Below are 72,089 nucleotides of genomic sequence, written 5' to 3' on the forward strand. Positions count from 1 at the left end.
GTAATATATTTATAGATAGATGCAAAGATTATTACCTACATATTAACCTATGTTTCTAAAAACTATTCTAATGCAAAAGCTACGTGAGACTTCTAGATTATTAAGAGCATAGAGAAAGAAACAATACCAATATTCCTAAGTGTATAGCATAAACTTTTTATTTTTATTTTTATTATTTTTAAGACAAATAATACGTAATATATAACCTAATATGTGCTTAACATTTACATCGTGTTTCTATACCACCCCTAAACAATTTGGGAGAAGGGGGTTCATGAAACAATTCAATAGCACAATTAAATTATGTAACTAACTAATTTTTGTAATTTTTAACATTTTATAAATAAAAGTGCATAATTTACATCCTAAAAGTGTCTAATTTTTGCAAATGTTTCTATCCCACCCCCAAACAATCAAACGCTTTGTCCTCAAAGTGTAAAGAGATAAGGAAAGAATTTACCATAGAAAACGTGGCAAAATTGGCAAGACTGTAACATAAATATTGTAAAGATGATATGATAATATGAAGCACAATTAAACCTGTATGCGTACTAACTAACACAAACTCTTTGGAGTAAACATGACAGGGCTTAGGGTGGCAACATGATTTGAAATGAATACCAAAATATGCCACTACCAAACAAAATTGGAAAACTCTTTTTAAGTTTGAAAATTTTGTTTGGCCTATCTCGAGAAAAAGTTGGTATTAGACGAAAACTTGGGTCTTTTAAAGTCGATTCCCTAGACTTACTAATATATGTTTATGTTTTTATTTTATTTAGTTTTTATATGTTTGATTTTTAGAAAAACAAAACAAAATTACGATAAACAAATAAAAATGAAACTCACTCCATAGAGAAGCACTACTCAATCCACGAGAAAAAGTGCAAGAGATAAATGCGTGAGTCACATGAAACGTAGACTAATAATCCGACACTTACAACCACTCACTCCAAAAGGAGGGTCCGGTTACCTTAATGGTGCACTCCCATAACATAAGATTGGAATGGAGTACACCGAAAAATAAAATGAGTCTTTTATAGTCAGATACTCGAGACTTTATCTAATATATATGTATTAAAATGCAGTTTACCATATATCAATAATCGAAAAAGTTGTGGGTCTTTCCAAAAATAATTAACATGGAATGCACCATCAAACAGAATTAAGCACCAAGATTTCCTATGACGTAGCTTAGTGGAATGAGAGCAAAGTCTTATAGATATAAAACCTAATCGAGCATACAATTTCTTCTTTGTCCTCCTACGAAGGGGATGCCAAGTAAATGAACGTGAGAAAATTGATGGTTGTGGAAGATACGTAGGATGTGGATAATTTTGAGAAGGAAAAAATGGAAAAAATGAAAAAGTGTCAGGTGGCTTGTCCTTGCGTGTTACTTCTTCACCAGTTGGTTTTAGATAGTTATGAAGCATAGGAGAAACGCCAAGGTCAAGTACAAACTCAATGGTTCTTTGAAAAGGTAGAGGGCGAGGAACATTCGTGATGGAGGTGAATGAGTGACATGAGGATGTGAGGTGGGTGAATGGTGTTCAACTAGTGTTCTTAGGTCTATATCATCAGAGGCCTTGAGATATGCAAGACATTCCTCAATAGGTGGGTAAGAAGAATCACTGGGATAGAGGGCGAAAAATTCGTCTTCCGTCATGGCGTCAAGAGATGAATGGATGTCAATAGGAGAGAACTCGCGAGGCGGCAAAGAAGGGTTGCAAAAGAGTCGAAGGAAATCCTCCTTGATGTTATCTACGTCTAGGGAGTAGAAATTGTGATCCTTGTCTTCTTCCATAAGAGGGGTATCTACTAGTTGCGGGGGACTAAAGTGTCAGCCGCACTAATGTGAGGTACAAAACTCTCAATGGACTTCACTTTCCCTTCTACAAGCAAACCTAGTTGTCCCTGTTTTTGTCTAAACATGTTAACTTCTACAGAAAGATTTCCAAAAGAAAGAGTCATTGAGCTATCCCGACAATTGATTTGGGCATTGGCGGTTGCCAAGAAAGGGATTACTAAGATGATGGGAATGGAATCATGAGCAACCACGTGTCAAGAATAACAAAGTCGGCAAGATAGTAAAAATCCTGAACTTTAACGAGAATATTTTCAACTACACCCTTGGGATACTTAATAGAACGATAAATTTAACTGCAAAGTCATTTTGGTTGGTTGACGTTTTTTGTTAGACCTAGTTATTTATATAAATAAAAGGGAGTAAGTTAACACTGCCCCCAGGTCTAATAAAGCGGTTGTTATGAAGGTATCACCTAAGGTGCATTATCTGATAGGGCGACCGGGGGTCTTTGTACTTAATAATTCCGTTATGTTCGGATAAAGAGGATATTGTTGAGTTAAGAATGCTTCGTGGGGTATGTTGGTTTTCCTCTTCTTGGTGCACAACTCTTTTAGAAACTTAGCGTGTCCAGGTAGACTTTTTATAGCTTCTAGAAAAGGTAGGTTTATAGTCAAATTTTTAAACACTTCCCTAATCTCATAAAAAATTCTCGTCCTTTTTAAACACAACTAGTCTTTGGGGATATGGTGTTTTATCACTATTTTTAGCAGAAGGGATAAAAGTATTATTAGTCTTTGCTTTATCTCTAGCCATTTTCCATCTAGGTGTCCATATTGGAACCTCTACAGGTGTAGGGTCTTCAGTTTCTATTATAGTATTTGGTATGGTATCATTTTTAGTTTGCGGGTAATCTTTAGGCATAGTCACTTGGTTATCAACTACCATACGAAGCGAAGGGTAGTGATTGCTGTAGGTCCCCTTTGGTTTATATTACCATTACATTAAATACTGTTTATTTCAAATGCGGTGTTTGTTGACTTAGGATTAGGCACTGCTTGACTTGGAAACACGCCGGTTTGGTTATTATTTTGGTTAGAAGACATGTCAATAACCTTTTGGTTAGAGTTTTGATCATGCTGATCTTTCATCAAGTTGGAGTTTTGTTGCGTAATTTGATTTTGTTTCTCCAACAAGGTCACTACTACTTTGTCTGTAGATGGTTGTATTGGAATTAAAACTTGTTGAGCGTTCATGTCTTGATGTTGATAGTTCTGGGTTATGGGTACTAAACCTCTATTCTGGTCACCTAAGTTCCCTTGTCCTTGATTTTGAGTTAACTGGTTGAAGTGTGATGGTTGTGGTGGTGTTTGTGCATAGACAAGAGGACAATAGAAGTCGGAATGCTCAAGACTACAACAGACATTAGAACGAGTAGAGTTAATGTTCATGACTGGAGTGGGTTGTTATTGAATAGAGATGGCATCTATCTTTTTAGTGAGGGCATCGATAAGAGTTTTAAGCTCGGGATCATATTTAACCTCAAGAGAAGAAGGAGAGGAACGGGAGGAATCGTTACAACCCCAATTGTTGTTCTTCTTAGATTGATCTTCTAAGAATTTATAAGCCTCCAAGGCTCCTTTACTAAGAAAACTACCCCCAGTCATGATATCTAGAACCTCCTTATGATAATGTGAAAGCCCCTTGAAGAAAGCACGAACAAGCGTGTCTTTCGCAAGATTATGATGCGGGCATTCAATGAGAAGATCAGTGAAACAATTCCAAGCCTCTGAAAAGGATTCATGAGGATTCTGGCTGAAGAAATGAATCTTGTGAAGCATTTCATCTGTCTTCAGTGGTGGGTAAAACTGTTCCATGAACAATTGAACAAGTTGAGCCCATGAGTCCACATAGTTTGGCGTTTGGGCAGTTAACCAAGACGCCGCCTTATCGACTAAGGTGAAAGGGAATACCCTCAGTTTAATTTGTTCCGCACCAACCGTGGGATGGTGGAATGTTGTTAGGACTTGTTCAATCCTACGCATGTGCTGATAAGGTTTTTCAAAACGGGTAACAAATTAAAAATATTTGGGGGGATTCGGAAATCCCCCACTAAGTCTGCTAGAACGATGCAAGATTTAGGGCTATCACTCAAGGCTTTGTAGAAGTCAGAGAGAGGAGTCTCTCTTTCTTCAACCATTATATCAGGTGGTGTGTGTGAAATTCTTAGATAGACGTGTAGTATTTATGTCTCGAAAAACAAGCCCCGATTATACTAGAATTAAAACTCCTCGACAAAAGCAACGAGGAGTGGAAGAAGGGAATACCGATTGCGTCCTTGCTTGGCTTATAAATAGCGTCTTGTTCAGGCGTGTTAAGTGTATATAACAAGTTAGAACACTGAAAAACTTGAAAATTGAAAATTTGAATCAAACCTGCGGAAATCCGGCAAAATCAGCTGAGGGCGCAGGTGCGCTCTGCAAATTCGAGTTCCAGTGTTTTGAGTGCGGGTCGCGCTCGGTATGGGCGCAAGTCGCGCTCAACTTCCAGTGTTTTGAGCGCAGGTGCGCTTGCTTAGGGCGCGGGTCGCGCTTAGGGTTTTCGAATGTCCAGTGTTTTGAGCGCGGGTCGCGCTCGGTATGGGCGCAGGTCGCGCTTCAGAGTTTTCAAGTTTTAGGCTGATTATCGTTCTCCAAAAAATTTGAAATTTTTACAGTCATTTGCTAAGACGTCTATCAAGTAGCCTGTAAAATTTCAGATCAATCGGAGCTATGAAAGTCCCTCTACTGCCTTAGAAAGTTTCCAAAACAGTTTTCGGACACAATACAAACAACCGAATGGTTAACCCATCAAAACAAAGCCAAAGTTTTCCAAATTTTTACTGGAGACTCCTGACAAATCCTACTTATTCCTGTAACAACTTTAGAGCAATTGGAGTTCTAAAAACTCTCCTTATCGGCTGGTGTTCCAGATATTAAGTGTTTGAAACACTACAGAAACACACTGGAAACACTCTACTATTTAGAAGGTCAAAACAAATAAAAAACTCGTCAAAATTTTTCTACAAACTCCTGACAGATCCTACTTTATCCTGTAAAATCTTTAGAATTTTTAGAACTCCCTAAGTAACCTTACTCGTCTATTTTTCAAGAACATATGGTGTGAAAACTGAAATGCAGCACTGTAAATATCGTATTTTTTTCACAAGGTAAACCAACTTTGAAAAATCTTAAAATATTCCAGTAAATCAACAACACATTAAATATTAAGTCTGAAAACTTTTAGAATTTTCGAAAATTTAGAAATACCTTCACCGCAGTGTTTTTCTCTGTGAATCCGCAGCCCCTATGCCTAAAACAGTGAACAATTCCGAAAATTCAAGAAATAAGAATGAAAAATTAAAAGGGTGGGTGGGTAGAGAATGGGGGATTTCCCCTTGGATTCAAGCAACTGAACGAGATTAAGATGGCAGCGACGCCATTTGATAACCGTAAAAATAGTAGAATCCTAAATATTAATGTTAACAACACTAATACGTAATCCTACCGTTCTTACATTTAAATCAATTCTTCTTACTCTCAAAACATAATCATGCAATATAATGAGTAAGGATTCGTTCCACTCTTAACTGTCTAGACTTAAATTGAATTCAACTAATCAAACCCAAAAGGAACAATGGTGAGAGTAATGATTTGATGTGAAATTTCTATACTACCATTCCCAACACAAGAACAATAATAAGAACATGTCATTATGGAATAAGTAATTAACTTTATAAATCTAATAGAACAATAAGAACAAGATATGATTGAATGAATAACAACTACTTATTAATCTAATGAACAATAAAAATAATGATTTAATACTCAAGAAATAAACTAATTAATTAATGTAAAACTAAATAATGTAAAACTAGATCTGGATCTAAGGTTTAATGGCTACTTTTCTTATCCTAACCTAATTTATTTTCTAACCTAACTATCTACCATTAACAAAGAGTCAAGCTTTTGTTTTTATACTATCAGATCCAAAAATCGTGCATGGGCTTGGAGCCATGTTTTGGGCCCGAAAATTGGGCCCAAAACCCAATTTCTTTAGTCCAAAATGAGCTCTTCAGTTGCAGTTGGCTTTAATAGATATTTCGTCCACTTTTGCTCTTCTGATTGGGTCAAGGCTTGGACCATTGGAAAGCTTTTTCCGAGCCGGTCGTTTTGACATAAGATACTCCCAATTCCGAGGTCTGAGTCCAAAGATACGGACGCCCCGGAAGTTCTCTTGACTTGTCTTATTTGTTTACGCCCGTGTTAACTTTTCAGCTTTTGACCGGGCTTTACAAAGGCTTTGTCTCCTTGAATCTTGGCCTTTATTCACAGAACTCCTTAGCAACCAACCTTTGCTCCTTTATCTCGCTAAAGTGGCACATTTCTGCACATAATGGACTTTGAAGCCTGAAATGCATAAAAACACGTAATCAGTATTAACTCTTAATTATTACTCACATAATTGGTCTAAAAGTATGATGGTTAAGGGGTTAAAACTACAGTTTTGGGCTCTTATCACCCTACCAAGCCCAGAGCTGAGCGTGACCTGCGCCCACAACACTGTAATTCCTATTTTCATCTTGAGCGTGACCCGCACCCATCCCAGGCAAAAAGTGAGCGCGCCCTACGCCCAAGTGCCTGGAACTCGAAAATCACCAAGGTGCACCCCGCGCCCTACCCAGGCATAGGTTGAGCGCACCCCGCGCCAAGAACCCAGTGGGCAAGAAAAATTCCAATTTTTTGTTGGTTGTTTCAAGATCGTTGCATCTGTTCTAGAGAGTAGTTTTGTGATGACTACTCCTGTAGTAATACCGGAGCAGTCTTTCGAACACTTGTTAGGGAGCGAAACTTGTAGACTTTGGTTCCACAAAAGGATCATGCAGTCCGGATGGAGGCATCTTCTGGTAAGTGAAGACGACTCGTATTCACCTAAGCTTACTAAATTTTTTTACAATAATGTTAAGTTCTATTATAACCAGGATGGAGAACAAGAATTCTCAGTCACGGTTGATAACACACCACTATAATTCAAGAAGTATGTGGTAGCATTAGTTTCGGGAATACCAATACCTGATCCTATTCACACGTGGGATATATGACCGATAATGCATACCTCTATGACTATACATATTTCCATGAGTATTATGGGGGAGGGGTATTTTGTATAATGGACCAAGGGCGTTACAACATAGCCCTTGGTAGCCTGTCCCTAAATGTAGGCATCACTATGTTATTCATCCAGATGAATATTTTAGGGGATTGGCAGTTTACCTCTGCAAATAGTACCGCTGGTGACGTTTTCCTTACTTTAGCTGAGGGACGTCGCCGATATGACATTCCCTGAGTATTAGTGGCTAGTCTTAAGAAAGCCCAAAACATGCGACATAAGTATCTTCTTATGCCTGTTTTTGTCTATCGTATCATGCTCAGTTGTCTACCTGAATTCTGTACCCAGTTCACGGATTGGAAAAGGGTTGAAGTCATTAGACCCACCAATTGGGTGGCTCCCATATTTCGAGTAATGACTTTCCCGGGATGGCAGGTGCAACCTAATTTGGTTTCTCCTTATACCCCATCAGACATAATAACACTAGACAGGTTAGCACAAGTTGACGACACACGGCGGCGGGATTGGCAAGTTATCATGGCATGGCAAGATGCGAAGGAACCTCCTCTCTTTGGAGAGGGAGATGAGGAGGAAAATTCTTAAACATGAGTTAAGGTTAGTTTTTATTTCAATTAGTGTCTGCTGATGTCCCAAGCAATTTATTTCTCATTTACCCCATAACGGGAGGAACTCTTATAGAGTTGCGTCAGCTTTTCTTTTCTATATTAGTATGTTTAACCTTGTTTTGCAGATGTTCCAGAATTTCACGCGTTTCCATGGTATTTCTCTACCCTATTTATTTAAATACTTTGAGGACAAAGCATGCTTTTTGTTGGGGGGGGGGGGAGGCATAGAAACACGTGTAATTATGGCATCTGTTAGGATATTGATATGTACAATATGCACTTGTTTTCTAGTTACAAAAATCAAAAATTTTAAAAATATTAATAAAAAGTTTATGCTGTACACTTAGGAATATTGATATTGTTTTCCTTCTCTAGGCCCTTGATAATCTAGAAATCTCACGTAGCTTTTGCATTAGAATTGTTTTTAGAAACTTAGGCTAATATGTAGGTAATAATCTTTGCATCTATCTATAAATATGTTACATGAGTATCTATGATTGTTGGTAGTAAGTTTCTGAAATCTAGGCTAGAGTACTTATTCTACAAATCCTGTAAGAATATAGCCTAAAGCCTTATATGAGTGAACATTTGAGAAATGACACAAGGGAGAAGTAAAATTCGGATAGGGAAATCACACGTCCATTTGCTTGATTACTATACCATATCCTAAGTGAGAATTTAGGCCTTGTTTGGATCGATATGGCCAGAAATTCAAATCTATGAATTATTTTCCGCTAGTCGCCCCTCTAAGCCTTTCTTTAGCCTTTCATAAACCACAAATCCTTTACCCTATTACAAAAAAAAAAAAAAAAAAAAAAACCTACCCAATTCTTTGAATAAGTCTGAGAATAGAGATGAAGAATAGAAAAGAGAAGAACCTTTGAAATCAAGAATTTGTTAGTCGCTTCAGATGAGAAAAGTAAGTTTCCATCCAAATAAAAATAATAATAAAAGAAAATAAAGAGTTAGAACTCCAAAAATAGAATCAAGGAGTGAAAAGCCAAAGAAAAAGAAAAAAAATAATGGCTAAGGATGGAAACAAAGTGTAGAAGCAAAAGTAAAGAACTAGGGTTTCTCTAGTTATATAATATGAAGCCTCTATTATCTCAGACTTGTCCTTTTTGGATATCCATTTCCTTCCTTCTTAAACCATCTCCTAATCCCCGCAACACCTAATAAAGACCTTTAGCTTAATTAGGAATAAGTTAGTGTGATAGTAAGTGGCAGATGTGTTTGATCAACTCCGACTTCCTTGTGTGTCATTGAGTTTGTAAGGTAAAGTGTGCCCACTGCACACTGGAGTAGTGAAACTTGAGCGGAAAAATCAGAGTGGTTTTTGCCTTGACATTTATGTGAGGACATACTTAAGGACGCTATTCCAAGTTTTTAGAAACGGACCTGCTAGTTCATCTCATAGTATTACTCATTGTATATATGTTTATTCGTATATGATTGATTATTATGCATATATTAGCTTAGGTTTCGACTTGATTATTCTGTATTCATTGCTAGTGAGATGTATAGATAACTGAGACATAGATAATGAAACAATAGTTTTATTTTTGAGTCATTGTAGTATAGATGAAGTTTGTGAGTACTTTCACTGGAAAACTCTCACTAGGCTATAACTCGTCCACTAGGGAATTCCTAGTGGTTTAAGGCTTTATTGCATATGGTCAATGCAATCGCACTCGGGGAAACGAGATTAGTTAGAACTCGATTTTTGGTCACTTATGCTAATTTGTCATATTTGCTTGAGGACAATCAAAATGCTGTTTGGGGGTGGTTTGATAAGAGCCCAAAACTGTAGTTTTAACCCCTTAACAATAATACTTTTAGACCAATTATGCGAGTAATAAATAAGAGTTAATGCTAATTACGTGCTTTTATGTATTTCAGGCATTGAGGTTAATTATGTGTAGAAATGTGCTACTTTGGCGATATAAAGGAGCAATGGTTGGTTGCTAAGAAGTTCTGTGATTAAAGGCCAAGATTCAAGGAGAAAAAGCCTTTGTAAAGCCCGGTCAGAAGCTGAAAAGTCAGAATCAACGTGGGCGTAAACTTGACACAAAAGTCGTGAGAACTTAGAAGACCGTATCTTTGGACTCAGGCCTCGGAATTAGGCGTACCTTATGTCAAAACGACCGGCTTGGAAATAGCTTTCCAATGGTCCAAACCTTGACCAAATTAGAGAAGAAAAACTGGACGAAAAGCCTATTGAATTCAAAACTAACTGAAAAGGGCCCTGTGGACTGAAGAAATTGGGCTTTGGGCTCGATTTTAAGGCCCAAAACATGGACCCTCAGCCCATGCATGAAAATATGGATCTGGTCTCCTCCATTTCTAGACACAATCACTACACCAGATTGGTTAATAAAAGACAGGTTAAAAGACGCGAATATTAGCGCCTAATCTTTGGACCCGTAACCAGCGCCGTTTATATTACAAAAAGTCTAGTTTATTTTTTTGTTTGAAATACTTAAAAAAGAAAAGCCCAATATAAACAGCCTAAAACGAAATAAAAACCACCGACTCTTTTTTCTTTTTTTCATTTCATTTCTTTTTTTCATTTCTCAGAAAGGTGATTTACTCAAAGGTGATTTACGAAAAAAGATTAAGGCGATTCCACTCTCTTTCATTGTCAAAGGTGTTTTACTCAATAAGGTGAGTTTTCATTCTCCTCAAATCTAATTAGAAACCCTAGTTTTATCATTATATTTTCTGTTCTCCTCAAATCGAATTGTTAAATTCATTGATTTTGTTGATTTGAATAATTTTGATTTAGTTATCTTATTTACCTGAATTTTAAAATTGATTTGAGAAATATTTTTGAATGAGTGATGCTTTTGTAAATATTTTAGGTATTTTTGAATAATCGATGCTTTTGTAAAATTTTTAAAAAAATAATCGATGCTTTTGAATAATCAGAGGGACTATCTACTGGGGAAGTCAGGGATACACAATTTTCCATACATATTAGTAGTCTTTGTTTGTCTCCCTGTTTTGACATTTGTTAGTGTTTTTTTGAGTTTGAAGGCTGCTATTGATAAACTTGATTTGATTATAGCTTTCTGCTTATGGCCACCTTTTTGTATTTAATACCCAACAACTATGATTGTCGATATCGTTGTTGTCCTTTGATATTATTTGTTTATAATTGCATTTATTATGTCCACTTATCACATTAATTTGAGAGTGTCCGGTCTGTTTCATCTTTTGTATCCTCACTACAACACATCTTTTGTGTCCTCAATAGGCACGCAGGAATAAATCTCACAAACCAAAGCCATTTATGTGTGAAAGGAATGGCTTTATTACCACCACACAAAGATTGGATATCAACACCATTGAATAGCGATGAATACTTGGATGGACTTGAATCCTTTTTAAAGTTCATGACCGATAGATTAGGAAAAGGAACTTGGTGCTCTTGTCCATGTGTGAGGTGTCGTAATGTGAGTGGAAGGGTTGATCAAAAATAGTGGTGACCATTTAATTCGTATTGGAATAGACCCATTCTATACGACTTGGTATTTTCATGGGGAATCATTTGAAGAAGATGCAATCAATGTTGAGACTGTTGGTCCTTCCACCCATAGCCAATATGAAGATGGCTATTCTCGAGACATTGATTTAGTTAGTGAAGAGTTAGGATATGTTCATCTTGATGGTTTGGATGAGTCCATGGATGGGAGTACTTCAGATGAAGATCAAAATGTAGATGAGATGAGCTTGGACGATGATTCAAATTCTCATAATGAGTACCACTGTCATCAAAATCCAAATGATATAGGGAAGGAAACGAAGTTTAACAATTTATGGGAAGATGTGAAGAGGCCTATTTATTCATCTTGTAGGAACAATCAAACAAAGTTATCTGTAACAGTTGAGCTGGTTAACCTTAAGACGAAACATCAGCTGTCAGACAACTGTTTCACCGATCTATTGAACACTCTAAGAGGAATTCTCCCTGAAGATAATACCTTACCAGTCAATACATACAAAGCCAAAGAATTGATCAAGTCCTTAGGTATGGAGTATGAGACGATAGATGCTTGTCCAAATGACTGCATATTATATTGGAAAGATGATGAAAGTCTACAATGTTGTCCAAGATGTGGTGTAAGTAGATGGAAGAATGAAAGAGGTGATGATCTCTTAGAGAAGAAAAAACTCGTACCAGCGAAAGTATTGAGATACTTCCCTTTGATACCGAGGTTGCAAAGATTGTATAGGTAACCCTCTTGTTTAAATACTTATAACACATTTCCATTTGGTTTTAACACATAGCCAATTAAGATATTTATGTTTTCGTAGTGTTCCTTGGATTGCGGAGCAAATGACATGGCATTCGAGGGTGGTTGTCGATGAAAATAGAATGCGTCATCCAGTCGACTCTTTTAATTGGAGTACAATTGATGCTAAGTATCCGGAGTTTTCTTTTGAGCCTCGAAATGTCCGTCTAGGACTTGCAACGGATGGGTTTAATCCTTTTTCTCATCAGAGCAATTCGTATACTTGTTGGCCTGTTATGGTTGTTCCCTATAACTTACCTCCATCTCTTTGCATGAATAAGCAATTTGTTATGATGTCTATGTTGATACCCGGGAAGAGTAGTCCAGGGAAAAACATTGATGTTTACTTGCAACCTTTGATTGCAGAGTTGAAAGAGTTGTGGTCCACGGGCACTCCATGTTATGATTCTTATACTCAGTCTACTTTTACCATGAAAGCAGTTTTATTATGGGCTATTCACGATTTTCCTGCGTATGGCATGCTTTCTGGTTGTAGAATTGGTGGAACTTGTGGTTGTTGTCTGTTTGTGCGAAAATACGTGTTCAATTAGATTGAAACATGGGTCTAAGACTGCATATATGGGTCACAGAAGATTTCTTCCTGAAGATCATCCTTTTAGGCATCAAAAGAAACCGTTTGATGGAAAGGAAGAACTTGAGACTGCTCCATCTCGATTGACCTGTACTCAGGTGTTGAGCATAGTAGAAGGGTTTGAAACGGTGTATGGAAAGGGGCACCGGATAATGGTTAAGTAGTCGTGGACCAAATGCTCAATTCTAACTAAGTTGCCATATTGGGAGGCAAGTAATGTTTTAACAATATTTTGAATATGATTTATCATGTGTCATTGTCATTTGAATGTTTGTATAATGCACAGGACTTGTGTGTCTTTCACAATTTGGATGTGATGCATGTAGAAAAGAATGTCGCGGAGAATCTCATTGCAACTATTATGGAATTGGACAAGAGTAAAGATGGGTTGAAAGCACGCCTAGATTTGAAAGAGATGAAAATTAAGCAACACTTGTGGCCCATAGAATCGGGAGATAAGTTACTATTACCAAAGGCTGAGTTTGCTCTATCCCGGGTTGAGAAAAAACTCTTCTTAGAGACTTTGTCCACTTTGAAGGTACCTATTGGATATAGCTCTAATTGGAAGCGACATGCAAGCAAGGTAGATTTTGAATTGAAAGGACTGAAGTCACATGATTATCATATTTTGATGCAACAATTATTACCATTACTGCTAATGCATGCTTTTAAAAAACACAAGCCATTGCGTGTAGCTATTGGGCAATTGTCAACATTCTTTAAAATCCTTTGCTCCAAAGTAATTTATCGTGATGAGCTTTGTATTGCGAAAGAAAGAGTAGTCGAAGCATTGTGTGTCTTTGAGAAATATTTTCCACCTTCGTTCTTTGTTATCATGACACACCTTGTTGTGCATTTGGCGGAAGAAGCAGAAATTTGTGGACTAGTTTGGAGTCGGTGGATGTACATTTTTGAGCAGTAAGTCTTTTGAGAAAATCATGCTTATTTTTGTTATTGGTTATAAATAATATTTTGGTGATGACATGTCTTAGGATGTTGAGATCTTATAAGAACTATGTAAAGAATCCGGCACACCCTGAAGGTTGTATTGCTGAACGTTATGTCATTGAAGAATCAATAATGTACTTACTGCATGGAGCACATGCCTGATGGCTCAAAGGGAAGCCACAAACGAGGCAAGGAGAGATATATTGATGATGATGGGGAATTTGTAAGCGAAAAACCCCTTAACAAAAAAGGTGTACATACACTAACTAATGTGCAATATGAACAAGTGCGAAAATGGGTGCTTCAATGTTCAAAAGTTGCGATTCCATGGAGAAAGTAAGTATAACTAGTCAAGGTTATCTTAATTTGTGACTACATAGCTAGAGATACAAATGGAGGAGTACGTTTTGTTGATTCAAGAGCTATTAGTGTTGATCCAGGTTAAAAAATATTTTGTTTTGAACAATTTACCTGCTACACTATATTAAGTGTTAAATGTGCATTTCCTTGTTCTTATGCTCAATTTCAGGATCAAGTGCTAGGGTGAGTCATCAAAGGTCAATGCCTTTGTTTATATCACGATTCTTTGAGAATCTTCTTTGGTAATGACTTTTTTTGAGAAACAATTGTAAGAAACAAGCTAATATATTAAGTTAGTGCATGGATTTTTTGATACATGTTCCTAATTTCAGGCTCATCATCAAATGCGTCCCAAGGTTCTGAGCAACATGATGGAAACCCTTCTGGTAATACACTTTTGATTTATTATCTTTTGTACTTTTTTGTTTTGATTTATTATCCTTTGAGTTTTTACATTTTGTTTTAAGCCTCCATTTTATTTTATGGTTCATTGACTTAGTTTTTGTTGAATATAGGAAAGAAATTTATTGAATTTGACGTTGATGGACAACCAGTTGGAGATAATTCAAGTAGCTATTCTAGTACACTTGGTGGAATTGCGAAAACTCATTGTCCAATTTTCCATGAAAGTTTCACAAACGTTCCTGATCAAACTAAGAATGCAATTTGGAAGAGTATCAAGGTTAGTGTTGAAAATACATCAAAATGATTTTTTATTTATTTGTATGTATATAAGATTAACATTGATCTGACTTCATTCTTATACAGAAAGAGTACCAGGTTTCCGATACATATAGGAAATGTCAACTCAAGAAGGTTGGTAAGTCTTTCGGGGAGTACAAGCATCGCCTTTAGAGTTAAAAACGACAAGTACAAAAATGATGACGAAAAGGAAAAGGAACTGTCCCTAAAGGAGTAAAGCGGGGAAGAGTGGGAGAGATTTGTAGACAATGAATCGAAACCTTTCAGGAAGCGAATCGCGGTTGATTGGCAAGAAATCAAGACAAGAAGTAAAGTCTTTGCATACATCATCCAGTGAGAAGAGGATCGCAAGAACAATCCACGAGTTGGTATGTTATTTTGCATCTTAATGTATGAGAAGTCGAGAAAATAGTAAGTTGGTTCTTATAACTTTTCTTCTATTATTTGTTTTTAGAAAAAGAGGAATCACGGTTCTAAGTTCACCCGAACAGATTCTTACATAGCTATCCATACACGCAAAGATGGTTCTTTCATTGCTCCGAAAGGATGGTGAGCTATTTAAATATTATATGTTTTGCTTTTGTGTGCATGTACAAATAATTCGATTACATTCTTTGTGTCATTGTAACAGGCTAGAATTAATGCTATAATGGAAGTTGATCCATCTAGCGTTGACTTAGACTTGGATAATGATCCGTCAAGCGCAAGTGTTTGGTCTCGATAAATATGGTCGGGGTGCGTGGTATGAGTCTTTGGTATCACGAAGACTTCTCTTGTATCATCAGCTCCTGCCAAAGAGAAGCTTCACCAAGAGTACCAACAACGTACTATGGTTGAAGAGTGGGTTATGAATCTAGAGAAACATATGATCAATCTCACCCAAATCTTAGTGGAAATGAAAGACCAACAAACAAATTCACAAAAGAGTGTTACTGCCAATGCAACAACATCTAATGTAATATAATTATATCTCTTGAAATGCTTACGCTGCTTTTTGCAATAAATTTATGCTTAGCTGCTTAATTTGTTTTTCTTTGTTAATGTTTTATTTGTTTTGTAGGTAAGGGAACCAGCAAATACACAACCTTCACGAGGTATGCAACTGTGTAAAATGTTCAACATGCATAGAGAACTGATTGCTAAGGGAAGAGCGACGAAGGGAAACATTTTTTATGATCCGGATGTCGATTCCTCAATGGAGATGTACAATGTCCAAGTATCTCTCATCCTTGATCGTAGTGAGCGATCGCTTTGGGTCCAAAAGACATTTGAGAGCTTCAATTTGCCCACAACAAATGAAATGGCCAGCAATCTTTACTCGTTTTGTTTAGGTGCTAATTTTAAGTTTTCTCCATTCTGTTGGGTGTCCCCGCTATATATGGTTTAGGACATAGTTTTACCGCTATGCATTTCTGTCTTTTGGGTTGTGGAAAATCTTTGCTTGCTATAAAACCAATGTTGTCTCTGTCTTTTTACTTAATTCTCTCAATCACAAATTGGCTTGAAATTAGATTAGTATAAGAAGTGATGATCCATGCGCAACTCTGCATAGCCCTAGCTTCTTATTCATCTTTGAAATTGAAATTGTGGTGGTTAGAAGCTTAACCCAAAACAAAGCATGCTCACTTATTTTATATTCTTATGCTTAGGTTGCGAACCACAAGTTGCAAGACTATGTATGGAAGCACAAGGATTCATTGTTATGGGGCGAGATGGTTGGAATTGACGTCTCTTCTCTTTACTTTCTGCAGACTTGGTATTTTCCAAGGTTTAGGATAAAGGTATAGATTCAGTTATATATCCAAATCAATTTTCTTGTTAGAGTAGTGTCTATCGTGGATTGAAGTGGGACCTCTTAAGCAAATAAGAGAGTCTAATCTCGCCTTCTGAATTTTGTGGGGTGTATGTCTTCATGAATAATGTACCTAGTTGCTCCTAATTATAAAGTGCTATGTTTGTTCTCTAGCTTTCAAAGGTGCACATTACATTTGCACATCTACGGTATGAGGTGTAAATTTGCTCTACGTCGATGAAATGTGATTGTATATAATCTTTTGAATGCACCTTTTAGTTGTAATTTGATGCTACACCAATTTGACAACCCCGAGTAGGTGTGTTTATTTGTCTACCTGTCTATTGATTTTGTTTTGAATTCTTTTCGAGGCTCTCACGGGAGCGGGTTCAACACGCACCTAAGGATTTTGGGAGCCTCACATTGTATAGGATCCTGCTAACATACTTTCAATTTTTATGTTGATATGAACACAGTGAAATTTTATGGATTATGCAGAGACTTGACCTGATCTAACGATCGGGTATGTATGCAGCCATTACTTGCTTCGATCTCACTTAATCTTTTTGATGGAGTGAATGGAAGCTCACTATCTAGTGATTTTTTATATTAAATGGAAATCCTTTTTGTTCAATATTACTTGCAGAGTTCGGTTGTTGTTCGCTATGTTCTTTATGAAAAAATCAACTTCTTAATATTGTGAAATATATTTCAAGTAAAACGGAAAGTGTGAGAGTGTGACACATATATTAAACGGAACCGATATACAACACTCAATTTTACTAGTTTGTGAGACGGTTGTTGTTTCAGTATGTTTGCGTAGTATTAGTATATCATATAAATCTATCACATATATTTGTTCTCAGTATGGTGGGGACTTGTGGATCATTGGATTTTCAATATGTATATAATGTTAAGAACTTAAGGTGAATATTCAATGAATGAGAGTTGAGTGGTTTCTCTTGTTGAGATTTGAGTGATTCCTCTCGAATGCAAATTGATTACGTTCATTGCTTTCTTTTGTTATTTTCTACGTCATCATGCATCTCACTTAAGCTATTAGCTAGTCTAGAGGAACTGATAATTATCTTATGAAATGAGATAGCCAGATACACTGGATAGACGCTTTTTGTTTGAAAAAATGCCAGCCATGTTAGTTTGATCAATCCAATTTTAATTTGCCATTGTAATCTGTGTTTTTTAATCGTGGTCTAACTTTTGTGTATATTTTTATGTCTTGCAGGACTTTGAGGCACTTTCTGGTTGTTTGTCCCAACTCTAGCTTGACATCTTATACTCACACAAGGATATACAAAGCTTGATAGTTATTAGTCAATGATGTACAATGATATACAATTAGTTTGTTGTTTGTTGATTTGCATATCTTTGGAATAGTGATGGTGATATCATTTTTGGAATGGTGATTCGTGGACAGATTTTGCCGACACTTTGATATACAATTAGTTAGTTGGGCCTCAAAAAAGCTCATTGAGCCTGAGCCCCGAGCCGAATGCCTGTGTCAAATTTCTTTTTTTTAAAAAAAAACTAAAACCCAAAACCCGCCCATAAGTGTCTCTGAAAAAACCACGCTATCTTAAGAGTGGTTTTTTCTTAAAGTGGCTATTGTATTTTCCACGGCAAAAGACGCTTACTAAAGCGTGGTTTAAAATTTAAGACATGCTTATAAACGGGTCACCATCCGTCACTTTTTGTGCGTGGTTTTTTAGGATAAAAGACGCACTGTACATGTCTTTCTTAGGTGATTCTGTTGTAGTGAATACTTAGCATTTAAGTATTAATTAGCTTAGGATAGAAGGTAGTCATTAGAGAATAATCTAGATATAGTTTTAAGTTTTATTCAATTAATTAGTTTTCAATTATTGTTTTAGATCTAGTTTTTACTTTGCAATATATTAGTTAGAACAAGTAAATGATTAATTTAGAATCACATTTAGTTTTATAATAAAGTATTCATCTTTAATTCTGATTTAGTTTATTGATTCAATTCTTGTTTAGTTTTAGTATTGTTAAATTCATAAATTAGTTGTCTTCAATTGCTAATTAGTTAATCATAATCTAGTTTTAATTATTTAGTTATCAATTTCATTTCTTAGTTATTAATTTAGATTTGAATCTATTGATTAGTTAAATTAGTAAAGTTAGAATCTTTATATGATGTCTAATTTTAATTCAATTGGAAATGATAGTTTGATGAATCAAGGCTAAACCTCCATTAGGGGGGTTTGATGAAAACTTGATTGTGTAGTGTAGAATTGTTGTAAGAGTCTATTCCACTCTAGAAGGTCGTTGATTCGCTATGAGAATGGGTTGGACTTCCTCACATGCTAGTTATGAATTGGTAGAGATGCCATGTATAATTAGGGATTAGAAAGACCAATTCTTACCGTAAGAACGTAAGAATTGGATTACAACAATCTATGCTAATTTGTTAAGTTGGATTTAAGGTGGATTCAATTCCCCCCTAATTCTTATTCTAGATTCAAATCTTAGTATTCTGTAGCATTTCGTAGTTGAATCATCATAGTTAGTATCTTGTTCTTAGAATTCACATCGTAGTATAATCCCTTCGTAAAACTCTCATTGACTTTGGTAGGATTGATAGTCGTAGAAAACTTTGAATGCTAAAGAACTAGGAGTGGAACGAATCTTCTATTCCAACTCTATTTCAATAGATTCGAGAGTAGAAATCTTTGATAAATATAGTATTCGTAAAAGTTTTAATTTTACTTGCGTTTGAATTTCAACATTTATTCGTGAGTATAACTATTCAAATTTTATCGTTTATCAATATGGGTCAAACTTCCCGCGATGAAGCGTCATCCAATCCATAACCCTTAGTCATTTGTGAAATGGGGCCTTGATATTGTTAATTTATTTCCGATGGCCCCTAGCAGTGTTCGTTTCTTGCTCGTCGCAACAAATTATTTTACTAAGTGAGCAGAAGTCCAGATCCATGCTTTAGGCATTAAAAATTTCTTATGGCGTGACATTATTTGCCGTTTTGGAATTCCAGGATCGTTGACTTCTAACAATGGCAAATAATATGCCATTGAAGAAATTTGACAATTTTGTTTTGACTTTAAGATTAGTCATAATTTCTCATCACCATACCATCCTTTAGAAAATAGACAAGATGAAAGAAAGAATGTACAAAACTTCTATTTCTTTCATTTCAGTTCCAATGGTATAATTATATTTCCATCGCAACCTTATTATCACTACAACAAAATCTGACTACGCTACCATATTTAGCTTCGTCAGTCTAAGTTTGAACGCTTTTACGCTTGCTTAGTACATTACTATCACTATGACAAAATCTGATGAAGTTATCACGTTTAACATCATCAGTCTAAGTTTGAACGTTTTTATGCTCTCTTAGTACGTTACTATCGCTACGACAAAATTTGATGAAGTTACCACGTTTAGCTTAGTCAGTCTAAGTTTGAACGCTTTTACGCTCGCTTAGTACATTACTATCGCTATGACAAAATCTGACGAAGTTGTTACCACGTTTAGTTTTGTCAGTCTAAGTTTGAACGTTTTTACGCTTGCTTAGTATGCTACTATCGTTACGACAAATTCTGCCCAAGTAACCACATTTATTGATAAAAGTAAAAAGACTGTTTCTTACCCTATAAATAATGATTTAAGCTAGGAATAAGAAAGCTAGTGGATTTACTATCTAGATCAAAGTTTTACTCTCGATTATCATGCAATAATGTGGAGTCAGAATTCATTCTACTCCTAGTTTCTTAGAAGTAATATATTCGCTAACTTAACAATTCTATAATATCAATGAGAGCAATAATTAAATTATACTAATATGGTGAAAATAGCCAATTAAGATATGCTAAATTATACTATGGCAATTTAATTAGAAGATGTGAATGAGATAAGAAGAGATTAGGGGGATTTGATTCCACCTTGATTAATTCTTAATATGCTAGCATAGATTTGTTGTAATCATAATCTTTATGTTTTCACATAAAGGTTAGGTCTTTTTAATTTCTAATTATTCATGGAAATCTCTACCAACTAATAATTAGCATGTGAGGCAATTAAAACCCATTCTCATGGTGAATTAACTACCTTCTAGAGTGGAATATTTTACTACAACTTATTCTACACTAACACTTCAAGTCTTCATCAAAGCTTTAATCAAACCCCTCTAATGGAGGTTTAGTTATGATTCATTAGACATTCATAATTAAAAGAATAATAATAAGACATAATGAAGAACTATTTTATTAAAGATAACTTGAATTGAATTAATGGTGACTAGGCTAATAAAATAATAACTAGGGTTTAAAACTAAAGAAAACTAATGATAGAAAGCTTAATTAACTAAGGGGTTCTTATTCTAAGTAATTGGGAGGAGAGGGCTAGGTTTACAATTTCGTGCATGGGCTTTGGAGCTATGTTTTGGGCCATTAAAACAAGCCCCACACCTAATTAATTAAGTCCAAAATGGGTTTCTTTGCTGGAAATTACTGCAATAACCCTTTTGTCTACTTTTATTAATCTGATTGGATCAAGGCTTAAACTATTAAAAAGATTTTTCCGAACTGGTCATTTTGACATATAGTAGGCCCAATTCTGAGGTATGAATCCAAAGATATGGCCTGCGGAAGTTTTGTTGACTTTTTATGCTCTATTTCTGCCTGCATTGATTTTGACTTTTCAGCTTTGACTAGGTTTTAAAAAGGTTTTTTCTCTTTGAAACTTGGGCTTTAATCATAGAATTTCTTAGCAACCAACATTTGCTCCTTTATCTTGCAAAAGTAACATATTTCTTCACATATTTAACTCCAATACCTGAAATACACAAAAGCACGTAAACAATACTAACTTTTATTTATTATACACATAATTGGTCTAAATGTAATATTATTAAGGGGTTAAAACTACAGATTTGGGCTCTTATCAAACCACCCCCAAACAACATTTTGTTTGTCCTCAAGCAAATATGGGAAATTAAAATAAGTTACCAAAAATGGAGTTCTAACTAATCTCATTTCGCCAAGTGCGATTGCATTGACCATATGCAATAAGGACTTAAACCACTAGGAATCCCCTAGTGGACGAGTTATAGCCTTGTGAGAGTTTTCCAAAGAAGGTACTCACAAATTTCATCTATACAACAACGACTAAGAAATAAAATTACTGTTTTCTTATTTATTCTCAGATATCTATACATCTCACTAGCAATGAATATAGAATAATCAATTCGAAATATAAGCTAATACGTGCATAATAATCAATCATCTATGGATAAACATATATATAATGAACTATGCTATGAAATGCAATAATAGGTCTATTTCTGATATTTTGGAATAACGTCCTTAATTAGGTTCTCGCAAATATGTCAAGACAAAAACACTCTAATTTTTCCACTTAAATTTCGCTCACTCCAGTGCGCAGTGGTCACACTTTACCTTACAAACTCAATGACGTACAAGGAAGCCGAAGTCGATCAAACACATCTGCCACTTACTATCACACTAACCTATTCCTAATTGAGCTAGAGGTATTTATTAGGTTTTGCGGGGATTAGGTGATGGTTTAAGAATGAAGGAAATGGATATTCAAAAGGACAAGTCTGAGATAATAGGATCTTCAAAATATGTAACTAGGGAAAACCTTGTTCTTACTTTGCTTCTACTATTTGTTTCCATCCTTTGCCATTTTTTTCTTTTTCTTTTGGCTTTTGACTCCTTTGATTCTGTTTTTGGAGTTCTAACTTTTTATTTATTTTTATTTATTTATTTGTTTTCTTTGGATGGAAACTTTCTTTCTTTTCCTATCTGAAGCAACTAACAAATTTTTGGTTTTCCACAGGTCTTTCTCTTTTCTTTTCATTTCGTCTCTATTCTCAGACTCATTCAAAAGTGGGTAGGCTGATTTATTTTTATTTTGTTTTTATAAAAGGGTATAGGATTTGTAGTTTATGAAAAGGCTAAAGAAAGGCTCAGAGGGGCGACTAGGGGAAAATAATTTCATATAGGTTTGAATTTTTGGCTATATCGATCCAAAAAGGCCTTAAATTCTCATTTAGGATATGATATAGTGATCAAGCAAGTGGACGTGTGATTTGTCTATTCGGAATTTACTTTTTCCTTGTGTCATTACTCAGATATTTCACTCATAAGGCTTTTAGGCTATATTCTCACATGATTTGTAGAATAAATACTCTAGCCTAGATTTCAGAAACGTATTGCCAATACAAACATAGATGCTTATGCAATATATTTATGGAAAAATTCAATGACTATGAGCTACATTTTAACCTAACACTACTAAAAAAATGACTTGTGATGACGGCTTTTAGCCGTCATGAAACAGGTTTAATGACATTTTTTCATTAAAAAAACTACCGTCATTATAGAGCCCGTCATAAAAGTTAACCAAAAGCGTCATAATTTTGATGACGGTTCTAGAGAAGCTGACATCAAAGCTCGAATTTAATATGACAAAAACTCATTTATAAACGTCATAACTGGATCCTTTTGCATGACATGTTTTACTTAACCGTCATAATTTATTAGAAAAAGTGTCAAAAAATAAACCTTCATTTATGACTGTTTTTATTTAAGTGTCATCCTGAGAAACAAAAGCGTCAAGCATTTAACACTAAAAACTGTCAAGAATTGGTATGCCACACTGCATTAGTAACAAAGCGCCTAGCCCGATTTTTAGAACACTGCATTATACACCTTTTTGTGGTTTTGCCAACCAACAAACAAGCAGGCTATACGTATTTTGGATAGACCAAACAGAAAAACACTGTCCACTATCCATGTTACCAATTAGGGCCTATCTAAATCGTCTACTCGCCCAGTCATGTCAACTTTATTATTTAGTAATTATATCGGTATAGTTTTGGCGATCCATTTCTTTTTTGATTTTTGTGTCACCTATTTTAATTCTCATTTGATCTTCTCTCAATTAACTACATTGCATCCTCATATAGCTTAGTTTGAAATTATTTAGTTTATCATATTTACCGACATTACATTTTCACATATAACTATTCGTTTAAATGCACACCACCCCTGGTTATTCATTATGCTTATTCTTTTCTCATTATTTTTCCTCGTTGATTTTCTTTTCTTTTCTTTTCCTTGCCATATGAACTTGGTTCACATGCCAAAGAGGGCGCGGTGTTTCGACCCCCACCTATATTGCAAACGTCAATTGGTAGGGGTCTCCACTTTATTAGTTTAATCGACAGGGCTAAGGCCTAATTTGCAGTATCATGAATCAATGTGCATGCCCACTAACTCATGTGTTTAGGGCTGAACCCTAGCCACAAGGCTTGCCACTTACTTACGGTAATTTATGTCCAAATTCATTTCTTATCAAAGAGATAATCATTAATTAAGAGTCATGTTCAATTACAATTACTTGAACTACAAGAAATATCTACTTTACGCATATAAATACCAAACTACTTTTTCATAAAGAACTATGCTCTTGAGACTTGATCTCATCGATAATTTGGGTACGTATGCAACCGAAAGGTACAGTCTCATTATTCTCTTGATCACCATCACTTTTCTCACTACTTTTATACGTTATTCATCTCTTTCGTCACCACTTAGTGTTTTGATCATATTTGGTCGAAACACTTCTTGCAATGGTTCTCTTTATAATCTTTTTTGGCTGGACCGTATATGCTCATATCTCCACTGACTTCAAGAAGGCGATGCCTGAAAAATGGTTGCATGCCTGAAAAACCAATCAGCTACAACTGTGAAATGAAGCAAGGGCAGACCAAAAGGAAGTGGAAAAAGGAGGAACCATTAAGTCAGACAAAATGATTAAGTTATGCAGCTGGAATGTTAGGGGACTGAACGGAGTACGAAAGCAAAATAGATGAATAAGTTTATTACAGAGTATAAGATAACATGTATGGGATTTCTGGAAACGAAGATTAGAATAAATAGATTCAGAAGTATAACAGCGATGGTTTGCCCTGCGTGGGAAGTGGAACATAATTACTCGAGTCATGAGTATGGTAGAATATGGCTTGCTTGGGACCAAAACTTTTTGAATGTGCAAAAGGAGGTGGAGGGCAGTCAATTTATCCACTATAGGGTTACCCTCCTGCAATATGGATTCTCCTTTTTTTGTTACTATTATATGTGCGAGCAATAAAAGACATGAAAGATTGATTTTGTGGGAGGAGCTGAAGATAATCAGTGCTAGTTTGCACAGACCTTGGTGTATAATGGGGGACTTTAATAATCTGCTATTCTCCCATGAAAGAATAGGCGATAGAGCTGTGCACCTGAGGGAAATCCTCCCTTTTGCCAATAGTTTGAATGTAGCTGGGTTAGTTGATCATTCGGCATCAGGATGCTTCTTTACCTGGAATAGTGGAGGGGACAGTGTTAGAAAATGGTCAAAAATAGACAGATGCCTAGTCAACTCTGCTTGGTTTCCTCAATCAAGGTTTCTTGGATCATTGCCCTGTGGTGTTGTCTTTTCTTTCTACCTTCCGAAGTCATTTCCCTTTTAGGTTCTGTAATTTCTAGATGCTTCATCAGGATTTTGCTAATATGGTGAAAGTATGTTGCATAGTAGTAGATCATAGAAGCCCAATGTTTATGTTAACAAAGAAACTGAAGAGCCTAAAAGTTGTTTCGAAAGGGTGGTCATGGTCCATCTGCAGTAATACTCAGAGGATAGTCAAAGATGCACGAGAGGAGCTAGATGCCATTCAAGAAAGACTCCATCAGAACCCATTAGATTGTTCTCTTAGTGCACAAGAGTTCCTCGTTCGAGGGAAATTATGTGATTTGCTCAAACTGGAGGAAGCGGATATCTACCAAAAAACAGATATATATTGGATGGCATTTAGGGATAAATGCAACAAGTTTTTCTTCAATTCTTTAAAGGAGAAAAAAAGGAGAAATTATGTATGGAATGTTATTGATGAGCGAGGTATCTGCAGGGAAGGAAGGGAACTCGTAGCAAAAGCATTCTTGAGCTACTACAAAGAATTGCATGGGAAGCCATCTAGTGTACCATGTGATTATGAGTTTCCTAATAACCTCAGGGTGGCGGAAATAAACACTATAACAAGTCAGTTTTTAGAATCTCAAATGTCTGAATCCAAAATAAAAGAGGCCCTGTTTGGCATGGAGGATAACAAGTCATCGGGTCCTGATGGGTTATGCTTGTTTCTTCAAAAAGTGCTGGCCAACTATTGGGGATGATTTCATACGAGCTATCAAGTATATTTTCACACATAAGCAACTGGCAGGAGGGATAAATGCTATGCTGCTATGCCTTATTCCAAAAATGAAAAATGCTTCAAATGTTAGCTCCTTAAGACCTATTGCCTGCTGTAATATCATATATAAATGTGTTTCGAACGTTCTAACAAATAGGATGAAGAATTGTATAGCATCGTTGATTTCTACATCCCAATTTGCTTCTGTACCTGGGAGGTCTATCCAGGATAACCTTCTCCTTGCTCATGAATTGCTTAGAGGGTATTGAAGGAAGAAAAGGCAAAAAAGATGTGCTATAAAGCTGGACATAAAGAAGGCATATGAGTCAGTCTCTTGGCCAGTTCTAAAAGGCATACTGTAGAAGTTCAATTTCCCCCCTCTTTTCATAGATTGGCTCTACATGTGTTATGCTTCTTCTTCGTATTCTGTGATGGTAAATGGCACATTAGAAGGGTATTTTAGAGGACAACGAGGGCTTCGACAAGGTGACCCAATTTCCCCATATATGTTTGTTCTTATTATGGAAGTGTTGAGTGCTCTTCTTTAACAAGGGCTCCAGCTGAATTTGATACAAGCCCACTCAAAGTGTAAAAAGTTGGAGATCTCCCACCTCTGGTTTGCAGATGATGCCCTTTTTTGTAAAGGAAACATGAATTCTATACTAACAATCAAGGATATCTTAGCATCCTTCAATTCTCTCAAGCTACGAGGCTGAGCTTGAGTAATGAAAAGACTACTCTCCTAACAAGAAGTATGACTGAAGATGAAGGCCGAGAACTAGCAGCTGTCATGAACATCTCGATTGTTTCACCACTAGTAGCCTACCTTGGGCTTCCACTAACTGCATCAAGATTGGGAATAAGAGACTGTCTACCGCTTATAGAGAAAATCACTAGTCATATCTCCAACTGGAAAAATAAAGACTTGAATAGAGCGGGAAGAGTACAATTAGTCCAATCAATTTTGTCATCATTTCAAACTTATTAGGTTAAGAATTTTGTGTTGCTAAAAGCAGTATTGGATAAGGTGGGGAAGATTTGTAACAGATTTATTTGGTCAGGACCAAAGATGGAAAGGAAGATGCACCACTCGAGTCATGCAACCCTCAAAATAGAGAAAGAACAAGGAGGACTTGGTCTGATCGATCCAAAGTTTTGGAATCAAGCAGCGTACTGTGGCTTAGTGTTCAAATTGGCATAAAGATCAGACAACTTATGGGCAAAGTGGTCATAGGAAAATAATATTAAGCACAACAAGTTCTAGACTATGAAAATACCACAGGACTGCTCTTGGGTTTGGCGAGGGATATTGAAACATCGGGAGCTCTCATGGAAGTTTGTGAAGTATAATATTGCAACAGGTAATGAAACAAGCTTTTGGCATGATCCCTGGTGCTTGGGACCTCTCTTTTTAAATTCTCAAGCCAAAGTCTGCTAGCCCACTCTATACCTCAGGAAGGAAAAGTGGCCGACGTGATAACTAATGGCTACTGGTCGCGAACCATCTTTGACTTACCCGAGTCTGAAGTAAAGAAGTGGATTCTAGGTACTGAAATAAACTTATATCTTGCTGAAGATAGAGTTATTTGGACCCCTACAAGCACAGGAGAGTTTTCTATTTCATCTGCCTATGCTGCTATTAGGAATGTGCGAAGTAAGGTAAAATGGTTCAAACTTATTTGGGGAAAGCTCTCGGTTCCAAAGCACTCCTTCATTATGTGGCAGTTATTCTCGGGAGCTCTGCCTACATAGAATTGTTTAATGGTGAAAAAGGTGCTCAGCCAATCTCGATGTTGTCTATGTGATTCCTTTGAGGAAAGTTTGGCACATTTATTCTTTGACTGCTCCTATTCAAAAATTGTGTGGCAAGGTGTAAAAAAAACTATAGGATTATCAGAACATATTCGTGAATCCCATGTTGAATGGTATCGACTGATGCACATTTGCAGACCAAACACTATGACGTCTGAAGTGATGAGGGCGCTAATTTGTGCGGATGTTCAAGCCATATGGAATGAATGAAATTGGAGGATTAAAAAGAAAAGATTTACACCTGCTGAAGTGGTAAGTCTACGAGCACTTAATAGAATGAAACTCTATTTGGGGAAAATGTTGGAAACAGTAAAGGATGATGTGGTGCTGCGTTCGCTTCTGTTGAAGTTGGGAATAGGAGCAAGGTTCAAACAAAAGGTGGAACAATGGAATCGGTGGAAGGCAACACCTTCTGACACCGTTACCCTAAATGCAGATGGGTCAATGCAAGATGACAGTGCTGGATTTGGTGGAGTGTTAAGGGTAGCAAAAGAGAGGTAATTCTAGCGTACAATGGAACTTCCTCTAGACGCTCGGTGTTGCACCAGGAACTGCTAGGGGTAAAAAAACTATTGGAAGGTGGCATAGCTATGCGTATATGGAAATTACAAGTTCATTTAGATTCTATGAGAGACTCAAATTATGAACAACAGTGAGCAACTAACCACCGTGGTATTGTAGGAACTTAGTCTCCCATATAAGAAGTTTAGCTACGCAGTTTGAAGATATTGAGTTTAAGCATGTGTTTCGTGAAGGTAATCAAGTGGCAGATCACCTATCAAAAGTTACAAGGTCCTTATGTAATGAATCTATCTTCTTTATCCCCCATGGACCAAAAACTTTGTGAGTCGATTAAAGGGGATAAGGACAGAAAAATGTACTTGCGTATTTTGGCTTAATAAAAGGTTGGGGTATCCTTAACCCCTAGTTACTTTAAAAAAAAAAGATTCCCTTAAATAAAATTTGTGATTTTTGAAAATTTACTCTTTAAACAGATAATGTTCTTCTCTATATTGTTGTCGGTTGCTATACTATATATTTTTGCTCTACTAAATGAGGGATGTCTATGAACTTTAACTCAATTCAATGACACAATGGTGGTAGTTTAATAACCCAATATAATTTACTAACTGATCAATATATTTTGAGGACTAGGAATGCTTCTTCAGATGATTATGTGCTGGAGTTTAAGATAGGCAAGTAAAACTATACTATAATGTGATGTGAATTAATTAGCTAAACTTTTAGAACTATTACTCGTCTCCTTTTAACTCTGAGCTACATAGCCAAGAAGTAGAAAAGGCTACGGAGATTCAAGCTGTTAAAGATGTGGAAATCCTGACTCTGAGACAGAAAGCTAGAGTTACTGATGCTCTAGAAGGGGAGAGAAACTCAAAGTATTTCCACGCCATAACAAAGATGCGATTGGCTAAATCCCAAATTGTGGAGATACAAGATGACCAGGGAAACAAGCTGACGCAACAGGCAGAGATTAAGAAATTCATTGTGGAGGCATACGAGGAAAAATATAAGTACTCAGAAGTTAACATCATTCCTTTCCTGCTAAATCTCATCCCTAAGCTTGTTACAGACGAGGAAAATGCTTCTCTCACTGCCATCCCCACCATGGAAGAAGTCAAAGGCGCTGTGTTTGCCATGGATGCTAACAGTGCCCCAGGTCCAGATGGATTCCAGGGATGTTTCTATCACTCTTACTGGAGTATTATTGGAGATGACGTCAGCAAAGCTATCATTTCTTTCTTTAGGGATAACACACTCCCTCAAGGTATGAATTCTAGCTTCCTCGTCCTAGTGCTGAAAATAGACAACTCCATGGCAGTTAACCACTTCAGGCCGATATGCTTGAGCAACTTTCTCTTCAAGATTATCACCAAAATTCTCTCTCTGAGAATTAAGCATATCCTAAACCACAACATAAGTGGAGAGCAATTAGCTTTCATTAAAGGAAGAACAGGCATAACAGGGATAGCTTTGGCCTCGGAAATGATGAATGAGCTGGATCTAAAGAAAAAAGGTGGAAATTTGGCAATGAAACTGGATATTACTCAAGCGTTTGACTCACTCAGTTGGGAGTTCCTTCTTGAAGTACTCTCACGATTTGGGTTTAATAATACTTGGTGCTCATGGATCTCTACACTGCTAAAAAGTGCTCATATCTCTGTTATGATCAATTTGGGTCCTTGTGGCTTTTTTGGAGCTGGTAGAGGATTGCAGCAAGGTGATCCCCTCTCTCCTATACTATTTGACATAGCTGAAGATGATCTAAGCAGAGGTATAAACTGGCTCTTCCATATGGGGAAGATTAAGCATATGACGGCAGCTGGAAATTGTCCGAGCCCGACACACATCCTCTTTGCTGATGATATTTTCATCTTTGCGAACGGAGACATTCGAGGACTCAAACTGCTTAAGGAGATGCTCTATCTTTACCAGTTTTCAGCAGGGCAGTTTTTTAATCCCTCAAAGAGCAAACTCTACTTGGGAGCCATGCCTGACACCAAGAAGAATCGAGTTACCTCCCTATTTGAATTCCAGCTCAGCCAACTGCCGGAGAGGTACCTTGGAGCACCCATTTTCCAAGGCAGAGTAACTCGAGCAAGAATTCAAGTTTTGGTGGAAAAAATCAGGAGGAGAGCTAGCGGATGGGCTGGTAGGATGCTGTCTTTCCAAGGGCGAGTGGTTCTGGCACAGTCAATCTTAAGCAGCCTTCCATTATACAACATGTCGGTTTATAAATGGCCAGATAAATGCATAAAGGAATGTGAACTCGCCATAAGAAATTTCATCTGGTCTGGGGATCCAACAGTGAGAAAGGCAGTCACTCTAAAATGGGAAAAGGTCTGTAAGCCGCTCGATGAAGGGGGAGTCGGTATTAGAAGGCTCAAGGAGCTGAACCTTGCACTCCTTATGAAGTTAGCCTGGAACTTTCTGCATGGGGAGACAGAGTGGAGCAGATTCATGAAGCAAAAATGCACAATGAGGGATGGTAATTACCTAACCTACCACAAGCATTCATCAGTATGGCAGGGATTGAAATGGGCATTAAAGGAAATGAAGTCTTTCCTAGGATGGATTGTGGGACAAGGAAGAAGCATTAATTTGTGGCAGGAACCTTGGGTAGGATCAGCAGTGGCAGATGTGGTTCAGGGTATAAACTGGAGGGAATTATCGGCAAAGGTCTCAGACCTCATCATCAATAACAAATGGCATATCGCAACACCTATTCAAGAAGTGCTATTGAAAGCGGGCATCGATGTCAATCACCTCAACCCACCAATAGGAGAAGAGCACGATACCAGAATCTGGAAAACCTCTCACGATGGGATTTTCACAGTGAAACAAGGGTTCGAGGCGATTAGAAAAACAGAAAATAAGATCAGCTGGTATACGTGGGTGTGGGCTCGTCATATTCACCCTAGACAAGCTGGCCTAGCTTGGAAACTGATCCACCGAGTGGTCCCAACATATGACAGAGTGCAAAGGAAAGGAGTCCAACTTGCTTCGCGATGTAGGCTCTGTGGGAAGGAATCAGAAAGCGTGAAGCATATGCTCTGGGAGTGTGAAGAGGCTACTTATTACGTGTGGCGATGGGCTTCGAATTACTTTGGAGTAAAGCCCTCAGGCATCACCTTAAAAGCGATCATGGAGGCAGGAAGAGGACACAGCCAGATACGGAAGGAACTCTGGAATGTTGCGGCTATCCATCTCATAGTCCAAATATGGAAAGTTCGTAATAATATTTTCTTTGAAGATGGGAAGCTAAACCAGCAGAGAATAAAATGCGAAGTCCTTAAAGGGGTAAGCATCGCTGGTATCCTTCTATCTGGGACAATGAGTAACTCTGCCATCGATCTTCAGATTCTACACCAACTGAACATCAAACGAAGAGTGCGACCAGCGAGTAAAATCAGAGAAGTGTCTTAGATCCCTCCTGAGATAGGGGTAGTTAAGGCCAACACAGATGGTTCGGCATTCGGAAATCCAGGAAATGGGGGTGCGGGAGTCATTTTCAGGAACTATACGGCTAAAGTTCTGGGTACCTTGGTACAAGGCCTAGGAGTTACTACAAATTATGAGGCAAAAAGTTTGGCAGTGGTTTTGGCGGCCGAAACTGCTGTGGAAAAAGGATGGCAAAAACTCTGGATAGAGAGTGACTCTATGGCAGTAGTTTTAGCATTCAAAGGAAGAGAAGTCCCATGGTGGCTGAGAGCAAGGTGGTATAGAGCATCAAGGCTTATTGACTGGAAAATCTCACATACACTCAGAGAAGCAAACTTTGGGGCAGATGTGGCAGCAAAACATGGATCAACTTGGGGGCTAAACTGAACTGCCCCCAACATCTCCATAGTTAACTTGGGGGCTAAACTGAATTGCCCCCAACATCTCCATATTCAACTTGGGGACAAACTAAACTGCCCCCAACATCTCCATATTCAACTTGGGGGCTAAACTTAATTGCCCCCAACATCTCCATACTCAACTAGGGGGCTAAACTGAACTGCTCCCAACATCTCCATATTTAACTTGGGGGTTAAACTGAACTGCCCCCAACATCTCCATACTCAACTTTGGGGCAAGCTGAGGTGCCCCCAACATCTCCATGGTAGCGGGGGGGATGAGCCCTTCGCGGATGATGAGGTCCGAATTCAACTTAGGGGCAAACTGAGCTGCCTCCAACATCTCCATACTCAACTTGGGGGCAAGCTGAGGTGCCCCCAACATCTCCATGGTAGCGGGGGGGATGAGCCCTTCGCGGATGATGAGGTCCGAATTCAACTTAGGGGCAAACTGAGCTGCCTCCAACATCTCCATACTCAACTTGGGGGCAAGCTGAGGTGCCCCCAACATCTCCATGGCAGTTGGGGGATGAGCCTTTCGCGGATGATGAGGTCTGAATTGAACTTGTGGGCAAACTGAGCAACCTCCAACATCTCCATATTCAACTTGGGGGCAAACTGAGCTGCCCCCAACATCTCCATGGCAGTGGAGGGGATGAGCCCTTCACAGACGATGAGGTCCAGATTCAACTTTGAGCAAACTGAGTTGCCCCCAACGTCTCTAAAGCAGCGGAGGGGATGAACCCTTCGCAAAAGCAACTTGAGGTTGTCGGAGGAACACAAAAAAAAAAATATGAGATCAAGTCATGGTACGATGAAGGTTTAGAATTCAAGTATGAGTACAGGAGAGGTCATGAAACCCCATATTTGAGTTTTTGGGCCTTGTTTTACCATTATCAATATGGGGGTGACATGTTTAAAGTGCATGTAGCTAACCACTAAAATAAATTGGATTGGTACGACCAAATATTGGAGTCAAGTGGTGGCTGTATAGGTGATCGTTTGTTTAGTTAGTTGTATTAATCATCCCATTTCATGTTCTAATGGTATTGTATGTACAGGAGTGTATAACTCATAGCCCATGGCTTTTATAGCTAAGGTTTTAGTGTGTGCATGGCTATTGTTAAAATTTATTCTCGGCGATTGAATACGTATGGGACCTAGTATTCTTTGAGTTTGGTATCCTTATGTATTAGTGTGAGATGGAAGAACTACTTATGGCTTGGTCCCTGAAAGGGAAGCAGCTATGCCGGGCGGCTTCCCTAGGTAGGTACCTATCCCGTAGAGTTCTTTTTTTATGATGTATGATTGTGGTTTTATTTTGGAAATATATATATATGTTAGAGCTGTAGGAACCGTTATGGTTTACTATGAACCGCGAAACAGCCACGCGCAGCGGAATAAGGGGTGTCCCAGTTTGGTTAGAAATTTACCTTTTAGATCAACTTCTTGATATCTCTACGAATCCAATAGCTATGAAAATAGCAACCACCTCTTGATCTTCTATTGTATTCCTTTTAATAGAGTGGATGTTGTGTGAGCAACGATCTACCAACCCCTTTATTTCTCACAAAGCTAGAACCGATTTTGGATCTATCTTTTCTTGCCTCTTTTTTCAATCCAGATGAATAGTGAATTCGCCCATAAGAGAAGGGTTTCTATTTTTAGGCTACAACAGGGACCATGAGGAGAAATTAGGGTTGGGCCTCCTGACGGGCTTAGGCTTCCCATGTTCGCCTAGAACACACGACCCAAGTCCGTCAACAAATGACTTATTCCACTGAAGGCCATTGTTGCACTACCGCCCTAATCCCAAATTACGTGTTACGTTTATGGGCTCCATATTATATGCTCGTTGATCTCCCCGTGTTTAAGACATTGAATGTCCATTGATTAAGTCAAGTTACTGACAACTACATTAATAAACTTCTTATGTCCTTGAGTAGTACCACTCAACCTCATTGTCATGTTGGATTAAATCCACCTGCAGGGTTTACATGATGATAAAAGCCCAAAACTGTAGTTTTAACCCCTTAATAATCATACTGTTAGACCAATTATGTGAATAATAAGTAAGAGTTAATACTGATTACGTGTTTTTATGCATTTCAGGCTTCAAAGTCCATTATGTGCAGAAATGTGCCACTTTAGCGAGATAAAGGAGCAAAAGTCAGCAGAACTTCCGAATGCCATATCTTTGGACTCAGACCTCGGAATTGGGCCTACCTTATCTCAAAACGACCAGCTCGGAAAGAGCTTTGTAATGGTCTAAGCCTTGACCCAATCAGAGGAGCAAAAGTGGACGAAAAGTCTGTTGAAGCCGAATCTAGCTGAAGAGGCCTTTTTGGACTGAAAGAATTGGGTTTTGGGCCTGATTCTCTGGCCCAAAACATGGCTCCAAGCCCATGCACGATTTTTGGATCTGAAAACATATAAAAAACAAAAGCTTAGCTCTCTGTTAATGGTAGATAGGTTAGAGTAAAAAGTAGCCATTAAAATAGCTTCTAGATCTAGTTTTATTTAATTGTTTTTGATTAAGTGTAGTTTAAAAATCCAATTATTGTATTAGATTAAACCCTTGAATCTTGTTCTTCATTTTGATTAGATCAATAAAGTAGTATTTCTATCAACTTCGATTTTTGTCATTTCCATTTCTAGATCTAATTTAAATTCCTGTCCTTATTGCATTTTAGTCATTAAATTAGATTTCATTATTGTTTAATTAAGTAAATTTCAATTCTTTATATCATGTTTAGTTTAAATTTAATCGGAAATGATTGCGTAATGATTCTCGGCTAAACCTCCATTAGAGGGGGTTGAGAAACCTTGATGAAAGCTTGATTCCGATTAACGTAGATTCGTCGTAATTTCCTTTCCACTCTAGAAACGTTTAGTTCACCATGAGAATGGGTTTAATCGTTCACATGCTAGTTATTAATTGGTAGAAATGCCATGTGTAATTAGGGATTAGGAAGAACCAATTGTTCTGCGAAGCAGTTCAATTCAGATTACTGACGATTAAGTAGTTAATAGGATTAAGTCGAAGTTAAGGTGGAATCAATTCCCCCTAACTCCTTATCATCGAATCAACGTAGCATTCCCTTAGTTATTCCTATCGTCGACTAGTTGCATTTCGTGGGTAGTTGCATCGTAGTCTAGTTGCCTTTTTCGTAAATCTCTCATTAGACTTTAAGAAGAATACTTACACGTGAGAACACAAAGATGGAAGGACTAGGAGTGGAACGAATCACTCTACTCCACTATATCTCATAGGATTGAGAGTAGAATCTTTGATAAACATAGGCTCGCTCATAAGTTAAGTTTTAGTTTACTTACGTTTTGAATTCATCGTTCATTTCGTAGGTAAACTACTCATTTTACATTTATCAAATGGCGCCGCTGCCATCTTAGTTTCACTTTCGTATTGTTTTCGTAGTGTTAGTACTGTTCTTAAAGTCCCATTTCACCCACCCACCCTTGTTTGATTCATACTGTGGTTGCCCGTTTCAGCTTTGGAAAAATTCCGTGATAAAATACGGATGAGCGACGACGCTTCAAGGAGAGCGAACCGCACTAAGTTACTGGAATTTCATCTACCACCTTGCTTGGCGCATACATACCAACAAGCGCGACCAGCACCAAACACTGTAATTGAATTTACACCGAATAATTCAGGAGGAGAGCCTAGCTTCTTAGCTGATTTTTCCGAATTCGACGGTTTTGATTCGAACTTTGATCTTTCATATTTTTTTTTCGTTGTTCTAACCTGCTCTATACACCTGAACAAGCGTAAACAAGACGCTATTCATAAGTTTAAGCAAGGGCCGAATCGTATTCCTTTCTTCCACACCTCGCGATCTCCTCGTTAGAGGTTTATACTAGTATATCGAATTGTTTGGAGTGTTGCATGTTTAGTTAAGCTCGACTTAGTCTTGCATGAGATTAAGGTCCTGGTCGAACAAAACACCTAACGTAAATACACAACAACAAAGAACAAACAAGTCTATCTAGTATACCACACACTACACCTCTAGCTACTATTTCACACACACCACCGATATAATGGGGAAGAAAGAGAGACTCCTCTCTCGGACTTCTACAAAGCCTTGAGCGATAGCCCCAAATCTTGCATCGTTCTAGCAGACCCGGGGATTTGAGAATCCCTCCAAATATTTTAATTTGTTACCCATTTTTCATGGTTTAGACCATGAAAAACCTTATCAACATTATCGTAGGATTGAACAAGTCCTAACAACATTCCACCATCCTACGGTTGGTACGGAACAAATTAAATTAAGGGTATTCCCTTTCACCTTAGCCGATAAGGGCGTCTTGGTTAACGCCCAAGCGCCTAATTTTGTGGACTCGTGGGCTAAACTTGTTCAATTGTTTATGGAACATTTTTACCCACCCCTAAAGACGGATGAGATGCTTTCCAAGATTCATTTCTTTCGACAAAATCCTCATGAATCATTTTCAGAGGCTTGGAATCGCTTTCACCGATCCGCTTATAGAGTGTCCACACTATAACCTAGCAAAAGACACGTTAGTTCGTGCTTTTTCAAAGGACTTCAACATCACCATAAAGAAGTCCTTGACATAATGAATGGGGTAGTTTCTTAAGTAAAGGAGCCTGGAGGCTTATAAATTTTAGACGACCAAACTAAGTTTAAATAATAACTGGGGAGGTAGTGACGATTACATTCCCGGCCCGCTAGTTCTACTAATACGATTAAGGCCACGGTATGTTTGAAATTAAACACGATTCGAAGCTTAAAACTCTAATCGAATCACTCACTAAAAGGTAGAGGCCATTTCAGTACAACAAAAGCCTATCCCCGTCATGAATGTAAATTCAAATCCATGTAGTTTCTGTTTGAGTCCCGAGCATCCGAACCCCATCGCCCTATAGCCTATGAACAGGCTTGTTCCATTAATAGTGAACCTAACGCCCCTTGGAGACAAAATCCCAACTTCGGTTGGCAAAATAACCAACACGTCACACCTCAAGGGTACAATAATCAATATGTTAGGCCCACGCACAGCTTTAACCAAGCTCCACCACGACAAGGATGTGGTCGAGGGGTAATTTTAATAATTATAACAACCAAGTGCAACCTCGACAAGGTCAAGCACAAGGTCAAGGTAATTATAATAATTATAATGCTAATAGAGGTATCGTTAGGTAAATAATAATTATCAGAATCCACCAATAAATAATTCACGTGAAATAGTTCCAGTCACACCACCCGTGACTACTACACCCACACAACCGGATCGCCTTGACACTTTCATACAAGCGAGCCAAAAACTTTTCCAAACTATGGCTCAATCTAACCAACAGCTTCTACAATCCGTTAATAATTTAACCCAACAGTTGGCTCAAGATAAAGCCCAAACCAAAGGTGTGTTGCCAGGTCACGCAATACCTAATCCTAAAACAACAAACACAGCCTTTGAGGTAACCGATAATACTAGTAATGAATATGCAAATGTAGGTGAGATAAATGCCATCACCACTCTCCGTTCTGGCAGAGTGGTTGATAACAAGGTAACTATGCCTATAGTTACCCCACCAGTAGCCCCTACACCGCTATTTTACTAGATACCAAATAGAAAACTGAAGAGCCTACCATCGTAGAGGTACCGGTTACAACACAACCTAAGAAACAGAAAAGCCACGGTTAAACATCCAGTGATACCATTGCTAAATATAGACGTAAACCACCGTTTCCACAAAAATTAGCCATGTTAACTAGGGATACAAATTATGAGGAGATTAGGGACGTTTTTAAGAATCTAACTATAAACCTTCCCTTCCTCGAAGCTATTAAAAAGCTACCACACCATGCTAAGTTTCTTAAGGAATTGTGTACTACTAGGCGTAAGACAAATATACCAAAAGACGCCTTTTTAACGTAACAATTCCCAACCTTATCCGAACATAATGGAATTGTTAAGTACAAGGACCCCGGTCGCCCCATCAGATAATGCACCTTAGGAGATTCTTATCTGACGACCGTCGTTATTAGACACGGGGGCTAGTGTTAACTTACTCCCATTTTATTTGTATAGACAAATAGGTCTAGACAAGATGCAACCCACTAAAATGACGTTGCAATTAGCTGATCGGTCTATTAAGTATCCTAAGGGTGTAGTCGAAAAATGTGCCGGTAAAAGTTCAGGATTTCTACTATCCGGCTGATTTTGTAGTCCTCGATACGTAAGTCGCTAACGACTGGGTGTCCGATCATTTTAGGGCGCCCTTTCCCGCAACCGCCAATGCGCTCATTAATTGCCGTGATGGTTCAATGTCCATGTCTTTTGGCCATCTTGTTGTTGAAGTCAATGTTTTAAAACAAAGACACATTTACCCGATTCATCTATGGAGGAAGAGGTTAGCATGATCGAGAGCTTCGCCGAGATTATTTCAACAAACACGTTCCACGATAGTCATATGCCCAAAATTCTTTCCTTTGGAAAGTCGACTCCAACATTTTCATCCCTACACTAGTCGATACACATATTATTGATGAGGACGAGATAGATGACTTTCTCAAAGATGTAGAGGACTACCATAGTAATGTGGATATGACCAATCTAGATGAGGAATTGACGAAGTTTCTTCGAGTAGGTGACGATTCACCCTATCAAGATCTACCTTGCACAACATCCACCTCGATTCCCCCTCCTTCCACCCTTTCAAAGGAATCTCGAAGTTTGCACTCGATCCTTTTGTTTCTCCCTGTGCTTCATAATTTTTAAATCCTCCTAGCAAAAAGCGAGATACTTCGGAAGGACAAACTATTTGACACCTTCATTTTCAGAATTGAGACAAGTTCCTACACACACAATGAATGAGTTCGGTGCTAAAACCACATCCTCATCAGGTATGTGTCGTCTTTCTACAACTTATCCATATCCACGATATTCTCCACAACCATTCACTTTTCCACACTTATTTACTAAAACACCCACGCATTCAAAAAAATTAAAAAGAAGGTGCATGATAGGTTACACAATAGGGTTATCCGACTTCGTTTGGATTCCACTAGGGTCATACAGAGGAAATCTTGGTGTTTGATTGTGTTTGGATATATTTTCTGTGATATTTATTTATGGAATGATCCACAACTATTTCGGTTGTTGATATATGATCAACTGCATATTCATACATATGTTTTAGATAAAGTCTCGAGTATCTGACTATAAACGACTCAATTTCTGTGTTTGGTGCACTTCCTTTCACTTCAATATATTGGTGAGTGCACCATTAAGGTAACCGGGCCCTCCCTATGGAGTCTGTGGCTGTAAGTACCGGATCCTAAGTCTACGGTTCACATAGTTCACGTTTTCCACTCTTGCATGTTTTCTCGGATTTTTGAGTCATGTTTCTCTATGGTGTGAATTATGTCTTTATTGCTTATTGTTTTTCCTTATAAAAATAAAAATAATAAAAATAATAAATAAACATAGTAATCTAGGAAGTCTCGGGAATCTGACTTTAAAAGACCATCGCTAAAACAAATTTTCTAAGCTTCGTTGTAAAAAATTTGTTTGGGGGTGGGGTGTTCGTGTTTCCGTACTAAAATGTTTTATGTCCCATTAGAGTTGCTTAGGCTGTTTTATTGTATTACGATTCGGATTGACATAATCTATTAATTTAGAGTTCATTCGTTCGCATAACTTACGTTATGCACGCACTTCGAGGCGTTTTCTACTATCTCGTATGTCATCTGAAGTCGGAATAGAGTGTTTTATGGATCGTTGGATAGGAAATTCTCTCCTGATCATGTCCATATCTCATTCACCAAAATCGGACCGGTAACGAAGCGGCAATTTTAGTTTGAAATCGCGCTAAAAATCGTAAAATTCGACAAATTCGCATTGGGCTTGGGCCCAACCCGCTTCAACTTCGCTTCAACCAGCATACAAGCACCAACAGCCAGCGACCGCATCGCTTTGCCTTCACCATCAGTTCATTTTTTTTTTTTTTCACAAACCTCCATTAACAAAGCTTCCAACCCGACCTAAAAATCAAAATAAAAAGAAAACCTAATCAACCCGCCCAAAATCCAACTCTAACCCCAAATCTTTCTAAAACAATATCACCACAACCACCACCGATTTCCATCACTAAAACCCACCAAAAATTCATAATTTTGGTGTTTGCGCCACCACCACTCCACCACCACCACCATTTGCTTCAACCGCCTATTAAAATCCCACCACCACATCACATTTCAACCCTCACTCCATTCCAAACACTAGATGGCTCAACAACGCCGAATTTTACCGAGCAAGTTTTCATCGCCGACCACTTCGCGCCGTTTTTACGGTGACGAAATGGCTAGTAGAGACCGGAGTAGTTTGTGGTATTCGACCGAAGCCTTCTACCACGTAAGACTTGGTTCGACGGTTCTACAACACCGGGGAGTTGAGGGGAGTAGGATTTTTGTGTTGGTAAAGAAGAAGAGGAAGGAGTTGACTCATCGATCGTTGGTCGAGATTCTAGGCATTCCGCCTAGAATCCATCCGATGCCACTTTACAGAGCCCCAGTTTTTGACGGGTAGAGCCTTTGATGGGCATGATCGTCATCAATGGGAGCTACAATACAAACTCCCATTGTGTTCGCCAGCATCCTCGGGACCAACCCCGGGCTACATTTCGGTGGATCGGGTCGGAATGTCCTAGGGAAGGACAAGGTCGGTGACATCGGTCCGACCGCCTCCACATCTTATGGGTACTCCAGAGCGTAAGCACGATTTCTGTATCTTGGAGTTTTTGCCGAGCATGATGATAGGGGGTCGGAAAGTCTTTGGCACCTCTTCTTGTGTTAATTACCAAGATCATGTCGAAGATGAAAGCAGCTCTCACGGCCCGATAGGATTTACATTACCCCGCACCGTGAACCCGCGATCTATAGGAGTGTGTCCAACAAGTCTGGAAATTGCCCGAGGATAGGGAACATGATGAGGTAGAGGAGGAGGATGAGGATGATTCGGAGGAGGATGAGGAGGACGGACTTGCTTTGATACGGATGCCTTCGAGAGGAGTTGTCGGGGATCGACGAGTAACGCATGGTCAGGCTTCATAGGGGCATCGTTCACTAAACACTATCTGGCAGACCTCGGACTCGACAGCGACTATTCATCATAACTCGAGCCCGCACCCGAGAGAGGATGAGAGATGGGAACAGCGAGGGCTGAGATGGAAGCCCAAAGGCCGGTTTAGAGTGGATATGCTTGCACGCTTCCCACCTCATACGACTCGGCTTCCGCCGAGGACACAAACTTACGAGGCATGAGCGCCGCCGACGAAGGACGACTGCTGCTGGACCTTCGGGAGCCCGTGAGCCACCACTAGAGAGTGCCCCCTCGCCACCGATGGCGAGGTGTTTAGAGAGTGTGAGGATTGATAGTGGTTGTTGTTTTATTTATTTTGTTGTGTTTTTATTGTAATGTAAGTTTTATTTTCGTAATTTGAATTTTGTAGCGAAAAGTACTCGAATGAAAATTTTAATATAAGGGGTTATTTTCAGTATGTGTGGTTGTTTCATATTGATCCCACCTTCCCAACTTGTTTGGGGTGGTTTTATCAATTCAAGCTTTATTTTTATATAACCCTAGTGTTAGAATTTATTGCGGAGTAAGGTGAAAATATGGCCGCGTTTAGGCATATCTATGATTGAGAATCATTGTAGGATGAAATCTAGATTAAATAGGTACATTCAATCATAAAATCAACCTAAAAGATACTGGGTTTGAATTAGAATCAAGAAAATGAGTTGTTTCCGTTTTCGGGTTTGGAAATTTTAGGATTTCAAAAACTGCCAGAAATACTTTTTGGCAACTCCCGATCTGTTTTAGCAATTTAAAACCTATATAAACTTCATACATTCTACACTCACAACTCACACTACATCTAACTTCCATCACGCACCCTTCACACCCGCATTCCCACCTTTCGTCTCCATTTTCGCGAAATCAACTCGAGCGCGCCGCTTGCAGGAGGAAGCAGCGCTCTACACTACACACGACGAAAAAGAAAATTTAGAGCGCGCAGCGCTTCAAGTCAAGCGACTTCGGCCAAACACTGGAATTCCAAAATACAAAGAGCGAGCGCCTCTAGTAATGGCGCCGGCGCTACCGACTTTTCGTGGACCAGAAAAATTCCAGTTTTCCGCAAGTTGTGCCCGGTTGTTTTGCAGTTGTTCCAGAGCGTAGTTTTGAGATGACATCTCCTATAATAATACCGGAACAATCTTTCGAAGATTTGTTCCAAAGCACTACTTTACGGTGCTTGGTTTTCATGAGGTGATCACATACGTTGGGCGGGAACCTTTTATGGTAAGACCGGGTGAACTTTATTCTCCAAAGACTTGCATCTTATTTTTATAATAACTGCATTTTCTTTGAGAGACCGGATGGAGAACAAGTGTTCTCCATCAACATTGACGATGAACCAATGGAAATTACCGTGTTCTTGCTAGCATTTGTTCTTGGACTTGCTATGCCCGGCCGAGATACAAGACCCATGGTGCTATTGGGTCGATAATATGCATGTCTACACTTATGAGTTTTACACGAGGCTTATGGGCAGGCATTTTCCAGATTGAGGACCAAGGGGACTATAACGTTGTTCTTGGTAGCCCGTCCATGAACATAGGAACTGTTATGTTTTGGATTATGCTAAACATTTTAGGGAATGGCGCTTTTTTCTTCGTGAATGACGCCACTTTGCAGCGTTTTCCTTTGCTTTAGCCGGGGACGCCGGTTCTATGACCTTCCCTTAACTTTGATGTCTAGTTTAGCACGAGCCCATACCATGAGGCATAAGTACCTTCTTATGCCCTGTTCTAATTCAACGATTATGCTATGTTTCTTTCCTATTTTTGTACACGTTTCACGGATTGGATTAGGGTAGACACGGTGCGACCAACCAATAGTATTATTCGATATTTCCGCAATGACTTGGCAAGGGTGGCGGATACAACCTCACCAGTTGCACCCTACACCCCATCAGACCAAGTGGCACTTAATAGGTTAGCAACCATAGATGATAAATGGCGTGAAGCCTGGCAAATTATCATAGCATGGCAGGACGCGAAGGAGCCTCACTTCTTTATAGAAGTAGAGGATGACGAAGATGACGAATAACAGCGGGAGTGGAGGTAAGTTTTAGTTTCTGTTAGTGTCTGCTTATGTCCCAAGCAATTTAATTCTGTTAACCCCATAATGGGTGGAACTCTTATAGAGTTGCGTCAGTTTTTATTTCCTATATTAGTACGTTCTAACCTTGTTTTGCAGATGTTTCTGAATTTCACGCGCTTCAATGGTATTTTTCCTACCCTCTTTATTTAAATGCTTTGAGGACAAAGCATGCTTCTTGTTTTGGGGGGGGGGTATAGAAACACGTGTAATTAAGACATCTGCTAGGATATAAATATGTATAATATGCATTTGTTTTCTAGTTAAAATTGCAAAAATTCAAAAATATAAATAAATAAGTTATGCTATACACTTAGGAATATTGGTATTGTTTCTTTCTCCATGCTCTTAACAATCTAGAAGTGTCACGTAGCTGTTGCATCAGAATAATTGTTAGAAACTTAGGTTAATATATAGGTAATAATCATTACATCTATCTATAAATATATTACATGAGTATCTATGATTGTTAGCGATAAGTTTCGAGATCTAGGCTAGAGTACTTATTCTACAAATCTCGTGAGAATATAGCCTAAAGCCTTATATGAGTTAAACATTTGAGAAATGACACAAGGGAGAAGTAAAATCCGGATAGAGATATCACCGTCCACTTGCTTGATCACTAAACCATATCCTAAGCGAGAATTTAGGCCCTTTTTGGATCGATATAGCTAGAAATTCTGACCTAAGTATATTTTTCGCTAGTCGTCCCACTGAGCCTTTCATTAGCCCTTTCATAAACCACAAATTCTTTACCCTGTTACAAAAACAAAACAAAAAAAAAAAAAAAATCAACCTACCCAATTTAGAATAAGTCTGAGAATAGAATGATGAAGAAAGAAGAAGAGAAAAACCTGTGTAAACAAAAATTAGTTAGTTGCTTCAGAAAATAAAGAAAAGAAGTTTCCATCCAAAGAAAAGAAAAATAAAAATAGAAATAAAATAAAAACTCCAAAAATAGAATAAAAGGGAGTCAAAAGCCAAAGAAAAGAAAAAGAAAAATATGGCTAAGGATGGAAACAAAGTGTAGAAGCAAAAGTAAATAACAAGGTTTCTCTAGTTACGTAATATGAAGACTCTATTATCTTAGACTTGTCCTTTTGAATATCCATTTCCTTCCTTCTTAAACCATCTCCTAATCCCCGCAACACCTAATAAAGACCTCTAGCTCAATTAGGAATAGGTTAGTGTGATAGTAAGTGGCAGATGTGTTTGATCGACCGGCTTCCTTGTTGTCATTGAGATTGTAAGGTAAAGTGTGCCCACTCGCATTAATGGAGTAGCTTAAACTTGAGTGGAAAAATCAGAGTGTTGTTTCTTGACTATTATTGTGAGAACCTACTTAAGGACGCTTATTCCGAAGTTCTCTAAAACAAACCTCGCTAAACATTTGATAGTACTACTCATTGTATATATGTTTATTGTAGATGATTGATTATTATGCATATATTAACTTAGGTTTTTGACTGGGTTATTCTTATTCAATTGCTAGAGAGATGTATAGATAGTTGAGCATGAATAAGGAAACAATAGTTTTATTTTCTTAGTCGTTGTAGTATAGATGAAGTTTGTGAGTACCTTCATCGGAAAACTCTCACGAGGCTATAACTTCGGCCCACTAGGGAATTCCTAGTGGTTTAAGGCCTTGTTGCATATGGTCAATGCAATCGCACTCAAATAAAACGAGAGTAGTTAGAACTCCATTTTTGGTCACTTATTCTAATTTCTCATCTTTGCTTGAGGACAAGCAAAATGCTGTTTGGGGGTGGTTTGATAAGAGCCCAAAACTGTAGTTTTAACCCCTTAATAATCATCTTGTTAGACCAATTATGTGAATAATAAGTAAGAGTTAATACTGATTACGTTTTTTATGCATTTCGGCTTCAAAGTCCATTATGTGCAGAAATGTGCCACTTTAGCGAGATAAAGGAGCAAAAGTCAGCAGAACTTCCGAATGCCATATCTTTGGACTCAGACCTCGGAATAGGGCCTACCTTATGTCAAAACGACCGACTCGGAAAGAGCTTTGCAATGTTCCAAGCCTTGACACAATCAGAGGAGCAGAAGTGGACGAAAAGTCTGTTGAAGCCGAATCTAGCTGAAGAGGCCTTTTTGGACTGAAAGAATTGGGTTTTGGGCCTGATTCTCTGGCCCAAAACATGGCTCCAAGCCCATGCACGATTTTTGGATCTGAAAACATATAAAAACAAAAGCTTAGCTCTCTGTTAATGGTAGATAGGTTAGAGTAAAAAGTAGCCATTAAAATAGCTTCTAGATCTAGTTTTATTTAATTGTTTTTGATTAAGTGTAGTTTAAAAATCCAATTATTGTATTAGATTAAACCCTTGAATCTTGTTCTTCATTTTTTGATTAGATCAATAAAGTAGTATTTCTATCAACTTCGATTTTTGTCATTTCCATTTCTAGATCTAATTTAAATTCCTGTCCTTATTGCATTTTAGTCATTAAATTAGATTTCATTATTGTTTAATTAAGTAAATTTCAATTCTTTATATCATGTTTAGTTTAAATTTAATCGGAAATGATTGCGTAATGATTCTCGGCTAAACCTCCATTAGAGGGGGTTGAGAAACCTTGATGAAAGCTTGATTCGATTAACGTAGATTCGCCGTAATTTCCTTTCCACTCTAGAAACGTTTAGTTCACCATGAGAATGGGTTTAATCGTTCACATGCTAGTTATTAATTGGTAGAAATGCCATGTGTAATTAGGGATTAGGAAGAACCAATTGTTTCTGGCATTCAATTCGGATTACTTGACGATTAAGTAGTTAATAGGATTAAGTCGAGTGAAGGTGGAATCAATTCCTCTCTAACTCCTTATCATCGAATCAACGTAGCATTCCCTTAGTTATTCCTATCGCCGACTAGTTGCATTTAGGTGGGTAGTTGCATCGTAGTCTAGTTGCCTTTTTCGTAAATCTCTCATTAGACTTTAAGAAGAATACTTACACGTGAGAACACAGCATGCGGAAGGACTAGGAGTGGAACGAATCACTCTACTCCACTATATCTCATAGGATTGAGAGTAGAATCTTTGATAAACATAGGCTCGCTCATAAGTTAAGTTTTAGTTTACTTACGTTTTGAATTCATCGTTCATTTCGTAGGTAAACTACTCATTTTACATTTATCACATGACAATCCTTATGAGCTCCTCAAGGGGACATCATCAACCCGACTTCCTGCGGGTCATAGATTCCTTCTATAATCAACAGCACACCTTACATACAATGTCATTACCCAATCTATCGCGTTTGTTGATTCACAAATGAATCTCACTCATTGATGATTTAAAGCAATGTACAATGCACGTAAGTGCTCGTTATTATATCCGGATTAAGAGGACAAGCATCCATAATAACAGAGGCGTTTGTTATCTTATATAGTCAATATAAAGAGAAATAACCTCACTTGGTCCTATTCAATACACACAAAGTGTACTAGTGTAATCCTATAGTCAAGATAGACTAATACCAGATTATACTATAATCGTACCAATGGTTTGTCCAAGTCCATTCAGGTTGTGAAAAATTACTTATACTTTATAAGGTACTGATGATATGATCTTCTGTGTGTCACCACACACCATATCATCTACAACATAAAGTATTAGACATATGCATATAACTAATAACATATATAATATGCATAACATTTGCCCATATGATTCTCATTCAAAATATAAAGAATTAGAGTTAATACAAAAGTAATGCTTTTAGTATATAACCCTATCAAGAGAGTGCTTAGGTTGATCGGTGTGATATGTTTAATATTGGATCCTTACGTATGCCATTTGATTACAATAGGCAGGTGCGGGAATTGCACTGAGTGTAATTTTTACTATAACTTGAATATTTATTGCTATAGGTGTCATTATTTCTAGTCATGTTTGTATCCACATGGTTGCAAGATTAGAGATATCTTCATTTGTTTAGTTTGTTGAGTCGATATTAGTTTGTTACTCAAGTGATATGGCATTTATCCATCCTTTGTGTATGGGTGTATTTGGAATATGTAGGGTTAGATGGTTTTGGTGAGACTGATCTGGTAACGTGGAGATGTATGTTAGTTGCATTGTATAAGTCGTATATTAAGGTTTTTGGAATGTTGTTTGTATATTTATAGTTTTCTTCTTATTCGAGGATTGGTTACTTGACTTAATTGGCATTGGTCGAGATGGTCAAGTAGCTGGTTTTACGAATCAGTATATCTTTTAGTAGTTGGGTGTACGACTGAGGCATGAGGTTTTATATTTGTTTTGGACGTATTCTTATTAAATGTTCAGGTTATGACAGGTTATTATGTTTATGAAATGTTGAAAGTACAAAGGAGGTTCTGCCGAAATTTCTCTAGAAAGGTCACATCTTGGGTATATTTGTTTGAGTTTTGAGGCACTGCAAGTCAAGGTCTTCTCGGGTCCGCCGTCTTCACTGACGGACCCAAGAGGGGGCATCTGTTGGAGCTAGATTTATGACCATAGACATCACAGGTAAGAGGAGCGATAGGGAGACAAATGGGCCTCGTATGGTATTGGGCTAAAGGGCTAGGCCCAAGGATGAGAGAAACCCAGTGACTGTGACCTAAAGAAAAAAGGGAGGAGGAAAAAGAGGGGAGGCGACAGGAAGAAGAGAGGAGACAAGGAGGAGAGAAAACTACGACACAACTTGATCCCCCCGAGGTACGTAGGCAACCCGGATGGGTTCAGCTGATGGGAAAAAGGTGAGATTTCAATTCTTCGAGATGAAACTGAGGAATGGAGACATGTAAGACGAAAAGGTGTGAATTGGATTAACACATCACCATTAATTTTATGATACTTGATGTCAAATGTTGATGGTTATATACTAGCTGTCATAAATATCTTTGATGTTTTTTATCAATGTGTCAAGTTTGTGACTAACAATTGTATACTTACCGTTCACTTTATGACGCATGATGTTAATGTTGATTGTTTTAGGCTAGCCGTCATAAATATCTATGTCATTTTTTTTATCAATGTGTCAAGTTTGGTGTCTAATTTATGAGTTTTTTTTCACAAATGTCAAGTCAAAAATTGTCTAACTTTTTCCTTCTAGCAAAACCGGTGTTTAATTAATTGTCTAACCATTTAGGAGCAATTAAAAACGAGGCACGGGACTGGTCGAGTTGAACCATGAATAACAATAGGGTTAAGTCTCGGGTCAGTAATAGCATACCCAATTCTCAATAACCATTTATTTTTCTTTTTTTTTGCTAATCCTTTATACCCAATTCTTAATAACCAAACTTCTCAAATAACCAAAACCCGGAATCCCTAGCTAATACCAAAGATAATAAAAAATGATATGGAGAAAAGATTTCCCCGCTCAACAGATATACACCGCATGCTTACTAATCTAATTCCCGGATCTTAAACTCCTTAACCTTAACAGTTTATTAACGTAAGTTGTCAAATTGGGATTGGAGATTGGTTGCTGCAAGGTAAATATTATTCCCGCTTATTTTCACTGTGATTCTTAGGGATTTGCTTTGGAAACCCTAGCATAGTATTGATAACACTCTCAATTATATATAAATTAAAAAGTCTGCGTCTTTTAACTCATCTTGCATTTCAGAACCGTAGCAGTGTTCTCTTAGCGTCGAACTTGGAGCGTATCAACAACAAAGACATCTTATTCCATTCCAAATGTAGCAAGGTGAGATTGTCACATCTAGCATTTCCAGATGATGTTCTTATGTTTTGCAAAGGTGATAATGCATCAATGCAAGATATTAAAGATGGCTTAAAAGTCTTTGGAAATGCAACTGGGTTAAAGATCAATAACCACAAGATGTCATTACTAGCTGGAGGCCTTAGTCAGCAGGATGCAAAAGCTTTAGCGGAGATTATGGGAATAGAATTGATTAAACCTCCAGTGAGATATCTTGGGCTACCACTCATCTCTGCAAGGTTGGGGATTAGAGAATGGCAGCCTTTAATAGAGAATGTTACTAGCAAGATTTTGAATTGGAAGTCAAAGCTGTTGTCTCATGCAGGAAGACTACAAGTTGTAAACTCTATTCTTATTGCTTTCCATACATATTGGTCCAGAACTTTCATTCTAATGGTTCTTGAACAAGTGCAACAGATATGTGTAAAAATTTTGTGGACTGGCTCTACAGAGAAGAAAAGGCATCACCAAGCTAGCTGGAATACTATTTGTCTTTCTAAGGAGGAAGGGGGTTTAGGAGTCATGAACCTACAAAGGTGGGAACATTGGGGCCTAGTGTGGTTTGATTTTTAAGTTGGTCACAAGGGGAAGAAACTGTCTGGGTCGACTGGACACGGCATCAATACATTAAAGAAAAGTTTTTCTGGTCCATGAGTATCCCAAAAGACTGCTCATGGACATGGAGAAACATTTATCAGATATGAAGCTAAAAGATTTATCAGATATGAAATTTCTAATGGTGAAGACACTCTCTTATGGCATGATATTTGGTGTTCAAGATTTTCTTTGATTGAAGATGTAGAAGCGAGAGCAGCATGAGATTTCCAACTAAATGCTACAGTAAATCTCTTATTTCCGATGGCACATGGAATTCAGAAGTTCAAAATTTGCAGGGATCAATGAAGTACAAATTAATTTGCACCTAGACAAAGACTTCATCGTCTGGGCTCCTCATCAAAGTGGTAAATTTACTTCCAAGAGTGCATACGAAGCTTTGACAAGAGAAAGAGAGAAGAAGTTTTGGTGCAGTATGGTATGGGGAAGATTTACTTCCACTCCTTTTGCACATGGCAGTTATTTTCTAATAGCATACCTACACATGACAAGTTAGTAAATAAGAAGATTCTCAATAGTTCGGTGTGCTACATGTGTAATGAAAGTAGAGAATTCTCAGCTCATTTATTATTTGAGTGTCCGTATTCAAGGAATTTCATTGGAAGAGTGAAATAGTTATAAGGAATCTGCACTGATGCCAGCAATGCGAATAGGGAATGGTTTTTGATAATTCGACAGTGTAAAAGTGTATAAGTGGGGGAGATCTATAAGGTGTTCATATGTGCTTTGGTGGATAACATATGGAAAGATCGTAATTGCAAGACGCTTTCGACACAATGGAAAACCTCCTGAGGTAGTGTTTAACAAGATGGTATGGGATTTGAGAAACTATTTACAAGTTCTAAGACCTGAACTTAGAGATAGTGAAAGTGGAAGAAGGTTGTTTCTCAGAATTGGTATTACCAGTGATTTCAAGCAACAGATGTACACAAACAGCTCATGGATTCCTCCGATGGGTACGAGAATGAAAGCAAACACAGATGGTGCCTTAGATAATTATGAGCCAGGTCATGGAGGAGTGTTAAGAAATTATGAAGGCAGGGTTATGGCTGCATTTAGTGGAAGTGGAGGTATGGCGTCAGTTATATTCCAAGAACTGAAAGCCATAGAGGTCTGTCTTGGTCGATGTCTGGTAGAAGGCTACTTAGAGGTAGAAGTAGAATCTGATTCATTAAAAGCCATCAATACGATCAACAAAATTGAGAAACCTCCATGGTATTGTCGAGATGTAGTGGTTTCTATTGAAAGAAAGAAGGAAGGCTTCAGTTTCATATCTTTTTCACATTCTTTTTGTGAAGTGAATAGGGTAGCTGATTATTTTGCTAGTTTACATAGAAATGTTGAAAATGTTGAATTTTTTACTGTACACTTTGCACATCCTCTAGATTTTGTTGTACAGAACATTGTAAACGAGGATGAGAATGGAACTATGTATGTAAGGAAAATTTAAATTAATATAAGTGGGGTTCTGCCTAACCCTAGTTTATTTGGAAAAAAAAAACTTGGAGTGGAGTGTGTTGCTTTTGCAAATGAAGTGATTTCTTATTAGCAAGTAAGATTTTACGTTCGCTTTTTTGTTATCAGTTAAGCATTCTATTCAGGTTTTATAATGCTCTTTTGATTTAAAATTTCATCAAATAGGGTGTTTGTAATTTTTTTAAAGGTATTATCTATACGTGACATGTTTTGGCAACAATCTTGTTTAACACGTATCTGGATTGCTTTAGCATTCTTTTTGGGTACTCAACTGGATGCTTATTGCTAATGCTTTTTTCTATTGATTTGTTTATAAAACTCTTCTAAACCATGCCATAGTTTCCAAGGGATGTTTTAACATTATATTTTAAGTGCACTTAGTTCCCCTTAATGAGTTCGATTTAGCCTTAGCCGTCAAATTTAAGTCAGTAGAAGTTTTAGACAACTATTTTAAAAGGTCTTAAACTAAGGCATAAAGGTGAGAAGTTGATACTTGTAGAATTGTTTGTGAATCCTTTTTGAGATTGCAATGGCTATAAATGCAAAACTGATCTTCGACATGACCATATCTCTTTAGTTTATCTACTTTCATCTGTATGAACTACTTTTGAGTTGGTTTGATATTTGATAAGAGCCCAAAATTGTAGTTTTAACCTCTTAATAATATTATATTTAGACTAATTATATATATAATAAATAAGAGTTAGTACTGTTTACGTACTTTTGTGTATTCCAAGTATTGGAGTCAAATATGTGAAGAGATATGTCACTTTTGCAAGGGAAAGGAGCAAAGGTTGGTTTCTAAGAAGTTATATGGTTAAATCCCAAGTTTCAAGGAGAAAAAGAATTTTGGAAGCCCTGTCAAAGTTGAAAAGTCAAAGTTAACGCAGGCAGAAATAGAGCATAAAAGTCAACAAAACTTCCGCAGGCCGTATCTTTGGACTCAGACCTTGGAATTAGGTGTACTATATGTCAAAATGACCGGCTCAGAAAGAGATTTCTAATGGTCTAGACCTTGATCCAATCAAAGGAATATTAATGGACATAAAGGCTGTTACAGTAATTTCACCCTTTCTGGACTTAAGTAATTAGGTTTTAGGTTTGATTTAATGACCCAAAACATAGCTCCAAATCCCATGCATGAAATTGTAAACCTAGCCCTCTCCTATATAAAAAATACTAAGGAAAAACTCTAAGAGATCCTCCCTATTACTTAGAATAAGAACCCCTTAGTTAATTAAGCTTTTTATCATTAGTTTTCTTTAGTTTTAAACCCTAGTTATTGTTTTATTAGCCTAGCCACCATTAATTCAATTAAAGTTATTCTTAATAAAGTAGTTATTTATTATGTCTTATTCTTATTCTTTTAATTATGATAGTCTAATGAATCATAGCTAAACCTCCATTAGAGGGGTTTGATTGAAGTTTTGATGAAGACTTGATGTGTTAGTGTAGAATAAGTTGTAGTAAAATATTCTACTTTAGAAGGTAGTTAATTCACCATGAGAATGGGATTAAATTGCCTCACATCCTAATTATTAGTTGGTAGAGATTTCCATGAATAATTAGGGAATAAAAATACCTAAATTTTATGTGAAAACATAAAGATTAGGATTACAACAAATTTATGCTAGCATATTAAGAACTAATCAAGGTGGAATCAAATCCCCATAATACTCTTCTTCTCATTCACATTTTAGTATTAAATTGCCACAGTATAAGTTAGAATATCTAAAATAATTAATTTAACCATATTAGTATAATTAAATTATTGCTCTTACTGATATTATAGGATTGTTTTAAGTTAGGGAAATTATTACGTTTAAGAAACTAGGAGTGGAACGAATTCTAACTCCCGTTATTGAATGATAATTGAGAGTAGAACTTTGATCTAAACGTAGAATCCAATAGCTTTCTTATTCCTAGCATAAATAATTATTCATAGGGTAAAAAACTGTCTTTTTTACTTTTATCAAATGGCTCCGCTGTCATATCAGTTTTGTTAGATTAGTTTCCCATCGTGTTTTTAATTCTACACATAATCCCATTTCACCCACCCACCCGATTGTTTGGTTCTAACTATGGTTGTTCTTTTTTCAGAATTTTTTTTCGAAACAGTACCATGAGCGAGCCTACGCCCTCTTAACTCAATGATTTGAGAGCACTCACCCTCTTGTTACTGGATGTTTTTTTTTTTCGAATAGTACGTTGAGCATGCCCGTGCCCCTTCTGATGAAACCCAATTTTCACAGGTTAGTCATCGGCTCTCGTTTTGTTCAAATTATTTTTACTATTCAATGTTCCGACCTTCTTCAATACACTGAGATCGCGTATCAAAGACACTATTCATAAACGTAGCAAGGAGGCATTCAAGTACTCCTTCTTTCACTCCTCGTCTCTACTGTCATAGGAGTTTAATTATAGTATATCAGGTTGTTGTTTGACTGCTGCTAGTGATTTTTAAATTCATATTGTCCTTAGACTTGCATGAGATTAAGGTCCGGTAAGAGTAAACCATATAATGTTATCTATCATAAACGTCAACGCACACGCCTATCTAGAATATCACACACTACACCTATATTAATGGCTGACGAAACAAAGACTCCTCTCTCTGATTTTTATAAAGCCCTAAATGATAGCCCTAAGTCATGCATCGTTCTTGCAGACCCAGTTGGGGATTTTCGAATTCCTCCGAATATATTTAATTTGTTACTGGTTTTTCATGGGTTAGACCACGAGAAGCCTTATCAGCATATGCGTAGGATAGAACAAGTTCTTACCACATTTCATCATCCTACCATAGGTTCAGAGCAAATTAAACTAAGGGTGTCTCCTTTCACCTTAGCTAATAAGGCGACATCTTGGTTAATAGCCCAAACACCTAATTCTGTGGACTCATAGGCCAAACTTGTTCAATTGTTCATGGAATAATTTTACCCACCACTGAAGACAAATGAAATGCTTCAAAAGATTCATTTCTTTTGCCATAATTCTCATAAAATCCTTTTAAGAGGCCTGGAATCGTTTCACTGATCTTCTCATCGAGTGTCCGCATCATAACCTTGTGAAAGATACATTTATTTGTGCCTTTTTCAAAGGGCTTTTACATCATCATAAAGAGGTTCTTGATATAATGACTGGGGGTAGTTTCCTTAGTAAAGGAGCCTTAGAGGCTTATAGGTTTTTAGAAGATCAATCTAAGCTTAATAATAACTAGGGGGGTAATGACATTCCCCGCTCTGCTAATTCTCCTTCCATAGCCAAGGCTGCAAGTATATTTGAGGTTAAATCTGATCCCGAGCTTAGAACTCTAATTGAATCCCTCACAAAAAGGGTAGAAGCCATTTCTATTCAACATAACCCTACTCCTGTCATGAACATCAACTCTCTTCCATGTAATTTCTTTTACATCCTTGAGCATACTGACTCCAATTTTCCTTTTGTCTATGAACAACTATCACAACCACTATCACAGCCGGACAATGTTTGCTCCATAAATAGGGAACCTAATGCACCTTGGAGACAAAACCCCAACTTCGATTGGTGAAATAATCAAAATATTAGGCCAACAAACAATTACAACCAAGCTCTACCAAGACAAGGACAAGGAGAAGGTAATTATAATAATTATAATAATAATAATAAAGGAATCGTCTCGGTTAATAACAACCATCACAACCCACCCGTTAATAATTAACGAGAGATTGTTCCTATCACACCACCTGTGGCCACTACAACTTCACAACCGGATCGTTTCGAAGCTTACATGCAAGCTAACTAATAGATTTTACAATCCATACAACAGTTAACCCAAGAGAAAGCCCAACCGAAAGGTCCCTAAACCCTAAACCCTAATCTAAAATGCCAAACACAGCCTTTGAAGTAACCAGTAATACTAGTAATGATAATTTTAATGTAGGTGAGTTAAATTCCATCGCCACTCTCCGTTCTGGGAAAGTGGTTGATAACGCCGTAACTATGCCCATTAATACACCACCAGTGGTTGTTGAAAATGAAAAATTAATAGATACCGATATAGAAACTGAAGATCCTACTCCTGTAGAGGTACCAATTAAACCACAACCCAAGTAGAAAGCGGCCAAGGTTAAAACTCCTATTGATCAATATGCTAAATATAGAGAGAAACCACCGTTTCCCCAGAGACTAGCCATGTTAAACAAGGATACAAATTTTGACGAGATTAGGAAAGTTTTTAAAAATCTAACGATAAACCTACTTTTTCTTGAAGCTATTAAAAAATTACCACAATATGCTAAGTTGCTAAAAAAGTTGTGCACTACTAGGTGGAAAACAAACATACCAAAAGACGCCTTTTTAACTGAACAATTTCCAACTCTATCTAAACATAATGGAATCGTTAAGTACAAGGACCTTGGTCGTCCTACTATACAATGCACCTTAGGGGATACCGACAAGACGACTGCGTTATTAGACCTGGGGGTGAGTTTTAACTTACTCCCTTATTATCTATATAAACAAATATGTCTACAAGAGATGCAACCAACCAAAATGACGTTGTAATTAGTTGATCATTCTATTAAGTATCCTAAGTGTGTGGTTGAAAATGTGCTAGTTAAAGTTCAAGATTTTTACTACCCAGCCGACTTTGTTATCCTCAACACATAAGTCGCTAACGACTCTGTTCATATCATCTTAGGGCGTCCTTTCTTGGCAACTGCCAATACGCTCATAAACTGCCATGATGGTTCGATGTCCATGTCTTTTGGCCATCTTTCTGTTGAGGTAAATATTTTCAAAATGATACAATAGTTACCTGATACAACTATCGATGGAGAAGTTAGTATGATTGAGAGCTTAGCTCAAGATTATTTCAACAACGCGTTTCCTGATAATCAAATACACCAATTCCTTTCTTTCGGAAGTTCCGACTCCTATGCTTTTGTCCCCACACTAGAAGATACCCCTCTTATGGATGAAGACAAAGAGCACAATTTTGACTCCTTGGACGAGATTGATGACTTTCTCAAAGATGCAAATGAATACCATAATTATGTGGATGTGACCAAGCTAGATAAGGAATTCGACGAGTTTCTAAGAGCCTGTGATGATTCTCCCTCTCAAGAACTACCTAGCGCACCACCCGACTATCACCCACCTGAGCTAATCCCTCATAAAATCCAATCATTTACCACCACCTCGATTCTCCTCCCTCTATCTTTTGAAAGGAACACTGAGTTTACACTTAACCTTTTTTCTTCTCCTATGCTTCATGACTTCCTAAACCCATCTGGTAAGGACATAATACCCAAAAAAGAGCCACCAGACATCTTCATTTTCAGATGTGTGATAATACCAACCCATGCCACCAATGAGTTTTGTGCCAAACCCACATTCTCAATTTTTCCATTCCTTCCTTCTAAAACTTATCCATATCATACATATCTTCCACAACCATCAATATTTTCATGATCATTCAAATGGCTACCCTTTCGTTTGAGAAAAAAGAAGAAATTGTATGCTAGGTTAGGTTCTAGATCTATCAGTATTCACTCTCATTCTGCTATGCCACATCCTAGGAAATCTTGGTGCCTAATTCTGTTTGGGTTTGCGGTCCATGTTAATTATTTGTGGATAGACTCGTAACTCTTTAGATTGTTGATATATGGTAAAATGTATGTTAATACTTGTTTTAGATAAAGTCTCGAGTATCTGATTATAAAAGACTCATTTTATTTTTCGGTGTACTCTTTTTCAATCTTATATTATGGGAGTGCACCATTAAGGTAACTGGGCCCTCCCTTTGAAGTGTGTGGCTATAAGTACCGGATTTTAAGTCTAAACCCAATATAATTCACGCTTTCCACTCTTGCATGCTTTCTCGGTTTTTGAGTCATGTTTATCTATGGAGTGATTTATGTTTTCATTGCTTCATTATTTTCCTTTATATTAAACCTTATTCATAAAAAGTAAAAAAAAAAAAAATAATCTGATAAACATTAGTCTAGTAAGTCTCGGGAATCTGACTTTAAAAGACCCACATTTTTAAACAAATTTTCTAAACCCTGTATTCAAAAAATTGTTTGGGGGTGGGGTGTTTGGTCTTTCCATTCTTGATCACTCAACTTCCTATTCTTATCGCTTCCTCATCTCGTGGCTAGTTCTTTTGAATTATTTTCAAAAATATTTCCCTATTTTTAGTAGATTTATTATTCCCAGTTGTTTAGTAAAGTAGTTAATTTTAGATTATGTATTTTGTTGTTATTTAAATTTCAAGTTAGTTTTAATTTTTTCCAAGTATGCTATCTATTTTTCATGAATCCCACCTTCCCGACTTGTTTGGGGGTGAAATTATTTGTTTAGTATTGTATTTTACCCTATCCACCTGTATTTGAAGTTTAATATTGTAAGGTTTTGAGAATATAGTTTGTGTGAGCATGTTGCTAATATGGTGTAGTTAGAATTAGCTACCCTTAGTTTGTGCAATCTAAAGGATTAGAAATTGGATGATTGCTATTTTTAATTCCAGCCAAAAAACTATCGGTTTGATTTTGGACTCTGCATCTCGTCTGTTTCTATTTTGGATTTATACATTTTTCTTTTTCCATCATCTTGCCTTAACAATTAGGGAACCTTGAGGACCTTTGTTTAAGAAACTAGTGTTCTATAAATGCATGGCACACCATAAACTTCACACATCACCTCGCAAATTCACCTCTCACCTCATACCAACAAATAGCACTCGGAGTGCGCACGCCCTCTCTGTTGCCTTATAACAGAGCGCGCCTGTGCCCAAAGACTTGGAACGCAGAGCCAGAGTTGAGTGCGTCCACGCCCTTCCATAGGCTATTCTGAGAGCGCCCGCGTCCTGACCTCAACACACCTCCAGTTATGTTTTATGGGGTTTTCCACACTCACTTCTAGGAGTTTAGTAGTGTATTTGGTTGCTATGAAATCTCCTCAAATCATACTAGAGCAGTCTTTCGAAGAATTGCTCGAGAGCGACACCTATGGATACTGGTTCCGTGACTTTATTGTGTAGGCAGGATGGCAACCTCTAATGTTCTGTACCAGTTTCACGAATTGGGTTGGGTTGACATTGTGAGATCCACCAATTGCATTATACGCTCTTTATGTTCGATGATTTGGCCGGGGTGGAGGCTACAACCTAATTGGGTTGCCCCTTACACCCCATCCGACCAAGTGGCACTTAGCAGGTTAGCAAAGATAGATGACAAATGGCGTGAGGCCTGACAAATTGTCATGGCTTGGTAGGATGCAAAGGAACCTCATTTCTTTATAAAAGAGGAGGACACCGCTTAAATGATGGATATGAGGTAAGTTTTACTTTTTTGTTAGTGTTTGTTTATGTCCCAAACAATTTAATTTTTTGTTATTCCCATAACGGGTGAAACTCATATAGGAGTTGCGTTTGTTTTTACTTATCTATATTAGTATGTTCTAAATTTGTTTTGCAGGTGTTTTTAAATTTTCACGCGTTTCCATGGTATTTCATATCCTTTTTATTTCTATACTTTTAGGACAAATCATGTTTTTGTTTATGGGTGGCATAGAAACACGTGTAATTTAAGACACCTATTAGGATATATATATATACACTAGTTTTCTAGTAAAAAAATTAAAAAAATATATAAATAATAAGTATTTATATTATGCACTTAGAAATATTGGTATTGTTTCTTTTTCTGTGATGATAGTAGTCTAGAAGTTTCACGTTAGCTTTTAAATTAGAATAGTTTTTAGAAACTTAGGTTAATATGTAGATAATAGTCATTACATCTTTCCATAAATATATTGCATGAGCATCTATGTTTGTATTGGCAGTAAGTTTTTGAAATCAAGGCTAGTATACATATTCTATAAATCCTGTGAGAATATAGCCTAAAAGCCTTATGAGTGAAATATCTGAGTAATGACACACGGGAGAAGTAAATTCCGAATAGAGAAATCACACGTCCACTTGCTTGATCACTATACCATATCCTAAGCGAGAATTTAGGCCCTTTTTGGATCGATATAGCCATAAATTCAAACCTATATGAAATTATTTTCCGCTAGTCGCCCCTCTGAGCCTTTTCTTTAGTTATTTCATAAACCACAAATCCTTTACCCTTTTACAAAAACAAAATAAAAATAAATTAGCCTACCCATTTTTGAATGAGTCTGAGAATAGAGATGAAGAAAAGAAAAGAGAAAGACCTGTGGAAAACCAAAAATTTGTTAGTTGTTTCAAATAAGAAAAGAAAAGAAAGTTTCCATCCAAAGAAAATAAAAAAATAATAATAAAAAAATAAAATAAGAAGTTAGAACTCCAAAAACATAATCAAAGGAGTCAAAAACCAAAAGAAAAAGGAAAAAATGGCTAAAGATGGAAACAAAGTGTAGAAGCAAAGTAAAACAAAATTTTCTCTAGTTACATATTTTGAAGAATCTATTATCTCAGACTTATCCTTTTGAATATACATTTCCTTCATTCTTAAACCATCACCTAATCCCCACAACACCTAATAAAGACCTTTAGCTTAATTAGGAATAGGTTAGTGTGATAGTAAGTGGCAGATGTGTTTGATAGACTTCGGTTTCCTTGTACGTCAATGAGTTTGTAAGGATAAGTGTGCCCACTACGCACTAGAGTGAGCGAAACTTGAGTGGAAAAATCAGAGTGTTTTTATCTTGACATATTTGTGAGGACCTACTTAAGGACGTTATACCAAAGTTTCAGAAACGGACCTGTTATTGCATTTCATATATATGTTTATCCGTAGATGATTTATTATTATGCACGTATTAGCTTAGGTTTCAAATTGATTATTCTGTATTCATTGCTAGTGAGATGTATAGATATCTGAGAATAAATAAGGAAACAATAATTTTATTTCTTAGTCGTTGTAGTATAGATGAAGTTTGTGAGTACCTTCTCTGGAAAACTCTCACGAGGCTATAACTAGTCCACTAAGGAATTCCTAGTGGTTTAAGGCCTTATTGCATATGGTCAATGCAATCGCACTCGGTGAAACGAGATTAGTTAGAACTCTATTTTTGGTCACTTATTTTAATTTCTCATATTTGCTTGAGGACAAGCAAAATGTTGTTTGGGGGTGGTTTGATAAGAGTCCAAAACTGTAGTTTTAACCCCTTAATAATATTACATTTAGACCAATTATGTGTATAATAAATAAGAGTTAGTACTGTTTACGTACTTTTGTGTATTTCAGGTATTGAAGTCAAATATATGAAGTAATATGTCACTTTTGCAAGAGAAAGGAGCAAAGTTTGGTTGATAAGAAGTTCTATGGTTAAACCCCAAGTTTCAAGGAGAAAAAGCTTTTTTAAAGCCCAGTCAAAGTTGAAAAATCAAAGTCAACGCGGGCAGAAATAGAGCATAAAAGTCAATAGAACTTCTGTAGGATGTATCATTGGACTTAGACCTTGGAATTGGGTGTACTATATGTCAAAACGACCGACTCGGAAAGAGCTTTCTAATGGTCTAGACCTTGATCCAATTAGAGGAGTAAAAGTGGACGAAGAGGCTGTTGCATTATTTTTAGCAAAGAAACCCATTTTGGACTGAAGTAATTAGGTTTTTGGCTTATTTTAATGGCCCAAAATATAGCTCCAAGGACCATGCAAGAAATTGTAAGCCTAGCCCTCTCCTATATAAAGAGGACTAAGAAAAAACTCTAAGAGATCCTTCCTATTACTTAGAATAAGAACCACTTAGTTAATTAAGCTTTCTATTATTAGTTTTCTTTAGTTTTAAACTCTAGTTATTGCTTTATTAGCATAGCCACCATTAATTCAATTCAAGTTATTCTTAATACAGTAGTTCTTCATTATGTCTTATTCTTATTATTTTAATTATGATAGTCTAATGAATCATAGCTAAACCTCTATTAGAGGGGTTTGATTGAAGCTTTGATGAAGACTTGATGTGTTAGTGTAGAATAAGTTGTAGTAAAATATTCCACTTTAGAAGGTAGTTAATTCACCATGAGAATGGGATTAAATTGCCTCACATGCCAATTATTAGTTGCTAGAGATTTCCATGATTAATTAGGGATTAAAAAGATCTAAACTTATGTGAAAACATAAAGATTAGGATTACAATAAATCTATGTTAGCATATTAAGAACTAATCAAGGTGGAATCAAATCCCCCTAATACTCTTCTTCTCATTCACATCTTAGTATTAAATTGCCATAGTATAAGTTAGAATATCTAAATTTGTTAATTTAACCATATTAACATAATTAAATTATTGCTCTCATTGATATTGTAGGATTGTTTTAAGTTAGGGAAATTATTACGTCTAAGAAACTAGGAGTGGAACGAATTATGACTCCCGTTATTGCATGATAATTGAGAGTAGAACTTTGATCTAAATGTAGAATCCAATAGCTTTCTTATTCATAGCATAAATAATTATTCATATGGTAAGAAACCGTCTTTTTACTTTTATCAATATTGTTAGGCATCCCAGGCACATATTTATACTGAAACTCTTCGACCGTAATTAATGTGGTTCATTAAAGTGAAACCCTATGCTTACCCAATTACCCTGCTATTACTACTGCATGTAGGGTGTTGCCTTTCATGTGATAATCTAAAATGACCATTTTCCTGAGTAGCTAAGAAATGTGTTCTTATGGGTAATGGTGGTGATTTCATTGAGATTAGGTAACTGAATATCATTGAAGAATTGCAGTAATTGATTTACTATAATGGTTTCCAAACGACCCCTCACATTTAGGGTGTTACCATTATCCATTTTATCACCATTAATATTCAGTCCACCATTAAACAAACCGCAATTCCTTAAGCTAAAACAAGTTAAAGATGGAAGGATGTGAAGTTCTAGCAATCGGCCATTTGGAAATTTCTAGTCTCACAAAAAATGTAGGGAATCAATTTGTAAAATTGCAATGTGTAGTAATGTTAGTGTGAATCATTTGCGTTGTTACTGATCAACTCTAATTGTTGGTGTTGCTTTAGGTTATATGATGCTACAAGGTTCACTTGTATCTAACACTTGGATCCACTTGTCCAACTGTTACTCAGTTTATGAATATTAAAATTACCTGCCTCCCTATATGCATCTCATTATAATTTTGTCTTTATTTTTTTGTAATCAAATTGAGATTGTTAGGTGAGAATAGTACTTTTGACAAGTGTAGAACTAGGTGTTTAATCTTTTCATAAATATCTGCACTCAATGTAGTTAATATGCAGTTGCCTTAATGATAATTAGACTATACTACAGTATATATACTGTAAAACCAATCAACTAAGATCAAGTTATTTTTCAAATGAGCCCTGAAATTTGTTCACTTGTGGCTCGTGTAATTTTCTCTTCAGTTTCTTTTATTTAAATTTGCACGTGTATGAAAAAGTCCTTTTTAGGTAGGTCTAAATTAAAAGGGTTACAAAAAGTCTCCCCAAATTTGGTTATATCTATCTTCATGTTCTTCATGAAGCTTCTTATGATCATGTCCTTGGTTACAACAAGTCTCCTTCCTATTTTAGATTCCATATGATGATGGGTAGTGTTTATAATTTCTAACTACTATCTTCATGTTCTTCATGAAGCTTCTTATGATCATGTCCTTGGTTACAACAAGTCTCCTTCCTATTTTAGATTCCATATGATGATGGGCAGTGTTTATAATTTCTAACTACTATCTGATTATCAGCCTTAATAATTTTTTGCCCCCATGTTTTTACTATGTTAAACAATGATGCAGTAACTATGCCAAGCTGATTATGGTGGGTATTGAGTGTTTATTTACTTCTTGTTATATATTTTAGGTTCTATATGTGAGTATTGTTTCTGAGTACTATTTAGCAAAATTAATGTTTGTAAGCCTTCTCCTTTTAAACTATTTTATTATTACTCTTAGTTCTCAACGAAAAAGTAAGTAAATTAATTTGCTCCACCGCAAATGCCTACTGGAAAGTAGTAGTCATACAAAAATTTAGAGCACTTTTATTGTAAAACCCCATATTATGGGCTTTTAGTGGATGGCCCAGGAGGACTCAAGATCTCTCTCTCTCAAAAAAAAAAGGGAGGGGGGGATGAGAAGAATTTTGGGGGTTCAAAAAAGAATTTTGCTCTCTCTCTCTCAGTGGATCTCTGTTTCTCGACAAAAAATGGAAATTAGAGTGAGCCGAATTTAATGAGGAGAATTAGGGGTTTTGCAACCTACACTTTCGTAATCATCTTGGAACGTCAAAGGAAAAGGGGATTCCTTTTGGAGGATGAATTCTATTTAAAAACATTATTATTTAAGGGAATTCATGTGCAAATTTAAGGTAAGTAAATCTTCTTCTCTATTTCTTAAGTCTAATTTGGCTTTGGCCATTGAATTTTACTGATTTGGTGTGTGTCTAAACATTTTGGAGTTGCTAGAGTGTTTGATTGTGTTTTTAAGATGGGATGATATATTAAATTGCTTTATGTGTGTCATTAGCTAACTATTTGGAAGACATAAGACCTTGGTGATTATTTTATGTATGACCATAACTAGTTTAATTGATCAGAGGCAGGTATCTATACTTCTCTTTTTATTTCAAATAAAATACTTGTAAATTCTCTTATAGTGATATTCGGTTTAGTCTTGAATGGAAGAACTCAGTAGATAGACGAGTGATTAATTGTGTGTTTGGTCGCACTATTGTTTGCTTGAACAATTATGTTTGAATCGAGATTTTGTCTAGTTGAATTAGTACTTATTGTTGATTTTATGGTTCTGACCTCATATTTTTCTGATATAATTTGAATTCTTTATATGTAAATGAACGTGACAGTTTAGTATGCAATCTATTGTTTGTCCTAATGTTTGTTTGATAGATGTTGAACTATCATAGTTCTAGTGTTGAACTATTTAGTTCCAATATTGCATTGTTGGGTTCTAGTGTTGAACTGTTGAGCTCTAATGGAAGAACTATGTATAGCTTGATCCTTCAAAGGGTACGTAGGCAGCCACCGGACACAGCCGCTTCCATAGGTAGATACCCACCCTGTAGAATTCTTTGTTTCTGATATTTGATCGTTATTTTATTTCGTAACTATATATGTTAGAGTGTGATTAGTGTGATCTATTTAATATTGGATCCTTACGTATTTGTTTGCTTGGAAGAACTGAAATTAAGTGATTCAGGTTTAATGTTTTACGTATGACATTTGGTTACAAATACACAGATGCGGGAATGGCACTAAACTATAAGTTTTACTGAATTATGTGTGTCATTATTTATAGTTGTGTTTGTGTCCACCAGGTTGCCATATTAAAGATATCTTTATTTGTTTAGTTTGTTTAGTCGATATTAGTTTGGTACTCAAGTGCTCTGGCACTTGTCAAGACGCTTTAGTATCTTTCTCTTATTGTATCCATTGTATATGTATATCGTAATTATCTCATTTTGTACGTGTATGAAATTTGTTACTGTATCCATTGTATATGTATATTTTAATATCTCATTTTGTAAACCGGGTTACGTGATTGTTCTGGCACTTGTCGAGACGGTCAAATAACTCAGGCGTCCTGATATTATATCCTAAGAGGACTGTCAGAGATATAATGAGATGGATGGTGCTTTACTTATATTAAATATTTTCAGGTTATGATAGGTTTTATATTTATGAAATGTTGAAAATACAGAGGAGATTATGCCGAATTTTTCCCAGAAAACTCACGTATCTTTGGCATATAATTGTTTGAGATTTGGGGTGTTACATTTATGGTGCCTATGAGAATACATAATAATAAAGAAGAACAAAATCACTAACAGATTTAATGATCGTGTAGTGCCCAATTCAACCAGGCGGATACAAATGTGGATATTATGTGTTGCAGTTCATGAGACGCTTTATGATGGATCCTAGTAAGTCTTTCTTGTTAATATATTCTAAAATATCTATGTAATTCTTTCTTGTAAACGTAGATCATACTAAATTTTTTGTTAACTTGACGTACTCGTGTAGCTAATGGAGTTGGCCAACATTATCACCTATACTACCGTTGAGCTTATTGAAATTCGTATGGAGTTTATTGATTTTATTGAACGATTTATCACGCCAAGCCAAAGGTATGTGTATGTATTGTGAAAATAGTATTTTGTTTTTCTTTTGTTTGCTTTGAGATATGGGATGACTTTAGTAAAGATTTGTGCTATGACCCTTGCATTTGTGGCTCTTTTTTGTTTTGAGCTCTCTAACAACCATGTACTATATATAAATGTAGTAGTGTATATCTTGAACCACAGTCCATTTGCATTGTAGATATCTTCATTTATTTTTCTTTCCGTTGTGAGAACTAAGTCCTCTCATGCCATACATAAAATAGCCTACTTTTGGTAGCAAAATTACTAATAATATTTCTTTACTTTGCTTGTTATGTTTGACAATGTTTGATCGATGGATGGATAATACTCAATTTGTTGATGATGGAGTTTATTAGAATGATTTTTAGTTTGGTTGAATGTGCTACCAAATAAATGTATCTAGCATTTTTCAGTGATTTTAGATAAATGATAATAACTTGCTATTTTTTCTTGTTGAATTAATTAATGAAAGTAATAAGTATTTTCGAATGGTTTGAAAATATACGGGGTTGAAGTTACTGTGGATGTTCTAATTTTATTTTTGAGAATTTTATAATTGTTGTTTTATTGGTGAAATAAGTGTACAAGTTAGGAATTAAATCACAGGTTATTATGCAATATCTTTTGTAGGAAAAGTATAATAATAATATCAATTAAAAAAAAATAGATGACAGTTTTAAAAGAACTGTCATAGTGTAAACTATTTGTTAACGTATTTTTCTTCCATAAAATGACGGTTCCACAGTAGTCAATGGGCATTTCTTGACGGTTCTAACTATAATTTATGACGGTTACATATGAGGTGTCATTATAAAATTTATCTACTATGACATTTTAAATACTAATATATGTCATAAAAGGAGGAACTTTTAAGACGTATTTATATGAACCGTCATAACGTTAATGACAGTTTTGGTTGACTTTTTATGACACCCCAAGTAATGACGGCTATTTTTTCAATCAGAAAGTGTCATGATATGTATTTCATGATAGCTAAAAGCTACCATAAAAAGCCCTTTTTTTAGTAGTGCTTGTTTAATTAGACTCTCCCTCAGCTATTTAATTCTCTTATGCAACTACATCACACCTCATGCTTATGAAGCAATTAAGATTACATTAATGGCTGTGTGGGAGTTGAGTGCCTTTGTTGTATACATTAATATTCTGATGGTTCCATCGACTAAGTTTAATTGTTGCTCTAATGGTGATACTTTATTATCTGTTGATGCAAAGAATGGACTCAAGTTATCATACCTGGTATTCCCATGGATGTGAAACAAGAACTTGGGTTTTATGTGGGTTTAAGTATTTATAGTCTTTCATTATGGTCTAGAAAATGATGACTTTTGAATTATAGGTGGAGTCTAGGAGATTTATATGGGCTTGTCATGTAGCTATTACTTTTTTCTTAGCAATTCTTTAATTTGTATGGTATTGACTTAGATTCTTTTTGAAATTATCCTTCTTAAGCGAAGCTTGGAACTATCCTTATGCAAACAGGTATACCCAACAACACTCCTTTCTTATTTTTGTTGATTTACATCTTGTTTCCAAATTTTTAAGAGTGAAATTTGAAGGGAAAATTGTGTAAACCTATAACAATGACATGCAAATTATTAGAACAATTTATATAGACACCATGTAGGACTTGTAAACTTGTATTGTTTTCTTAGTTAACATTTGATGGCAATAACATAAAAGAGAAATTTCTACTAAGTGGTATCATATATTGTAATTATATTATATGTGATGCCATTTGGTATAGTATGTTACTCTAAATAGTATAAGAAATTCACTTCATATTCTGAAAGTTGAAAAAGATTAGTTTGCATATGTAACTCAGAGTATCATAGTATTGAATATGTGACTTAGAATATCATATTATTGAAGTATTATGCGACTAATAGTATCATATTATTGAAGTATATGTAACTTAGAATATCATATTATTGAATATGTGATTTAGAGTATCATACTATTGAAGTATATATAACTCAAAGTATCATATTATTGAGTATGTGATTTAGAGTATCATACTTTTGAAGTATATCTAACTCAAAATATCATATTATTGAATATATGACTAAGATTATTCATATTACTAAAACACATAATCCTGGGTTGTATATTATGTACATGATTTGAGTGTGAAGTAAGTAACAGGGTTTCCAAATGTTTTGCATGAAAGTTTTGCTTCTATAGAGGAAGGACAATGAGCTTTGACTTTCTACAATAGTCAACCCACTGCTTCACTACAATTTAATTTTCATGAGGCCACAACTATGTCTCGAGCTACTATGTCACAGGTGCTTCATGAAGTTCCTCCATTTGTCACACTGACTTCCCATCAGCACCCTAATCTTTTCTAGTTGTACCAAATCTCGTTCAACACATTGTAGCTAAACATGATTTGTTCAATATAACTAGATATTTTGCAATAATAGCTCTGGTGCTTGCTATTGATGTACTACTGCAATTATTGTTCGTGATATGATGCACTAACACCTATATGTAACCTTCATGTGTTGGCATGGGAAGTTTTGTTCTTCTTATTTTACTTTTATGGCTCTATTTTTATGGAAGGATACATGTAGAAGCTCAAAATATTTGTAGTATATGCCTATCCTTAATTACATGTTTCACTTGTTTTCCATGAATATTGGCATTGAATATGTCAAGCCTCATATCAATCCAAATACAATGTGTTGATTTCGTTTAGATATGACACAAATTTTAACATAACATATTGGGCGAAATCATGCATTTATGAAAACATCAAATATGCCAGAAAAAGTAGGATTATACAAGTATGTAGCTGATAGTCGCATACATTTCTGACCTTACTTTTCCACATAGTAGAACAGTTATAACCAACTTGTTATATTAATGTGGTGTTTCCTATTAAGAAGTTTAATTTTTGCATTAGTTGCTGAGACATTTGTTTATTGTCACTATCTTCATGAGTTTCAAATTGAGAAGTACATGTTTCGTTCACCACAGGTTGAATGTCAGGTCAGTGATCAACTTGGACACTCAGCTATTGAATGCCAATTTATGTACTCTCGCTGTAAAGAACCTACATGTGATGGGATCCAATTGTTGGGCATATTGCAAACAACAAGCAATCCAGGAAGAAAGTACTTGAAGTCCCAACATGATTCATGTCGAAGTTATTTGCAATGGTTGGATGAAGCTGTTTCAAATAAACTTTATTGATTAAGTTCATCAACAAATGAATGCTTTAATTGTGGTCAGCCAGACCATTGGATAAACGAGTGCCCTTGGGTAGACTGTGAATGCAATACAAAAGATTGTAAGGGGAGGAGGACTGTTAAGACTACCAAGTATGGATTAAATGTTGGAGAAAAGTATTTGAAATGCAAGAGATACCAGAGATTTTAATGGCTTCGTGATGCAGTGAAGATGGCATCAAGAAAGAAAACAACCATTTTGACTGCGGAACCCATTGTTACACTGAAAATTACTGTGTCTTAATTCTCAAACCTAAAAATAAATTGAAAAATGTAATGTGTAATGCAAAGTTTGACTTTGAACTTCTACACAATTATAGCTTTGTAAAATGGCTCCTTATAAGATGTATTCTAACATTTTTCTCTATTTTTCTGATTGCAAGTTTTAGCTTGGTAAGATGTAATCTGACATTTTTATGATTGCAAGTCTATAATGCTCATGATGTATGTATCTGAAGCAGTTGACAAGCGCTTGACCACTTTTTTAAACTGAAGCACTTATCTGTGTCTTTTTGCTTAATTTGCTATAACTTTTTCGATAATATCCCATTTTTGTTATGTATGTTCAGCCATGCTAGCAGTTAAGATACAATCTGATGTAACACGTTTGCACTATGAACACATGACAAGTATGAAAGTAGCCTGTCAGAACTCCATAACTCTCTTTTTAACATAAATCTTATTTACTATAATGTAGTGACATACAAAACAAAGTTGCACTAACTAGACGCAATCTCAGGTAGTGTGCCGACTTTTTAGGAAAAATAGTTTGAGATACAATGGTTTTATTATATGATTAAACACAGACTTTTATCATATTATTGATGTATTATGCAATTTATAGTATCATATTCTTGAAATATATGAAACTCTAAGTATCATATTATTGAATATGTCATTTATAGTATCATACAATTGAATATGAAACTCTATTTTCATTTGTTAGTTAACTTTGATAAAAGGACGCCTCATACTGTATAGAGGAACTAGCAGTCCTGATGTAAATTATATAATGTTTTTAGTAGATTTTAGACGCACTAGAGAAACTAATGCCTTCTGAGGGATGGAACTAAATTGTCTCGAGGCATAAGGGTTACTTAAGTGTTCTGGCATTCGTCGAGATGGTTAAGTAGCTGGGTTAAACAATGAGATATATATATTGTTATGATTTCTAGGTTATGTGACCTTGCCTCTTTTTGTGTGTAGATGAGATGTGGGATATGGATAGATGATGGTCGTTGAACAAAATAGAAGCATATCAAAACCTAATTATCCCTTAATAAGTAAAGGATGAGTAGGGTATCGTTCCACTTTTAAGTGTATGTTTATATGAAGGACAGGACTAGAAAGGGGGTTTGAGGGATTAAAAACTATTATTATATATTTTAGATTCTAATGCTAAACTAAACTAAACTAAACTATTCAAAATTTATAAGAAAGAGAATTCAAGAGATTAGAATCAACCAATACTTTTGATTCAATGACCTTTTGCTTCATGGTTATTCTCACAAGTAAACTACAATTAGGCAATCGAGAGAGTGGCGATGCCCTCTTGGACGAAACATCGTTAACGAATAACTCTACTTAAGGTTGTTCCTATGTTCATGTTACTATTATCTTCTTTCCTTTTATGTGAGCTTGGGCAGCTATTCAATGAATCACCATCTAAGACAAACACAATTAATACTTCCCTTACTCTAAAACACTACACAACTAGAAGAAAAGTAGAAAATAATAGTATAATTTTCAATTACAATAAATAAAACCCTATTCTAGCATTGTATTCAATTGCAAGAAATAAAATCATGTTACTAACAAATATTCAATTGCAATAAATACAACCCTAAACTAGCATGATATTCGATTGCAATAAATAAAAACCTTAATCTATACTTCCATCCCCTGGTCTGGGCAATGTAACTAATAACTAAAAACATAAAAAACTAACCTGATTGAAGAACACCATGAACTAGAAGAATCATTAAACCTTAACCACCGGCTTCATCTTCTCCCTTGAAGGAGAAGATTAGCCTTCCATAAAGAAGGAAGAACACGAAGAACGCGAAGAAGAAGAGTCGAAGAACATAAGACTAGAAAGACTAATTTATTAAGACTTAGCTAGTTAAAACCGATCTTTTATTATTAATCTCTCTCTGCCTCAAGTTCTGGAGACAAGAGTATAAGTGAATTGGCAAATTACATGAGGCACTTAGGTCCTCTATTTATAGAGGTTACAATGAGCTCTAGAAGCATTCCAAACCGTCATTTGTTTCCTAATACAAATAGACTTCTTTCAGAGTCCAACTCCGTCTCCAAAACTAAGAAGAAATTGGCTACAATTAATCGATCCATGCGTGCGACGACTATTCATCGTCTCGGGACGCGATCATCGCTGCGTCTGGGGCGCCGATCCATGCATCCCAGATGCATTAGCCTATTTTGTTTCTTCTGCTTTATCCTTCTATCCTCTTTTGCGGGCTTTGGTCCAAGCAACGAATCCTTTAGCCTTAGGCTTCCAAATAGGCTTTAAAATAGGTCCAAGTCGCATCTTTAATAGCTCCAATTCCTTGGCCTTCTCCATGATTGTTCACGGGCTTCCCATGTGATCTTTAATGATCCGAATTGCTCTGTTTTACCCCTTTTTCTCTAATATTCTACAAGACTCTCTTTTTCACCTGTAGAACCTTAAAACACAACTTATAAACACTATTAGTCCACTAAGATGGCTAAACAAGAGGCATAATCGAGGGTTAAATAGCTCTTTTTGAGCACTTATCATTATGATAGGATTTAAGTTTATGAATTGTTGAAAATACAGAGGAGATTCTACCAAAAATTTTGTAGGATTTTTCTGTCTTTGTATAATTTAGGTTCTGCTTGGTTGGCCCATATCATGTCCCGAGTTTCGTAATGACTGTAGATGCCACGTGCCTTTGGTATTGAGGAGTCCTTATGAAATTTGGGGCGTTACATGAATTTTGTCCAATCTCTTATAAACAATAACTTAATCTTAGTTTATATGAACCTACTAAGGAAACATGATCCCTTTCTGCAATAATTTTCTTTAAAGCACGCTATAGAGTTTTAGTAGCTAGCTACTATGCGCTTCTTTACTTAATCAATCACACATTAAGTGCGTCCTTGTTGTTGTTGAAAACCCAAGTTGTTTTTAGTTTCGTGATTTTGTTGACATTTTGAAATGTGCATGCCAGACTATGGTATAATTCTAACTTTTTTTTTTATGTATATGTCTTTGCTCTATGGTTTTCTAGAAGGAAGAGGAGCAAGCGAGCTCGACCAAGGAGCAGCAGCAAGTTATCACTCCTCAATCTATCATGCATCAGGTACGAATGCATGTATCGACCAATGAGGTATTTTTTTTACCCCAATTTTCCCCTCCTTCACTTTCTTAATTGTTTTATTGACTTGTATAGTTGCATTCTATTACATTTGTGCTTTGACCTTCTTGAACTCAAGTTATTACTTCAATGTTTTGTTATTGATCCAGATGATTTTTTTTTTTTTTTTTTTTTTTAAGCAATGGTGATTTTTTTGTGTAACCATGGGTCACTTCTGGTAAGCTTATTTACTTACTGAAAGAGCCGTTTCATATCCTTGCTCAACTTTAACAGGCTAAAATTTTCTTTGAGTAAATAATTGTTCGGCTTAATTTTTCTATTGTAGATTTTGAAAAGCGGATTCAAATGTTCATACCTGGTTATCCTATGGATTTGAAACGGGAATTGGGGCTCTAAACACTACTTTATAAAGAGATTTCGGAGACTCAAAGAACATGTTGGTGGCTAAGTTTTCTAGGAAACAATACACTGATGGTAATCTTTTGGATGCCAATCAATGACTATTTGAATTTGAATGAATGACTATCAAAGTTGGTGTTTCTTTCAGCAAGTAACTATTGGAAGAAGTTTATTGAGCATGCACTGCATTAGTGCAAAAGCCCATCTTCCATTTAAGTAGCCAATACTTTCGCACAAGTTCCATTTAGTTTCTCTCCAAGTGT

The 72,089-nt window shown here is 36.6% G+C and overlaps 2 protein-coding genes across 2 annotated transcripts; both read left to right on the top strand.

Annotated features, from left to right (window-relative positions):
* Positions 1-24,852: 24,852 nt before the first annotated feature.
* LOC147515843 (uncharacterized) lies at positions 24,853-25,512 on the top strand. The gene has a single exon (XM_086593065.1). The coding sequence runs from the start codon at positions 24,853-24,855 to the stop codon at positions 25,510-25,512; it is 660 nt and encodes a 219-aa protein (XP_086449191.1).
* Positions 25,513-50,046: 24,534 nt separating this feature from the next.
* On the top strand, positions 50,047-50,688 carry LOC147515844 (uncharacterized). The gene has a single exon (XM_086593067.1). The coding sequence runs from the start codon at positions 50,047-50,049 to the stop codon at positions 50,686-50,688; it is 642 nt and encodes a 213-aa protein (XP_086449193.1).
* Positions 50,689-72,089: the final 21,401 nt, after the last annotated feature.

This window comes from Coptis chinensis, chromosome 2, assembly GCF_015680905.1.
Source record: "Coptis chinensis isolate HL-2020 chromosome 2, ASM1568090v1, whole genome shotgun sequence".
NCBI classification, from domain to species: Eukaryota; Viridiplantae; Streptophyta; class Magnoliopsida; order Ranunculales; family Ranunculaceae; genus Coptis; species Coptis chinensis.

Bases quoted from the DNA above. Each gene is read 5' to 3' on its own strand.
- LOC147515843 (XM_086593065.1), top strand. From the start codon at position 24,853: ATGGTGAAAGTATGTTGCATAGTAGTAGATCATAGAAGCCCAATGTTT.
- LOC147515844 (XM_086593067.1), top strand. From the start codon at position 50,047: ATGGTATGGGATTTGAGAAACTATTTACAAGTTCTAAGACCTGAACTT.